The sequence below is a fragment of the Solanum pennellii genome, chromosome 3, assembly GCF_001406875.1.
Source record: "Solanum pennellii chromosome 3, SPENNV200".
NCBI classification, from domain to species: Eukaryota; Viridiplantae; Streptophyta; class Magnoliopsida; order Solanales; family Solanaceae; genus Solanum; species Solanum pennellii.
Genome location: NC_028639.1, coordinates 2,622,351 through 2,682,370, shown reverse-complemented (window position 1 = coordinate 2,682,370; position 60,020 = coordinate 2,622,351). Strand labels below are relative to the sequence as shown.

General features: G+C 33.6%; 4 protein-coding genes and 2 long non-coding RNA genes across 23 annotated transcripts; 4 read left to right on the top strand and 2 right to left on the bottom strand.

Moving 5' to 3' along the window:
• The first annotated feature begins 238 nt into the window (after positions 1–238).
• On the top strand, positions 239–6,081 carry LOC107014549. 5 transcript variants are annotated; one of them, XM_015214498.2, is made up of 5 exons: positions 239–591; positions 1,127–1,281; positions 2,236–2,549; positions 2,629–4,742; positions 4,944–6,081. In XM_015214498.2, exons 3-5 carry the CDS (start codon positions 2,349–2,351, stop codon positions 5,779–5,781), a joined length of 3,153 nt encoding a protein of 1,050 aa, XP_015069984.1. In that variant the 5' UTR covers positions 239–591; positions 1,127–1,281; positions 2,236–2,348; the 3' UTR covers positions 5,782–6,081. The 5 variants fall into 5 exon arrangements, with proteins under 5 accessions (XP_015069984.1, XP_027771113.1, XP_027771112.1 ...); XM_027915312.1 differs by lacking the exon at positions 1,127–1,281 and having other exon boundaries at positions 2,632–4,742; XM_027915311.1 differs by lacking the exon at positions 1,127–1,281.
• An 802-nt stretch (positions 6,082–6,883) lies between these two features.
• LOC107012574 lies at positions 6,884–23,714 on the top strand. 13 transcript variants are annotated; one of them, XR_003577398.1, is made up of 4 exons: positions 6,884–10,052; positions 10,169–10,235; positions 10,336–10,964; positions 11,716–17,352. It is a non-coding gene; the product is annotated as an uncharacterized LOC107012574 (long non-coding RNA). The 13 variants fall into 13 exon arrangements; XR_003577393.1 differs by adding an exon at positions 20,263–23,714 and having other exon boundaries at positions 6,884–10,964; positions 11,716–20,144; XR_003577397.1 differs by adding an exon at positions 22,579–23,714 and having other exon boundaries at positions 6,884–10,964; positions 11,716–21,959.
• Positions 23,715–24,043: 329 nt separating this feature from the next.
• LOC107012452 lies at positions 24,044–30,818 on the bottom strand. The gene is made up of 2 exons (XR_001456041.2): positions 25,761–30,818; positions 24,044–24,796 (listed from the first exon to the last, which is right to left on the bottom strand). It is a non-coding gene; the product is annotated as an uncharacterized LOC107012452 (long non-coding RNA).
• Positions 30,819–40,702: 9,884 nt separating this feature from the next.
• On the top strand, positions 40,703–46,022 carry LOC107012854 (ferric reduction oxidase 5-like). Of its 2 annotated transcripts, none has more exons than XM_027915257.1 (8): positions 40,703–40,885; positions 41,005–41,101; positions 41,181–41,363; positions 41,444–41,678; positions 41,907–42,234; positions 43,150–43,387; positions 45,050–45,210; positions 45,612–46,022. In XM_027915257.1, the coding sequence occupies exons 1-8, from the start codon at positions 40,735–40,737 to the stop codon at positions 45,749–45,751; spliced, it is 1,533 nt and encodes a 510-aa protein (XP_027771058.1). In that variant the 5' UTR covers positions 40,703–40,734; the 3' UTR covers positions 45,752–46,022. The 2 variants fall into 2 exon arrangements, with proteins under 2 accessions (XP_027771058.1, XP_015068285.1); XM_015212799.2 differs by having other exon boundaries at positions 40,713–40,885; positions 44,513–45,210.
• Positions 46,023–49,579: 3,557 nt separating this feature from the next.
• LOC107012067 (deubiquitinase DESI2-like) lies at positions 49,580–55,776 on the top strand. Its single transcript, XM_015211794.2, has 4 exons — positions 49,580–50,040; positions 51,762–52,023; positions 54,718–54,785; positions 55,220–55,776. The coding sequence occupies exons 1-4, from the start codon at positions 49,906–49,908 to the stop codon at positions 55,466–55,468; spliced, it is 714 nt and encodes a 237-aa protein (XP_015067280.1). The 5' UTR covers positions 49,580–49,905; the 3' UTR covers positions 55,469–55,776.
• A 343-nt stretch (positions 55,777–56,119) lies between these two features.
• Positions 56,120–58,518, bottom strand: LOC107014905. The gene is made up of 2 exons (XM_015215025.2): positions 58,325–58,518; positions 56,120–57,423 (listed from the first exon to the last, which is right to left on the bottom strand). The coding sequence occupies exon 2, from the start codon at positions 56,982–56,984 to the stop codon at positions 56,343–56,345; it is 642 nt and encodes a 213-aa protein (XP_015070511.1). The 5' UTR covers positions 56,985–57,423; positions 58,325–58,518; the 3' UTR covers positions 56,120–56,342.
• Positions 58,519–60,020: the final 1,502 nt, after the last annotated feature.

Genomic DNA, 60,020 nt, shown 5'->3' with positions numbered 1-60,020 from the left:
CAATTGCAAATGACTCCAAACAACTTGTTAAATTTGCGCAGATCAAGGTTTGACTGTAATTTATACGGGGTTGAAGGGCAAAAACGTCAGAGAACACTGCTGACGGTAATTTTCAGAAAACAAAATAATAGGGTTTGGGCTTTTTAGGTTTTGAAGCCAGCTAGGGGCATGAAGAGTAAATTAAGCACGCAGACAAGGGTAGTTTGGTCACAAGGACAACCTTAAATACGTGGCGTTTTACACCTCCAACTTGTGGCATATCTTCCCCAGGCTTGTGAGGAAGAGAAGAAGAATAACAACAAAACGTCGACTATCGCAAGGCTAGTTTCCGGCGAGTGATTGGCGTCGCCGATCGAGTTTTCCGGCTGAGATTTGTTTTGTTTTCTTTATACACATAATTAAACCGATATATCAAGAAGAAGAAGAAGGATCTGCCATTGTTTCTGTTAGCGAGACCTGAAGATTTAGTTGTTTCTGCGAAGATCGCATTCTTTCTGAAGACGATCGTCAAGTTTTGAGTAGAAGAAGTCGTCGCGGAATCTGTACTTGTCGGCGAGTTTAATTTTTGTTTGTTGGGAAGAAAATTAACAGGTATTGAAAACCCTAGCTAATGCTTTTCTGCGATTTTTTGTTCATTGTTTTTCACTAATCATCGAAGGAGGATATACAAATGTTTGGGACTACCAGATTTGTGGTTTTAGAAGACAAATCTAGGGTTATTTCCTTCCTTTTCAAGCTGTCAATGGCTTCAAGATTCATAATCAGCCCGGAATTGCCTTTGTTTTGTCTACTCTGTAATGATTCTCCAGTGCCGCGACAATTGAAGTTGCGATTTGATCAAGGTTTAAAAATACATAGTTTTATCTTTGATGATTCTTTTCTGGCCTCGTGTATATCAATCAATTGCTGAAGCAATTGAAGTTGCGATTCAGGATCAGGCCGAAAGTGCCTTTGTGTTCTCTACTGTATAATGATTCTCTGGTACCGAGGCAATTGAAGTTGCGATTTGATCAAAATTTCATTCAATTTGGATTTTAATATCCATAGCCTTATCTTTGATGAATGTTTTCTGGCCTCATGTATATCAATCAATAGCTGAAGACTTAAGTGCTTTCTGGTGGCATAGGATCTGTGGTGGGAGGTCAGAAATAGCTCATTAAACAAGAGATTGAGGAGTCAACTAAGCATCTCAGTGGAGGGATTGAATACCCAGATACCTAAGCCAACCATCAGATTGTTCCCGGGCCCCATTCATGGAATGACTCGTCTTCAAAACCTTAGGTGGAGCTTCCGCCTCTCTTTTAGATTTATATGTAACGTCTGCATTTTCAAAGCCCTGAGCTCTTTTAGATTCATGATTCTCGATTAGATTCATATGCTAGAGATCATATTCTGCCAACTTTAGAGGAAGGGTGGTGACCAAAGATTAATTGGCTATTATGAGTATAATATATCATTTTGCATATCTGTAACACCGCTGAGAGAAAAACTACACACCTTTCATCAAATTCCTGGCTCTGCCATGTTGCATCTCTGGCTCTATTTCATTGCTATATATTTAACTCTTTGTGTGCTCTACTTAGGCTATCTGTTTCATCCAAGGTAATTTGTTAAATATATAGGATCTCTACTTAATCTCTCTTTTTTCTCTGCTTTCACCTTTTTCCCATCTTACATGCACAAATGGGACAAAATGTACCTTCACCGCGACATTGCCCCCTCTCCCCCTCTTCCCCCTATTATTGGCTTCTTGTTTTAAGTCCTTGTTTGATTTGTTTGACGTGCTAATAGTTTTATACAGAATGACTATAGACTTTTTCTAAAAGTCTAATGACCTCCCTGATAGTTTATCCATGCCTCTAGCTCATTAAAGTTTAGGGCAGGGATGAGTAAGCATTATTATTAGGGCTCGTCACTAGAAAATGCTAGAACACTTTACATTACAATCGAAAGATAGTAGTTGAAGAGATTGACGGATATTTATGCAATATGACAGCTGATTCTGAAACTGTTTTTAGTTAATAAGCATTAAACTATGTTAATAGTCTTTCTCTGCCCAATTAATATGTGTAATGAGATACACTTCTGATTTTGAGTTTGTATGAAGCAATGTGGCTATGGTAAACCTAGTTAAAAAGTATGCCTGTAATTTGTGTCTTGTTACTCATGAAAATACTGCAATTGCAGAGTCTCAAATAGCTTAACGATGCTAAGTGGAATATTTTAATTGTGCAGACTCGCTTGTGTACATGTCCTGATAATTTAAAATCGACATTTGAGGAGTTCAATTAAGAGAAACAAGCCTATTGAGACGTTACACAAGACTTGTGGAGGGAGTTTGTAAGTTGATGGGATCCATATCTGGCAACATGCTTAATACTGTAAGTCCGGAAGTTGCAAAGTCTTTAGATCTTGAGCTGAGTTGGAAGTCTGTGACAAAGAGAAGGCGGTCTAGGAGGACAGTTGCTAGACGCCTCAATGAGGGTATGAAGATGATGAACAGGAGTCCCAAGAGGGTTGGAGATTTTTCAGGCTCAGGTTCTGACAAGGTACTTTGTGATTCTTTTGTAATGATTTTATCAATACAATTTTTAGTATGTCTAATTGTTGCATCTATTAAATATTTAGCAGATTCATGGAGCTGGCAGTTGGTCTTCTGATAAAGCTGAACATGTTCCAATTAAGAAAAGAAGGAATTTGGTTCAAACTTCGTCAGCGCATCCATCTATTGACTGTGAAGATTCACTATCACCACAATCTCTTCTAGCAACTCCTATGCCATCAGAAGACTCCGACCAAATTTCGATCTATAGCCATTCATCTGATCATTGGAGTTCAGACCCACGTTCTAGTGGACGTGCATTGAGATTCGACAGAAAGGCAGCCCGCAAAGTTGGTCTTAGTGATAAATTAGTAGATGCTAAAAGTTCTAAGATTGCTACTCGGAAACTTTACAATTCAGAAGACTTCTTGGGAATTGTGCTTTTAGCTGATGCTGCGTGCACTAATTACAAGGATGGTGACCTTGATAATGCAAAGGAAGCACATGCTATGGTTGCATGTGCAGCACCAGGGGGATTTGTTGGGTCTACTCATCATCCGAAGGACATATCAGCCCTGAAGGAGTTGGCGGATCCTGGTAGAGGAGATATGATGCATGGAAGCAACATGGAGTCCTCCACTGTTAATGAATCGGCTGTTGCTCTTAAAAGTTTTGCTGACTTTAAAGAACCTTCAGTTGTAAGTAGACCAGTGTCACCAAAGGTCGACAGAATACACTGGGATCTCAACACTTCAATTGAAACATGGGTGCAACCTCCCAAGGATTCTTCTGTGGAAAATGCCTTTGCCAATGGCTTAGATGATGGAGCACAGAAAGAGAAACACATAATAGAAATTTGTGATAAAAAGGGGGGTTTCGAATACTGTAAACCCATTTCTGGGCCTGCTGATCAAAATGCAACAGTTGAAGAGTTTGCTGAAGTATGCAAGCTTGAATCAGTCTCAGTTAATGCTGGTGAGTTTGGAAACATTGTTAGCCATTCTACCAAAGCCTTGGACTCTTTATCTGCGCAAAGAGAAACATTTGATGAACTTGTCACTGGAGATGCACCATTAGCTGATTCTTCTTTAGTTAAATCAGAGAATGCTTCACGCATGCTTGTTTCAAATGGATTAATTACGAATGCTTCTGATGGCCTAGTTTTGACACAGATTAGAGAGTCTTCTGTAAAGGCTGCAGGATTTAATAAAGCTGCTTTATCTGAGGTCCCATACCCAGCAAAGCCTGATTGTGTGAACGCCTCTAATAAATACATTGACTGTAGTGATCCTATAACCAGTGAAGTTTCTGATACTAGTATTTTGAATGTCATGGATGTTGAAAGTTCTGATAGTAATCCACATGACAACATTTTAGCGATTGATTCTCAAATGCAGTTAGAAGGGAATGAAGTAATTTCTAAGTTCAGTGATAACTTAACATCTAATCAAGTGGAAAAATGCACAACTTCTGGGAAGGACTCCTCAAGAAGCTGTAATGAGGGATTGCAGATCGATGACACTAGTCAATTTGCAAGGAGTGCTTCGGCTTTTGAAGAAAGCCATAATTCTGATATATCTCATGAAGATCATGGTCAACTTATTAGTCGAGAGCATGTGACTAGAACTGAGGCTGGCTATGATTCTCCATTTGAGGACGGAGAACTAAGGGGATCAATTATGTATTCTTTGGAGGACAATGAAATTAAGGATGGTGAAGATGAATGTGTTGATTATGCTTCAGAAGGTAGAGTTGACTTGGATTTTGATGCTAGTGATTACCCATCCTCTGAAATGGTTGAAGCAGGTTCTGATGGTTCACAAAGTACAGAAAAAAGAATCTCGTCAACCAGCAGAGCAGGAGTAGATTTTGTGAAGAGTGGATCTGCAAAAAACTTTATAAAGAGGCATTTCAACAGGGAGGACAATAGCATTGGTGATAGTGGTGGAAAGAAAGGGTTGGGTCCTGGATCTGGATCTAGATCTACAGCTCTAAGGTTCAATGATAAGATTGGAAGAAAAGAAGATGCTTTTAGAAAAGGGCATACATCTGATCGCATGGCAGCATATGAATTCAGAGGGTCATACACGGAGGAAATTAGTTCAAAGACAAACAGAGGGAAGCTACAGTCACGTATTGAAGGACCGCTACATTTGGGTGCGGCAGATGGGAATAGCGCTGCACGGAAGTACCAAAACAGGTGGGTTTTTTGTTTCTGAGACTAAGTCCTTTACAGTGTTCTTTCCATAAAGTCTTTACATAAAGTCTTGCTTTCTTATAAATTACATGATAATTTTAGCACCAATGCATGTGAATATTTGTTTTCTGACTATGATGCCTCTTAAGATGGTTCTTTCCTTTGAGTCTTGCTTTCTTATAATTTACTTGATGATTCTTGTAGGCCCCATAACCTTATTGGTTGTTACAATAAGCCTGTAAGAGAAGTTAGTCCAGATAAATTCGTTGGTAGATATCGATCTGGTTATAATTCACAAGACAAAAGGGCAACGAATGGCCAGTGGAATAGCTCGAATTCAAGAGATTGCTACCCAAATGCTTATCGTGACCCTGAGAGTGATAACTACTCAAGGCACCGCAATTTTGCAAATTCTGCTGACAAGTTAGGTGGGTTTAGCTCTCGAGATCATCAGCAATCAATAACTTTTCCCTCAGAAGGTGCGCGCAGGCCACCTGTGAGGAGGAGATCATCTGTTGAAAGGGATGACTACTATGATGTTCATAGGAGGATGGTACCAGTGAGAGGAGCCTACCGGAGCCGCAATGGTGCTAAAAGTATCTCTGAGAGGGTTGCAAGAGGTGCAAGGGAAGAAGGGTATGAGTTTATGCCTGGTGATGTACGCGTGCCTCAGTATGTACCCCCCAGAGGAGAAAGAACTGGTTCTCCAGCTTCAAGTAGAGTAGCTCGTATTCCACTGCTGAGGAGGAGATCTCGTTCAAGATCTAGAACACCTCCTCCCCATTCGTGGCATACACAGAGAGAACGAGACCTCAACAGCAGAAGAAGGCATAGTAGATCTCCAGATATAAGGTCTGATGCCAGAATGAGTCGAACGAGAATGCCCTTCCGGAAGCATGGTTTTACAGCCAATTATGGTAAAGATTTCTCATCTCCAACAAGAGGCGGCCACTGCCCCCCTGAACGAAGTTCTAGATGGATAGATGAGAGAAGTTTTGCAGATGAAAATTCAAAGAATAGGTGGTCTCGTAAAAATAATTAGGTCTCCTTGGAGCACCCCGGTCTAGTGAATATTGTGATCATGTAACTTTTGATCTTTTGCAACGCACCGGTTTAGGGTCTTGTTATTGTTCTTAGGTCTAAGTTTTGATATTTCAATTTTTCTTACTAAGCATTACCTGTAAAAATTGAAAAATACAAAATAGAGTCATGTTTAGCATGCAAGTTAAGCTTCCATTTTCAAAGAGAAGAGAACTTTCCTACTGATCGTAGAAGAGCCCATAAAAATGTTCAACATATGTGGTTAATGTCATTTACATTATGTTTGAGTTCATTTCGATAATCTCAACTGTAACACCTTACCTCCATTCTTCTCTCTTAAACTTCACTGTATTGTGTAACTCACATGGCAATTTGTTTTTTTAGTGTCAAGAAGATGATGAAGTGGTGAATTAAGTTACTTAAACAATATATTCATTAAAAAGACAAGCTTGCTAAAAGGATACTTACAATGTGAAGCAAATTATATTTTCCTTCTTTGTTATAAATTCATTGAATTAACTGGATTATACCTTGAGTTTATTCATAAACATATACTTATATTTATGGCATAATACATAAATATGCCCTTTAACTTGGTTTCAAATCACATTTATGCCCTTCAACCTTGGGTGTGCACAAGTAGACACTTAAACTTGAACAAATAGACACACATGTTCTACATGTCATCCTACATGTTATTTTTGTCCTACGTGTATTATGCCATGTAGGACTCATGTGTTTATTTATTTAAAAGTTGGATAGTTAAAGTGCTTGTTTGTGCATTATGAAAGTTGGAGGTCAAAGTTAAAATTTGAAGCCAACTTTAGGATCTAATATTTGTATTATGCCTATATTTATTCATGTATGTATATTTTCTAGGTGATATGAACTTATATTTTATCATAACTATTTAAATAGATTCTTCAATTTTTACGTAGGATATGACAAAATAAATATTCTAAAACTCAAAATGAATTGACATTATTTTAGTTACGAAGAATAAAATCACATAAAATTATTCTCACGTTGAAAATATCAACATTCATCGATCTTAGTATTTAACAGAACAACTTAAATTTTAATTATTAAATTGAAATTATAAATCCAATACTAAATTGGAGACCCTCTTGAACAAGACTTTCTTTTCCTTTTAATTTCTATCTTCTTTGATATTTGCTTGAAACTTTAATTTTAACATTTAGATATCTTCAATTTTTGCCCTATTTTACACAATTGGTGCTCCCTGAGAAGCAACAAATTGGAGCATAGCCAAAAATGGAAGAAGAATGAGGCAACAGAGAATTTGGGATTTTCTGTAGTAGGGTGGTTGCCTATCTCTGCTTTGCCAGTGATTTCTTCATTAATGGAACAAAAAGCCAACAACCCTTTGAAATGAACAAGAAAAGCAAACATTATTAGTAATATTTACTTATTCCAAACACACATAATCATACTATTTTTCCTTCTCCTTCTCCTCTCTTTGTGCTGCTGAATGTTCATGTTGTAATGGGGCTATGATGATTTTGATTGATTCCTTACTGGGCTATCTTCAATCACGGCATTGAGGAAAATCCGACCCGTATCTTGGCAGGGCGACCCGGTTAAGGCTTTGAATAGCAAACTGGTGTCTGCAGCCATGGCGGCGTCACTTTTCTCTTTTGTTTTGTTAAGAAATACAACAATATCTGAGCCCTTAATAATAACCCATTACGGGTTTAAGCTGAAGAATGAGGCATCGGAGAAATTGGGATTTTCTGTGAAGGGTGGTTGCCCATCTCTGCTTTGCCAGTGATTTCTACCAAAAACATCAACAGCCCTTTCAAATAAACAAAAAAATAAAATAATAATTGGATGAACTTCATCCGAACACATTACACACCCCTATACTTGTCTTGATTCTGATGATGATGTTGTTGTTAAGGGGCTGTGATGATTGCTTGCTTCCCTTCTTGGCTATGTTCAATCACGGAATTGAGGGAAATACGACCCGTATTGGCAGGGCGACCCAGTTAAGGCTTTGAATAGCAAACTGGTGTCTGCAGCCATCTCTGCGTCGCTCTTCTCTTTCACTTTATTCAAATACAGCAAATCTGAGCCCTCAGTAACCTGTTTCATGGTCTTTGATGGGTTTGCGTTGAAATTTCAGCTCTGAAGGTTGAGGCATTGGAGAAACGAGGAATTCAATAGGAAAGAATGAGGCATTGGAGAAACAGGTCATTCGAAGGTGAAAAAAACAAAGAATTTCCCCAAACACGGAAAAGGTTAGCCCAGAAAGAAAGAAATGAGGCAAAATATAGAGAGTTTGGGTTTTCCTTTAAAGCTTGTTAGAAATGGTTGTTAATCTATTATATTGTATTGTATTGTATTGCTTTGTGTTGTTACTTAACCGATTTGGCATGATCAAGATATTACCTTATTCTTTTTCATTCTCATTTTGTCTTTGCTTATAATTTAATTATCTTCCTTTATTCTTTATCATACCAATTTATACTACTTGTAAACTTATAACCTGCATCCTACTATTTTCATAGGCTTCTCCTTTAAATTATTGATGTGCGACATTATTGAACGACAAAAAATGATACAATCCATCCAAACATTGTGTTCATTAAAACAATATGATACAACACAATCCTATACAATGTCATACATTATGAATAAATATATAACAACGATCCAAACAGAGTGTTGAAGGGTGGTTGCCCCTCGTTCTGCCACAAAGTGGAAAACGGATTTAACTGTTGTGGATATGAACCATGAAGAGGCAGTTATGATAATTATATTTGGGCTAACCAATTTGGGCATGGAGATGACCTGTTCCAATCTTGGCGTGGCAACCCAGTATGAAATGTGATTGAGACTTCTCTCCCATGCAACTGGCGTTTGCAGCCATGTTCTGGCTGGCTTCTCTTTTGCCTCATCATAAAACACATCTGGGCACCTTTTGCTCGGAAAGAGAGGAGAAAAAGAATGTTTTTCTGTGATATAATTTTAGTATATGTTGAACCTGCCATTTTCTGATACAATAATGTATCACGATGTGTTCCGTATTTGCTGAACATAGCATAGAAGGTAAGAAAAATGAGGAATCATAGAGGTTGGGATTTCCTGTAAAGGGTGGTTGCCCCTCTCTGCTATGCCCATGATTCTCCATTCATAACCAAAAAAACCAACAACCCTTTGTTATAAACAAAATAAAATAAAATTCTTTGTGCTGCTGCTGCTGCTGCTTATCTTGTAAAGAGGCTGTGAAGAGTTATGGTCTACGTTCAATCTCGACATTGAGAAATATCCGACCTGTATATTGGCTGCGGGACCCAGTATGTCTTTATGTAGCTAACTGTTGTCTGCAGCCATGTTGTGGTCACCTTCTCTTTTGCTGTGGTACAAAAACTCAAAATCTGAGCCTATGACCATTTTCATTGTCTTCAAGAGACAGTTCATTATTGAAGGTGAAAACTTCCAAAGAGTTTACCCAAAATACGGAAGGTTACCCAGAAACACTGAAAGAAATGAGGCAAAACGGAGTGTAGCGAGACTTTCTTTAAAGGGTGGTTGCTCCTATCCGTTTTTCCATTGATTTTCCTCCATTATCAAACAACCAACAACGCTTTGTTTCATGAGAAAAGGAGAAAGAGAAAATACAAAATGCAAAATGGATTTAACTTATATACACATCTTTTCTTGTGTGTGTGTGTACATGTGTTTACTGTGTTGATGAAAGGTACATAAAGAGGCAGTGATGATGATGTTTCTATATCTGGGCTAACCAATTTGGGCATGGAGATAACCCATCCCGTATTTTGGCGTGGCAACACGGTATGGCCTGTGATTGAGACTTCTCACCCAGGCAAAGCCATGGCTTGGGTGGCTTCTCTTTTGCCTTATCATAAAATACATTTGAGCCCCATTTGCTTGGAAAGAGGAAAAAAAAGGAACTTTTCCGTGATTTAGTTTTATGTTGGACCTGTAATTATCTGCTACAAGCTATAAATCATCTTATAGTCCCAATGTATCACCATATTTGTTCACTGTCAGCTGATCATGGCCTTGAAAGGATGAAGAATGAGGCGTCATAGGGATTGGGGTTTTCCTTAAAGGGTGGGTTGCCCCTCTGCTATGCCAGTGATTTCCATTGATATCCAAAAAATTAACAGCTCTTTGAAGAAAACAAGATAGGAAAAAAACAAAATCGTCATCCAAACATGCCCTTTTGGAACAGTTACAGTCATTGCATTGAGATTATTGGACCCCACAAATGGGATACACTGGGTATGTTTTTTGTTGTTTGAGTATATTATTCATAGCTCGCTTGGATGGTTGTTATCGTGACAGTGTTTCTGTGCCCTTCAAATATTTTTCTTTTCTTTTTTAATGCTTTTGCGTAGCATTGTATGTTGACGGTGGGAGTGGTTGAAGCGATGGTGTTGAGTATAATCAGTCTGCTTGAAAGAGGTGAGACAATGATTTTGATCAAATTTTAATTCCCTTCTGAGCTGATTAATTGCACATTTGAGGTTATCTGATCCTTAAAGATTTTCTTATGGTCTTGCAGCCATGGCATTGCTGGGACTCTCTTTTTGAAAGTTGATGTTAGTGTTTGTTTTGTTCTTTCTCTTTTATTTGGCTCGTAGCTATACTCTTCTGATCCCATTGATGTTTGAAACGCTTATTATGTCGAGATTTTTTTTTATTTGAGTCGGATGTATGACAGAAAATGAGTCTTGTCCATAAAGATTGGGTAAGGTCTAAGTACATCCTAACCTTCGACTACACCAAGTATGTTATTGTTGAATGGATGATGAAAATAGCTTTTACTAACATTTGTTAGCAGTCTTATTGACGTCTTACTGTGATATTTTAGTCTTTGCTTAATTTTACTTTGAGTTTGAGATTTTCTTTATTTGTCTATTTATGATGTTTTTGGAGTTCGCTTACACTTTATACATATTTAATAGCATCGATACTACTAAATTGTATACTGCTAATGTTTCTACTGCAATGTTTTACTTTTATCATCTTGTTTTTGGTTTCACTAAATTGTATATATTCTGAGCTTTTAGTTCTTTAATATATGCCAAAATTGTTATATTATTTTGTGTATTAATTTTAGCAGAGGCTTTCTACTGTTCGGCTGCAACTTCTCTTAAATGGAGTGTTCCCAATTAGGCTCGTCTGCGTATTGTACGTATTGATTTCACTCTCTTCCTCTTAGTACACATTGATTTTAATTCATTGCAAGTATCCCTCGAGCATTTGTTGTTCTTTAATTTTTGTTCTTTAGGCTTTTCAAAATTCCGGACTTTCATTTGGTTCCCGATGCCTACTGGCTATCTAAAAAGTCAAGTTTGTCATAAGCCATGAAAAACCTTTTCCTGCCTCATATTGTTTACCAAACTATAGAAAAAGATAAATGAAGAGAAATATGTATAGAAGCAGGACCGGAAGAGAAGACAAAATTACTGTTAAATGATTGTGATTCTGTCTTGTAACTCATGTGGCAATTTTTAGTCAACAGTATTAGTGTGTCAATAAGATGATGAAGAGGTGTATATTATTATGTCTTTCTTTTGCTTCTGGATTTGCTCCTCTACGAATTAAGTTACTTAAATTGTATATTCATTGAAAACACAAGCTTGCAAAAAGGCTTCTTACAAAGTGAAGCACAATTTTGCAAGCAAGTACTTTAATCTTATTATCTTTGATATTTGCTTGAAATTTTTAATTTTAACATTGACATATCTTGTTCTTTACACAGGTTTTGTATATTAATTTTATTAGTAGTAATTTAGTGTTTCTAAAATTAAGCTTAACAAATAATCAAGGATAATCAACTCAATTAATTTACTTCAAAAAAGGCAAATAGTTTATCTATTGATTGACCAATATGCCCCTGATTCCACTTCCCCAAAATTTTGCCCTATTTAACACACAGGTACTCTCTGAGAAGCTACAAATTCGAGCATAGCCAAGAATGGAAGAAGAATGAGGCGACAGAGAATTTGGGATTTTCGGTAAACGGTGGTTGCCCATCTCCAGTTTGCCAGTGATTTCTTCGTTACACAAAAAACCAACAACCCTGTTAAATGATCTAGGAAACACGCGTAAGCACTCTTCTATCTCTTCGACTTCTCTTTCTCTGCATTTTTTGCTGCTGATGTTGTAATGGGGCTATGATGATTGATTGCTTCCTTTCTGGGCTATGTTCAATCACAGCAATGAGAAAACCCCGACACGTATCTTGGCAGGGCAACCCAGTTAAGGCTTCGAATAGCAAACTGGTGTCTGCAGCCATGGCGGCGTCGCTTTTCTCTTTTGGTTTATTAAGAACTACAGCAAAATCTGAGCCCTCCATTTCGTGTTCTTGAATGGTGATTTCATTCTTGGGTCGGAAATCCCATTACGGGTTTGAGACGAAGAATGAGGCATCTGAGAAATTGGGATTTTCTGTGAAGGGTGGTTGCCCTTCTCTGTTTTGCCAGTGATATCGCCATTCATAACTAAAAAACAACAACAGCCCTTTAAAATAAACAAAATAAATAAATAAAAAATTGGATGAACTTCGTCCGAACACACACCTGTACTTTTGATGTTGTTGTTGTTGTTGATGATGTTGTAAAGGGGCTGTGATGTTTGCTTGCTTCCTTTTTGAGCTTTTTTTCAATCACGACATTGAGAAATCCGACCCGTGTCTTGGTGGGGCAACCTGGTTAAGGCTTTGAATAGCAAATTAGTGTCTGCAGCCATGACGTTGTCGCTCTTCTCTGAGCCCTCAATAATTTGTTTCATGGTTTTGGATGGCGAGTCTTCTCTGGTGGGAAAACCTATTATGGGTTTGTGTTGAAATTTCAGCTCCGAAGAATGAGGTATACAACAAATGGGAAATTCGAAGATTAAAAAAATAAATAATTTCCCTAAACATGGAAAAGGTTAGCCTAGAAGGAAAGAAATGAGCCAAATTTATCTTATTTTATTCTTTACCATACCTATTTAAAGTAGTGTTTATCCCCAAATTTGATGCCCTTTTTCTATATCTTGATAGTCCAAAAATTCCGAGGCTATGAAGATTATCTTAAAAACGACTGAAAAACATTTGAGTTAATTCCAAGTTGTGGCTTGGCAAAGAAAACTTGGAAGGTCTTTGTAGTCCCTTCTTACGAGGCAACCAATCTTTGCAGCCATGCCTGTTTTAGCTCTGTTCTTTGATTACATAGGCGAAAATCTGAGCCTTCATGATCTGATCACTGAAACAGTATCTGTTAGGGGCTTTCTTGAATTGATCTAAAAATTCAGTTACTGCTTTTAAATCTTAAAATTGATTTTATTTTTCAAAAATGTTGTGGGATAATTTGGTTTTCATGAAAAGAGTGGCGAAAAATGGCATGGTCTCGAGTCTTGATGTCTTCATGTCTCCACTAACTTATTTCTGAAATTTGGTGACTGGTCCCAAGCAAGATTGATGATAGCTAACACAGGTGATGGTGAATGTTGATAGGAAAGTAAAACATTCATTTCTGAAATTTGATGACTGGTCCCAAACAAGAGTCGATGATAGCAAACACAGGTGACGATGAATGTTGATAGGAAAGTAGAACTACTTTTAGCTTCAACTGACAAGTCTATCTAAAGTTTGGTCTGTAGTTAACTTGGTTTATTGGTCTTTCTTTTTCATTATCACTTATCCTAATGTTAGGTAATTATAACTTCTATGCATCATGAGTATATCTCTTACAAAGAATCCCTCAAATTGTCAATGCATGGTGAATTCTCTGTTAGCGCTCTTTTGTAAGTCAGAATAACCTTGAGTCTCACTGGACTTTTACTTGACATGCTCAAAGCCTCTTGTTGCAAGGTCTTTAGCATCTTGAAGACAATTACAGGTATTAGTACTCCCTGCTGTTGTGATAAATTTTTAGTTGAAGGATGAAGCTTGATTCTAATATGCCCAAGTATTCAAATGCAGAACTTTTGCCTTACGATTCCAAGAATTCTGGGAGGTCATTCTTTATTTTGCACTTTCTTGTGGTGCCTTTTGAGACTCTTCACTAAGAAAATCACTGTACATTTAGTTGGAACAGGTGTGAGAAGGGGAGGAAGAGGTACTGAGAAGTAGTAGTATTTTAATATCGTCGTCTGGAAATATTTGATGTTTAGACATCTCTTTTTGCATTGTTCTGTAGAATATGATATTTGGAACATGTTATCTCTACTTTTGGCATATGAAAGCTGGTGTATGGGAAACTGAAAATCCATCAAAAAGGTTTGGGAATTAGTACCTGCTGCTATTTTTTGGGGGATCTGCAATGAACGGAATTGTAGATGCTTTGATGAGATTTTAACACCTACACATCAAGCAAAATGCTTTAGTGATTGAATAGTTATGTTGTGTATATGAGCAAGCATTATCTCCCTCTCTTGTAATTTTTGCTTGCATCTTCTGGATGCCTTAAATGAATTACTTTTACTTCATCAAAATAAGTATTCCCAAGGTCAAAGCAAAAATCCCCAAAAAACATTCTTTTTTGTTGATATGAGTTGCTCATCCTGACGATGTAGTTATTTTGGAGGAAATCAGCTGAAGACCAGCTGAGTGCAATGTACATCTTCTTGGTGCACGGACAGAAAACAAATTGCTTTATTATACTTAATAAATGGGGCTTAAAGACATAGTTTCATGATGTTTAACCATTTTCTTAATCTTGTCCAAATCTTGCAGACTCTTTCGGAGATGAAGAGAAGGAACACTTTCATACCCGGGTCTGCCGTGGCTGTAAAAAGTAAACTCTATGCATGAAGTTGTCATTTGCATAATGATATGCATAGTACTTTAGGGCATGGAGAACTTATTAAAAATGGTTTGTGATTTCTACTTCACCTCTATTTTTATGTCTTATCTTCATTTTAACTTAATATTTTCTGAAATTCTATGCATGTTGTTAATGAGCAATTGTTTGTCATCATCAATTTATATGTGAAACTTTAGGTTGTCCTATGGCTGTGAGTTAAAGAAATGAAATTTGGCTCTCAATGTGTCTAAGGTGAAATATTATTGTTGTGATTCTCCAGTGTTGTGAAAAGCGCAGAAAAGCGCGCTTCAAAGCGAGGCGACCCTTGTGCGCTTTTTTATCTTGAGGCGAGGCGATCTGAAAAAAGCTCTCGCTTCAGATGAAGAAGCGAGAAGCGACCCTAAGGCAAAAGCGCAATAAAGCGCGCTTTTTATAAAAAAAGCGACAATTAGTTTTTTTTTAAAAAAAAATTAGGTTTTTTTTTAAAAAATAATCTAAATATAACCTTCTCTCTCCTCACGACTCTTCTTTCACGACTCTTTCCCTTCTTTCTCTCCTCGCGGCTCTTCTTTCACAATACTTCTTTCCCTTCTTTCTCTCCTGACGATTTCGCCTGAGGCTGCCTCTCTCTTCAACCTTGACCGCGACTGCAGGTAACTTTTTGTTCATCTGTTTTTTAGCTAATGTTTATTAGTTCATCTCTATGAGTTTCTTTTCTCCTGAAATATACAATCTTCGCCTGTGCTTCATCTCTTTATCTCTCTGAGTTTCGACTACTCTAGTTTTTTCTTCTTCTTCTCTTCTTTTCTTCATCTCTGCTGCCTGCTCTGTTTCTAATTACTGACTGCTGCCTCCTCTGTTTTTTTTCTTCAATTCTTTTGCTTTTTTTTTTTATCAGTCTAGCAACCTTGTTGAAGAATAGGAGTTTGAATCTTTGTGATTTAATTATGTTTTTGATTTTTTGCTTTATATGTTATGACTTATGAGTATTTTTGCCTATGTAATTTCTTTCAATCTAAGACTATATTACCTCTATTTAGTTATTTAATATTTTTTTATTTTTATACTAAATGTCGCTTTTTTTAAAAAAAGTGCGCGCTTCGCTTCACGCTTCTCGCTTCTGTGAAGCAAGCCCTCATCGCTTTTTTCCGCTTATCACAATCGATGCTGAAACAAAAGAAAAGATAGAAGAAGAGACATAGATAAGAAACAATTGGCAACCAAAGGATGTATTAATCCAATAACCTCCAATCTAGATTGAGGATTACTATAAACTGGCATGTCAATGTGGTACTGTGAACATTGCTATAGCTTGTTCATTTGTCTTTTTCTCGATACATTCACTGCTGCCACTGACATTTATCAAATTGGTTGTCCATATTACACATCTATTGCTTGAACCCCGGAATTTAACAAAAAATGAAAAACTTTTTTGTTCGACCATCTTTGTTAGCTTTTATTTCTATTTAAACATGAAAGTTTTTTTGTATAGACTAGGAAATGATTTTGTAAAAATGAATATTATGCAATAAACAAAACTTTAGATCACAAATATCATGGCCACATAGATCAAATCCAAGCTTGTAACTTTATTAAAGCTATTTAAATAGGTTCTTCAATTTTGACATAGGATATTATAAGATAAATCTATTAAAATTAAAATGAATTGAAATTGTTTTAATCGTTAAGAATAAAATCACATGAAATCATTCTTAAATCACCTTGAGAAACATCAACATTCATCATTCTTAATATTTAACACAACAACTTAAAGTTTAATTACTAAATTGAAATTATAAATCCAATACTAAATTGGAGACCCTCTTGAACAAGACTTTCTTTTTCTTTAATTTCTATCTTCTTTGATATTTGCTTGAAACTTTTAATTTTAACATTTAGATATGCGCTTCTTCACACAGGTTTTGTACATCAATTTTTTTTCTAAAATTAAGCTTAACAAATAATTTTATTTATTGACCAATATGCCCCTGATTCCACTTCCCCAGAAATTTTTGCCCTATTTTACACACAGGTGCTCCCGGAGAAGCAACAATTTGGAGCATAGCAAAAAATGGAAGGTGAATGAGGCAATAGAGAATTTGGGATTTTCTGCTAAGCCAGTGATTTCTTCATTAATGGAACAGAAAGCCAAAAACCCTTTTAAAAGAACAAGAAAAACAAACATTATTAATATTTTATTCTTCCAAACACACGCTAATTATACTCTTCTTCCTTCTCCTTCTCCTCTCTTTGTATTGCTGAATGCTGATGTTGTAATGGGGCTATGGTGATTGATTGCTTCCCTTCTGGACTATGTTCAATCACGGTATTGAGGAAAATATGACCCGTATCATGGCAGGGCAACCCAGTTAAGGCTTTGAGTAGCAAACTGGTGTCTGCAGCCATGTCTGCGTCGCTCTTCTCTTCTCTTTCACTTTATTCAAATACAGCAAGTCTGAGCCCTCAATAACTCGTTTTATGGTCTTGGATGGATTTGTATTGAAATTTCAGCTCTGAAGAATGTGGCATTGGAGAAACGGGGAATTCGATAGGAAGAATGAGGCATTGGAGAAACAGGTCATTCTAAGGTGAAAAAAACAAAGAATTTCCCCAAACACGGAAAAGGTTAGCCCAGAAAGAAAGAATGAGGCAAAATAGAGAGTTTGGGTTTTCATTTACAGCTTGTTTGAATGGTTGTTAATCTATTATATTGTATTGTATTGTATTGCTTTGTGTTGTTACTAAATCCATTTGGTATGATCAAGATATTACCTTATTCTTTTTCATTCTCATTTTGTCTTTGCTTATAATTTAATTATCTTATTTTGTTCTTTACCATACCTATTTATACTAGTTGTAAACTTGTAACCTGTATCCTATTATTTTCTTAGGCTTGTACTTTAATTTACTGGTGTGTGACATTACGCAACGACAAAAAATGATACAATCTAAAACATTGTGTTCAAAAACAATATGATACAACACAATCCCATACAATGTCATACATTATGAATAAATATATAACAACGATCCAAACGGAGTGTTGAAGGGTGGTTGCCCCTCGTTCTGCCACAAAGTGGAAAACGGATTTAACTGTTGTGGAGATGACCCATGAAGAGCCAGTTATGATAATTATATTTGGGCTAACCAAATTGGGCATGGAGATGACCCGTTCCAATCTTGGCGTGGCAACCCAGTATGGCATGTGATTGAGACTTCTCTCCCATGTAACTGGCGTTTGCAGCCATATTCTGGTTGGCTTCTCTTTTGCCTTATCATAATACACATCTGGACACGTTTTGCTTGGAAAGAGAGAAGAGAAAAAGAATATTTTTCTGTGATATAATTTTTGTATATGTTGAACCTGCCATTTTCTGATACAATAATGTATCACCATGTGTTCCTTATTAGCTGAACATAGCATAGAAGGTAAGAAGAATGAGGAATCAGAGAGGTTGGGATTTCCTGTAAAGGGTGGTTGCCCCTCTCTGCTATGCCCATGATTCTCCATTGATAACCAAAAAGACCAACAACCCTTTGTTATAAACAAAAATAAAATAAAATTCTTTGTGCTGCTGCTGCTTATCTTGTGAAGAGGTTGTGAAGAGTTATGGGCTACGTTCAGTCTCCACATTGAGAAATATCCGACCTGTATATTGGCTGCGCGACCCAATATGTCTTTATGTAGCTAACTGTCGTCTGCAGCCATGTTATGGTCACCTTCTCTTTTGCTGTGGTACAAAAACACAAATCTGAGCCTAATGACCAGTTTCATGGTCTCCAATAGACAGTTCATTATTGAAGGTGAAAAACTCCAAGTAGTTTACCCAAAATACGAAGGTTACCCAGAAAGAATGAAATGAGGCAAAACGGAGAGTAGTGGGACTTTCTTTAAAGGGTGGTTCCTCCTATCCGTTTTGCCATTGATTTTCCTCCATTATCAAACAACCAACAGGCCTTTGTTTCATGAGAAAAGAAGAAGGAGAAAATACAAAATGCAAAATGGATTTAATATATATACAAATCTTTTCTTGTGTGTGTGTACACATGTGTTTTCTGTGTTGATGGAAGGTACATAAAGAGGCAGTGATGATGATGTTTCTATATCTGGCTTAACCAATTTGGGCATGGAGATAACCCATCCCGTATTTTGGCGTGGCAACACGGTATGGCCTGTGATTGAGACTTCTCTCCCAGTCAAAGCCATGGCTTGGGTGGCTTCTCTTTTGCCTTATCATAAAATACATTTGAGCCCCATTTGCTTGGAAAGAGGAAAAAAAAGGAACTTTTCCGTGATTTTGTTTTATGTTGGACCTGTAATTATCTGCTGCAAGCTATAAATCATCTTATAGTCCCAATGTATCACCATATTTGTTCACTGTCAGCTGATCATGGCCTTGAAAGGATGAAGAATGAGGCGTCATAGGGATTGGGGTTTTCCTTAAAGGGTGGGTTGCTCCTCTGCTATGCCAGTGATTTCCATTGATATCCAAAAAAATTAACAGCTCTTTGAAGAAAACGAGATAGGAAAAAAACAAAATCGTCATCCAAACATGCCCTTTTGGAACAGTTACAGTCATTGCATTGAGATTATTGGACCCCACTTATGGGATACACTGGGTATGTTTTTTGTTGTTTGAGTATATTATTCACAGCTCGCTTGGATGGTTGTTATCGTGACAGTGTTTCTGTGCCCTTCAAATATTTTTCTTTTCTTTTTTAATGCTTTTGCGTAGCATTGTATGTTGACGGTGGGAGTGGTAGAAGCGATGGTGGTGAGTATAATCAGTCTGCTTGAAAGAGGTGAGACAATGATTTTGATCAAATTTTAATTCCCTTCTGAGCTGATTAATTGCACATTTGAGGTTAACTGATCCTTAAAGATTTTCTGATGGTCTTGCAGCCATGGCATTGCTGGGACTCTCTTTTTGAAAGTTGATGTTATTGTTTGTTTTGTTCTTTCTCTTTTATTTGGCTCGTAGCTATTCTCTTCTGATCCCAATGATGTGTGGAAACGCTTATTATGTCGAGATTGGTTTTTTATTTGAGTCGGATGTATGACAGAAAATGAGTCTTGTCCACAAAGATTGGGTAAGGTCTAAGTACATCCTAACCTTCCACTACACCAAGTATGTTATTGTTGAACGGGTGATGAAAATAGGTTTTACTAACAATTGTTAGCAGTCTTACTGTGATATTTTAGTCTTCGCTTACTTTTACTTTGAGTTTGAGATTTTCTTTATTTGTTCATTTCTGATGTTTTGGGAGTTCGCTTACACTTTATACATATTGATAGCACTGGTAACACTAAATTGTATACTGCTATTGTTTCTACTGCAAAATTTTACTTTTATCATCTTGTTTTTGGTTTCACTTAATTGTATATATTCTGAGCTTTTAATTCTTTAATATATGCCAAATTTGTTATATTATTTTTTGTCTATTAATTTTAGCAGAGGCTTTCTACTGTTCGGCTGCCACTGCTCTCAAATAAACTAGTGTCAAAACTCACTTTCTGTTGGCAGGGTAGAATGCTAGAGCCTAATGGAGTGTTCTCAATTACGCTCGTCCGCTTATTGTACGTATTAATTTCACTCTCTTCCTCTTAGTAAACATTAATTTTAAATATGAAAATTCATTGTAGGTATCCCTCGAGCATTTGTTGTTTTTCTATATGGATTATTTTTGTTCTTTAGGTTCTTCAAAATTCCGGACTTTCATTTGTTTCCCGATGACTACTGGCTATCTAAAAAGTTAAGTTTTTCATAAGCCATGAAAAACGTTTTCCTGCCTCATATTGTTTACCAACTTTAGAAAAGATAAATGAAGAGAAATATGTATACATGCAGGACAGGAAGAGAAGACAAAATTACTGTTAACTGATTGTGATTCTGTCTTGTAACTCATATGACAATTTCTTTTAGTCAACATTATTTTTGTGTCAAGAAGATGATGAAGAGGTATATATTATTATGTCTTCCTTTTGCTTCTGGATTTGCTCCTCTACGCTTAAATTATGCATCAATACAGATTGAACTAAGTTACTTAAATAGTATATTCATTGAAAACACAAGCTTGCAAAAAGGATTCTTACAACGTGAAGCACAATTTTGCAAGCAATGTATTTAATATTATTTTCTTTGATATTTGCTTGAAATTTTTTATTTTTAACATTGACATATCTTGTTCTTCACACAGGTTTTGTATATAAATTTTATTCGTAGTAATTTAGTGTTTCTAAAATTAAGCTTAACAAATAATCAAGGATAATCAACTCAATTTAATTTATTTCAGAAAAAGGCAAATAGTTTATCTATTGACCAATATGCCCCTGATTCCACTTCCCCAGAATTTTGCCTTATTTAACACACAGGTACTCTCTGAGAAGCATCAAATTCGAGCATAGCCAAGAATGGAAGAAGAATGAGGCGACAGAGAATTTGGGATTTTCTCGTAACGGTGGTTGCCCATCTCCAGTTTGCCAGTGATTTCTCCGAACAAAAAACCAACAACCCTTTCAAATGAACCAGGAAAGCCCGCACAACTACTCTTGTTCCTCTTCCTCTTCTCTTTCTCCGCTCTTTTTGCTGCTGTTGTTGTAATGTGGCTATGATGATTGATTGCTTCCTCTCTGGGCTATGTTCAATCACGGCAATGAGAAATCTCCGACACGTATCTTGGCAGGGCGACCCTGTTAAGGCTTTGAATAGCAAACTGGTGTCTGCAGCCATGGCGGCGTCGCTTTTCTCTTTTGCTTTGTTAAGAAATACAGCAAAATCTGAGCCCTTAATATCTCATTTCTTGGTCTTGAATGGTGATTCCATTCTCGGGTTGGAAAACCCATTACGGGTTTGAGACGAAGAATGAGGCATCTGAGAAATTGGGATTTTCTGCGAAGGGTGGTTGCCCATCTCTGTTTTGCCAGTGATTTCGCCATTCATAACCAAAAAAAAAACCAACAGCCCTTTAAAATAAACAAAATAAATAAATAAAAAATTGGATGAACTTCGTCCGGACACCCCTACTTTTGTTGTTGTTGTTGTTGATGATGATGTTTTAAAGGGGCTGTGATGATTGCTTGCTTCCTTTTTGAGCATTTTTCAATCACGACATTGAGAAAATCCGACCCGTATCTTGGCAGGGCAACCTGGTTAAGGCTTTGAATAGCAAACTAGTGTCTGCAGCCATGGCGTTGTCGCTCTTCTCTATCGCTTGATTCAAATACAACAAATCTGAGCCCTCAATAATTTGTTTCATGGTTTTTGATGGTGAGTCTTCTCAGTTCGGAAAACCTATTATGGGTCTGTGTTGAAAATTCAGCTCTGAAGAATGAGGCATACAACGGGAAATTTGAAGACGAGAAAAACAAATAATTTCCCCAAACATGGAAAAGGTTAGCCTAGAAGGAAAGAAATGAGCCAAATTTATCTTATTTTATTCTTTACCATACCTATTTAAAGTAGCGTTTATTCCCAAATTTGATGCCCTTTTCTATATCTTGATAGTCCAAAAATTCTGAGGCTATGAAGATTATCCTAAAAAAGACAGGAAAACATTTGAGTTAATTCCAAGACGTGGCTTGGCAAAGACAACTTGGAAGGTCTGTGAAAGAGGATGAGAAATGATAAGTTTCTTGTTGTCCGTTATTACGAGGCAACCAATCTTTGCAGCCATGCCTGTTTTATCTCTGCTCTTTGATTACATAGGCGAAAATCTGAGCCTCCTACCTCAATTTAACATAACGTTTCATGATTTGATCACTGAAACAGTATCTGTTAGGGGCTTTCTTGAATTGATCTAAAAATTCAGTTACTGCTTTTAAATCTTAAAATTGATTTTATTTTTTCAAAAATGTGTGAGATAATTTGATTTTCATGAAAAGAGTGGCAAACAATGTCATGGTCTCGAGTCTTGATACCTTCATGTCTCCACTAACTTATTTCTGAAATTTGGTGACTGGTCACAAGCAAGAGTCGATGATAGCTAACACAGGTGATGGTAAATGTTGATAGGAAAGTAAAAACATTCATTTCTGAAATTTGATGACTGGTCCCAAACAAGAGTCGATGGTAGCAAAACACAAGTGGCTATGAATGTTGATAGGAAAGTAGAACTACTTTAAGCTTCAACTGACAAGTCTATCTAAAGTTTGGTGAGTAATAAACTTGGTATATTGGACTTTCTTTTTCATTATCAGTTATCCTAATGGTAAGTAATAATAACTTCTATGCATCATGAGTATATCTCTTGCAAAGAAACCCTCAAATTGTCAATGCATGGTGAATTCTGTATTAGCGCTCTTTTGTAAGTCAGAATGTCCTTGAGTCTCACTGGACTTTTACTTGACATGCTCAAAGCCTCTTGTTGCAAGGTCTTTAGCATCTTGAAGACAGTTACAGGTATTAGTACTCCCTAACGTTGTGATAAATTTTTAGTTGAAGGATGAAGCTTGATTCTAATATCCCTATTTAAATGCAGAACTTTTGCCTTACGATTCCAAGAATTCTGGGAGCTTAATCTTTATCTTGTACTTTCTTGTGGTTCCTTTAGAGACTCTTCACTAAAAAATCACTGGACATTTAGTTGGAACAGGTGTGAAATTGGGAGGGACGGGTATTAAGAAGTAGTAGTGATTGAATAGTTATGTTGTGTATATGAGCAAGCATTATCCCTCTATTGTAATTTTTGCTTGCATTTTCTGGATACCTTTAATGATTTACCTTTACTTCATAAAAATAAGTATTGTCAAGGTCAAAGCGAAAATCTTCAAAAAACATTCTTATTTGTTCATCTGAGTTGCTCATCCTGATGTTGTAGTTTTGGACGAGATCAGCTGAAGACCAGCTGAGTGCAAACTACATCTTCTTGGTGCATGGACAAAAACAAATTGCTTCATTATACTTAATGAATGGGGCTTTAAGACAGTTTCATGATGTTTAACCATTTTCTTAATCTTGTCCAAATTTTGCAGACTCTACTGGAGATAAAGAGAAGGAACACTTCCATACCTGGGTCTGCCGTGGCTGTAAAAAGTAAACTCTATGCATGAAGTTGTCGTTTGCATAATCATATGCATAGTACTTCAGGGCATGGAGAACTCATTAAAAATGGTTTGTGATTTCTACTTCACCTTTATTTTTATGTCTTATCTTCATTTTAACTTACTATTTTTTGAAATTCTATGTGTGTTGTTAATGAGCAATTGTTTGTAATCATCAATTTATATGGGAAACTCTAGGTTGTCCTATGGCTGTGAGTTAAAGAAATGAAATTGGCTCTTAATGAGTATAAAGTGAAATATTATTGCTGCGTTTCTCACAAGGGGAATCACAATGGATGCTGAAACAAAAGAAAAGATAGATGAAAAGACACAAGATAAGTAACAATTGGAAACTAAAGGATGTATTAAATCCAATAACCTCCAATCTAGCTCCTAACAGGTACCAAATACGGATAAATAGATAGACACATGAAAAGAAAATCAAAAGCAACCTAAAGGTATATTAAACGTAAAGACCTCAATTGATTAATCCACAATCAAGCACCCAACTCTTACAAAGAGCTCAAGGGAATCGATATCCCAAGCAACCCTCGTTTTTGAACAATGTTCGACAAAAGCTTACCAAGCTTTCTGCACTCACATAAGGAGTTAAATTTATCATTTATCAATATTCAAAATCAGTCTTCCTAAAATGAACCCTAAGACACCTATTTATAGTGTTAGGACTTGGGACTTATTACATAAATGGGCCCAAAAATGATCCGAAATGGGAGATGCGCCCAATGGACTCGGCGAGGAACTCTGCTCCTTGACTTGGCTGGGGAGCTACTTGAACTTTGGGCGGTCTGGGGACCATCACTCAATCCATTTGGCGATGCGCCAATGGCCTCCATCTCGCCGAATGGTCAGCTTTCCCTTATGTAGCTCCTTGGACCAGTTGGCGACCTTGGGACTCTTGCCAAAAGGGGTTTGGTGAGTCGCCGAAGTGGCTGTCCTCTCGCCGAATGGAGCACATCTTCAATTCCTCTTCCTCACTTCATTAGGCCTCCCACGCTCCAAGCTATCATCCAAGCATGGTGTTGCCCAATTGGGAGCTGCTTTAAGGTGCATATGTTCCCATGCAAGGCATGAAACTCCCCCCTCGTCATCCATACGTGTTCAACAGCCTCCATCCTTGTGAACGATCCATCAATACTTTGAAGTTCGTGAATGAATAGCCTTGAGGTAATCTGTATTACAAGGGGTATCACAATCGATGCGGTAACAAAAGAAAAGATAGAAGAAGAGACACAAGATAAGAAATAATTGGCAACTAAAGGATGTATTTAATCCAATAACCTCCAATCTAGATTGATGATTACTATAAACTGGCATGTCAATTTGGTACTATGAACATTGCTATAGCTTGTTCATTAGTCTTTTTCTCGATACATTCACTGCTGCCACTGACATTTATCAAATTGGATATCTACTGCTTAAACCCCATAATTTAACAAAAAAAGAAAACTTATTTGTTCGACCATCTTTGTTAGCTGTTATTTCTATTTAAACTTGTGGTTTGACTCAATACCAAGAAAAAGGAGCATTATTGGTTTCCTTATTCGTTGGACCAAATGACTCACAAATTAACGTGAACAAAGTTAGGAAGACTAGGAAGTTTTTTTTTGTAACATCTGTGAACATTACCATAATGACATTGATAACAAACGAGAATTACAACTTTGATCACCTAACTGCACAACATTCCTAGCAGTGTTATCAAGGCGAAGAACACAAAAAAGCTCTAAGGTCTGTGAGGGCTTTAAGCGTAAAGCGAAAATAAAGTGTGGGCTTTAATGAAAAAAGGCGCAAAGGGAGAAAAGATACAAATATTTATGTTTAGTCTAAGACTAATAACATGAATGACAAAAATATGACCAAAGAAATTGAAAAAAAGTTGACGATATAGTGAAATATCATTATTCAGTGTCACTTCTTCATACGAGGCTTATTGACAAGGAAATGTTTGCCTTAGAACCTTGATGACGACACTGAAGCGCACATAAAGCAAAGCGCACATAAAGCGAGGCGAAGCACTCAACCCGTTTCGAGCCTCGCTTCAGGGCTTAAGCGCGCCTTTGATAACATTGATTCCTCGTCTATTCTCTTCTCCTCACAACTAGTTACCAGTTAAAGTTTGAATAGAACTCTTACATGTATACAGTTTTTTTGATTCCCAAATCTAGCTATCCTGTCTATGAATTCCTTTTTGATCTGTGTTATAACTTGCTCCTTTTGTACATTTACTGCTCTATATATTTTCCAATTCTTTGCTCTCCAAGTGTGATATACCATAGCCCCCATAGAGCAGCAATTATTTCTTTCTTTGCTTTACTTCAATGCTTTCTTTTGATTTCCTGTAGTACCCGATCATTTCCAGTTGCTTCTATCTGTATGTGAGTCACTGCATGATTGCTTCATTTACCTTCTGCGTCCATACATGACCAAATAAATGGACTGTTGTCTCAACCTCATGTGTGTCACAAAGACAACACTCTCCTTTTTCAACCTTAATGTGCATCTTTATTAAATTTCCTTCGTAAGGAGTCTGCCCAGTGTAGCTAACCACAATATAAACTTGTGCCTTGGTTGTGCTATTCTATTCCAAATCGATGCAGCGTCTTCCAAAGAGTTCTCCAAAGCGTTTTAATGCTTTATTTCATTCTTCAATCCATTTAGTTTCTTCCAGTACCAACTACTGTTTGGAGGAGCAATATGAGACCAAATATTATCATCTGATTTCATATAGACGACGTGTACCCACTTGACCCACAAAGATTCTTTATGCTCGATTAATTGCCCTAACAGCTTCCGACCGAAGCAACATTCCAGTCATGGCAACCTTTAATGTTGAGCCCCCCGTACTTCGTAGGTATGCAGACCTTCTCCCACGAGACCAAGGCTATTCGTCTTTTATGTTTAGTGTGGAGACCAAGGTTATTCGTCTTTTATCTCTAGTACTTTCCCATAAGTAGGCCCTACAAATTTTATCCACCTCTTTGACAACACTATGGGGGTAGTATAAAGACAGATTCCCAGAAGTTATGTATCGAGAATATGACTGATGTTATCACTTGTAACCTTCCTGCGTATGATAACTTCTTCGAATAAGTGACAGTTATCCGCTGGGTTATTTTGGCAATCTGTTGATGACATTCCATCTTCGACCACTTCTTGGAGGACAAATCTGATTGGAAAAAAGCCAAGTGTAAATCCAGTTCTATTGAGTAGTGCTTCCTTAGTCTCAGTCATCCCTGCTGTAAAAATGCTGGACTTCTCCATAATCGCCTCTAATCATGTGAGCTAACTTAAGTGGCCAGTCCTTCAAACATTTTGTTCACGGATTTTACTTCCCCTTTACAAAACACCATACGACATCAACAAATATCAAATGTGTCAACTTGACTTGCTTACACATGGGATGAAACTTAAAGTCTGGCAATGACCTTACACTTTTTAGGATCCTTGAAAGGTACTCCATGACATGGGATCTCCTTGTCTCACCCCCTTTATCCTCTAAAATAGCCAGATCCTTCTCCATTCACCTTTACTGTGAACATAGGAGATGCAACACAAGTCATGATTTTCTGAGTGAACTCCCTTGGAAACCCATAACCTTTAGAGCCTCCTCCAAAATCTCCGAGCTAACCATGTTATAGGCTTTTTTGAGGTCTATTTTCATTAGGCACTGCGGGGATGTCTTCCACTTATAGTGTTTTTAATAGGTCGTGGCAAATCAAGACATTATGTACCATGGATCTAACCTGCATAAAAGCCGATTGGTTATCTACCACCAGGTAGTTAAATTGCATCCTTCAACCTGCTACATATCATCTTTCATATGCTCTTATAGATCACATTACAACAAGAGATGGGTCTAAATTGATTTCCATATTCTGGAGCACAAACTTTGGAAATCAGTGCAATATAGTCTAATTGATCTGCCTCAATAATTTGCCATTATGAAAGAATTCTAGCACAACATCCGAGATTTCACCCCCTATGATGGCCTAGGCTGCTTTAAAAGATCCACTCCCGTACCCATCTGATCCAGGATTCTTTGTACTATCTATCGAAAATATGGCATTCTTGACATTTTCATCATATAAAGCAACATTAATCTCTCCTTATGTTCAGTAGTTAGTATTGCCAATTATGATGAAACTCTGAAAAGTCTTAACTCTTGCATTACTCTTCCTCCCAAGTAAATTCTCATGTACGATACAAAGAGTTTTGCAATGTACATCAGTGTACTGACTTTTGGGGAATAGACAAAGTTACCATTTTCAAATTATTTTTTTTTGCAATGTCATCTGGATCAGATTTCCGCACGCCCTTCTCATCCTTCAACCGAGATGTGGCTTGTTTTAGTCCCCAGTACTTGATCACTGAATAGAAGTAATCTCTCAGTTTTAACCAATTTACTTTACTTCTTTGCTGGAGGAATAGCTCGGCTAAATAAGATGAACATAGAAGTTTATGATATTTTATCCTATCATCCTCCTGGAGGTCTGCTCTTGTGGGCTCTTACTGCAATTTTTCTTGAGCCTTCTTAAGTGACACCCTATCTTCATTTGCTTCATCAATGATATTCCTTAAGTGGCAAGTATTTAGATTCCTGAGCGCTTTCTTCAACATTTTCAATTTCTTAACAACTTTCAACATTTTGGAACCTTCAATATTAACTTACCATCCATTTGTGACAATGACTGATTACATAATTGAAATGATTTCCTTCTCCTAGATCTTTCTTCTATTAGTGATACTCTGGCTGGGCAATGATCTCTGATTCCTTCAGGCAAGAACCTCACCATAGATGTGGGCATAGAAGCCAACCATTCTCCTTTAGTGCATACCCAATCTATCTTTGAAAAGATTCTTGGGTCACTACTCTTGTCATCCCAAGTGTACTTGTTTCCTTGTTGGGGCATTTCGACTGGTGAGCAATTATTCACACGATTTTGGAAATGAATCACTTCTGACCAAAGCACTGGATTCCCTCCTATTTTGTCTTCATCCTTAAGGACTGAGTTAAAGTCCCCTAGAATCATCCAAGGCATTTGACACCCTTGAGATAAATTCTCTTGGTAGTTCCATAGATCCTTTCTTTCTTCCTTAGTATTAAATGCATACACCACTGAAAGCATGAACTTCAATTGCTTCTGTCGGAAAGTCACCTCGCAAGTGATTACCTGAGCAGTCATACTGATAGGCATCACCTGGTATTGATCAGGTCTCCAAGTGAGCCAAACTCTCCCATTATAATGATAACCTAGGTTGGTTAAGTAGTGCCAACCCCCAAACAATTTTCTCGCTACTTGCTCCACCTTGTTCTTCTTTATTTTGGTCTGTAGTAAGCCTACTAGACCCACTTTTTCAGTGTTGCAGAGAAGAGCAACCTCTTTCTGCTTATTCAGGCCATTTAAGCCTCTAACATTCCATCATAATATGTTAACCATTCCCAGACAGGGTTATGGTTTGACCTCTCCCAGTACTAGCCGTCTCAATTATACTCTTTGCGCTAGTCCCAACCTGATGTAAAGGCTGAAATGTGTTTGAATCAGTCACTTTATGCTGCTTTGTATGTTGTTGAGTAGTCTTGCCAACTCTTTGTGGTGTAACCCACTCTTCAGTTGGTGCCGCTTGTTCACTTTGGTTTGTTTGCTTGTTCATATCCCCTTGACTTTGCTCTTGCAAATTCAGTGAATTTTGGTTAACCCTGCTTGTTCATTTTCTGATTTACAACCTTTGCACCTATTGTTCGCTGCTCTTTCAACGAACTCTCTCCCTGGTTTTCCCTCGCCTTGGTGTTTTCAGCATTCTGGATCACTGGTGGAGGGGTTAGCTTTTTCCTGCAATCTCCTTCAGCATGCCCCTACTTCTTACATATGTACAGAGGTTGGTTTCCAATCATACACCACCCTTTGCTCCATTAGAGTACCCTTTTCGTTCCTGAAAGTAATTTTCTCTGGGAATTTGGCATCCAATTCCACTGCTATCAAAATTCGAGCATGGTTTTCACCCAATTTTCTTCTCAGTATTCTGATCTACCATTAATGGTTTCCCCACCAAACATCCTATCTTGCTGAGCCCTTAAGCACTCCAATATTTGCATTCCAATCCATGAACTTCACCCAAATCAGGACAGTATACCACTCTGTCCTTGTAAACTCCATATCCGCATCCCATGCCTTTACTATAAATGGCTTGTTATCAAAATGATAATGCCCCCTTGTATCACTTCATTCTTCCCTGCAGCTGTATCAAACCGAACCAAACGAAGAAGGGTAATCCCATTCTTCAACATCAACATTTTGTTTATTCCATGTTTGGCCCATACCCTTTAGTCACAGCGAAAGGGCGATGAGCCCCTAGTACATAAAATACCACAATATTTTTCCAGAATTCCAACTCCGAACCTATATCCTCAAGTTTGATTTCTACTATAGGTGCCTCTCCAGTTTGTATAGGAGAAATGTATTCTAGCTTGAACCCTGCATTAGATACTTTCTCCCATACCGACCCTTGCGATTTTGTGCGCACATTCTCCTCTTCTATTTCATCTGCCCAAGTCTTCTTCCCACTGCTGTAGGTGACATATTCCCAATTTGCATAGCCTCCCACCGTCGCAGAGCTTGTTGCTGTAGAACTTTATCATCTCCAACTTTCCAATTGCTTATTTGCAATGTATGTTCAACCTAAAATCTTAAACATATGTTAAGAGACTAATTTAATTTTAACATCTCGATTACAGTTTCGTTGGTAATTTTAGGATAAAACAAGCCTATACGATAGTATTTTTGTTTTAAAAAGGGCTACTAAAAGCAGTAGACATCAAAGAGGTAGTAACAGCATAAACTAAGTTATATTTTTTCTTGAAACTAAAACCAATATTCTTGTTTGCTAAAATTTTCTAATTTAGAAGTATTACTAACAGTTTTGTTGACTATATGCACTTTCTTTTTAAGGAGGAGATTTAACAGCCTGTTTTGTTTGCTACTTAAGATCTCTGAATTATTACCTCCCTCCTGCTTCACTTAAATGTGTCGTGGGATCGAAAGCTTGAATGGTGGAGTTGTAGCTATTATATAAAGAGGATGCAAATAACTTTGTATGTGTTAAAAACACGCCTAAACTATCACTTTTTTCGTTTTTTCTTTTACCTTCATACCTTATTTATTGGGAGCATAAGAATACATTTAAACTATCACTCATTAATAAAATTGTGTTGAATGTGATTTAGGGAGTCTTATAGATTTCCCAAGATTACGATCAGCCTAGCTAAAATTTTTTTTTATGATATATGTGTGTGACACAAGTCTTACGTATTCACTCTTTACTAAATCATAGAAGTAACTATTTTTGTATATTATTCACTTAATAATGATAAATTAATATAATCTAATGTAATAGTGATTACACGGATAAAATTTTGACATTGAAGTAGCTTTATTAGTTTACTTTTAATATTTTTTAATAAATCTTAAGTCAGATTTAGTTGATTGAGCAAATGAAGAAGAAAAATCTTTCACTGGATCCTCTTGTAATTAAAATTACGTAATCCTAATAATTATTGCTCACTAATTTTTGTTTTTGTTTATATTACCTTATAAAAAAAACTATTGACTTTTTTGTATACATCAGCCCTTAGGAAAGCCATATATTGCATAATAAACATTATGCTACAAGGAATTTGGTTGATAACCACACATTTTTTCTATATATATTCCACAAAATTATCAACACTGAAGGTGACATTATTAGTATAATTTCCCCCTATGGGGCCAGCTTATTTTAATACTGTTGTTTTATATATATTAATAATAATAATAATAATAATTACAATACCTTCAATCCAACTTGATCAAATAATTTTGTTCCTTCTATATTCCAACACATGAGTCCTATATGACACAATACATGTAAGACATCATATAAGACAAAAAATAACACGTAGAATTACATGCATGACATGTGTGTCTATTTGATCAACTTTATACAAGTTTAAGTGTCTACTTGTGCACACCCAAAATTGAAGAACATAAATATAAATCGAAGTCAAGTTAAAAAGCATATTTATGTATTACGACATTTGGTAGTGTTGACATTGTAATTTGTTAATCAATTGTCTTTTGATTGCTACTTATATATAATTCCTTTTTTTTTAATGATTATTATTTTTTTCCTCTGACAATTTTTTCTCTTATAATGCAAAATTTAACCAAAACAACTCTTTTTCATGTGATAAAATCCCTCAACAACAACTTCTTCTCCTCAAAGTAGTATTTTTGACTTTTATGAAACCCCAATCCCATATAAGTGAATATAATGTTTTCACTTTTCAACCTTACATGCAATAACAGTCGGAAAAATGGATCTTTGTGAAGAGTATTTAAAAATCGATGAAGTGTAATATGTAATATAATTTATGCAATTGTAATTTATAAAGACGATCAATTGAATATTTTTATCTTTTATTTCTAACTCGAACTATTAGATGGGCGTGAGGGCCTCAAATAATTTTGGTGTAAATTAGGTATATAGCATTTTATATAATGAAAATAACACTACACACACATTTAAGATGATTTTAATAATAAACTACTTATAGCATATTATTATCAAGTTATAGCATATCAAGAAAAAATATATTGTTCTCATTAATTTTTTTAAATAATAATTAACTTATTTAAATAATTACATTTATTATTCAGTTACCTTTTTTAAATCATGTATTTAATTAAATTAATTATTTTAAGTTATCTTTTTTAAACAAAACTCTTTAACTAGTGTAAATTAAATTAAACATTATATAGTTACCTTTTTAAAAAAAATTACAAAATAATAGGAATTTTATCATTCCATAATTAATAACTACCCATCAATATCTAAAATAATAACAGTTTTCTTTTTAAAACTGTCACACGTTATTTTTAAAAAAAAATTATATTCCCCAAATATATTGTTCTTCCCCAAATCTTCTTTTTGCACGCCTAACATTTAATCTTCACCAAATTTGGCTCAAAAAACTTCCACTTTTAAAATTCTTCTTCACCAATTCTTTCACTTTTGCACTCAAATCTTCCATTTTTGCACTCATATCTTCATCTTTTGTACTCAAAAAACTGTATAATGTTGAAGAGAGGCAATGAAACCCCGCGAAAAAGTAAAAGGTTGAATGATGAAGCAAGATCCAAGGAATTTCATATTCCATCTTTCAACATTTTGTCACAAACACAAACTCAGTCTTCATCTGCAAAAGACAAATCTAGAACAGAAAAATCAAAAATGGAAAAAAAAAAAAACAGCCAAAGGAAATCGAGAAGAAGAGAAAAGGGAAAAAAAAGCAAACCGTAGTAATCAATTATCACACCAATCTTCATTTTAATTACACATCAAAAGAAAATTACTATTACGTAATATTTAGTATCAGAAACACATCGTAATTGTATCACAAAAAATACATCAAATCAACATCTGAAATATAACAGAAATAAAAAAAACGACACATTCCATACATGACAACAAAAAAAAAATATAATTACAACCAATAATTCATACTTAAAACATAACAAATCATAAATAAAAACTAACCTGATGAATTCCATTTGCCACCATGTTTAATTAAAATTGACACAATTTTCTCCATCAAATCAAATCTAAACGTTTTCAACGTCAAATTTTAATTATTTTTCAAAAAAAAAAATGAAAAAATATATCAATATTCAAATATAAGAATAATCCTCACTTTCTGAAAAAAAATCAAACAGTGCACGTTTAAGGAAAGAAGATAACAGATTAGAGTTTTTTAAGGATTAAAATCATAACTTATTAGCATTTATAACGAATTGAGACATTTATGGTGTCTATCTATAATTAAAATATTTTCAAATCCCTTAAAATGTGCACATTAGTTATCAGTTAATAATAATAACTAATTTCACGCACATTATCTAATTTTAATTAATCCATTTTAATTTTTTTTACTATCTTATTTTACAAAACTAAAATTAACATTATTTTCTTTTTAAAAAATGTTATAACTTGATATATTAAATGGCATAAGAGTTTGATTTTCATTCTATAACATTTAATATATCAAGTTATAGCATTTTTTTAAAAGAAAATAATGTTAATTTTAATTTTGTAAAATTAGATAGTAAAAAAATTAAAATGGATTAATTAAAATTAGATAATGTGCGTGAAATTAGTTATTATTATTAACTGATAACTAATGTGCACATTATAAGGGATTTGAAAATATTTTAATTATAGATAGACACCATAAATGTCTCGATTCGTTTTAAATGCTAATAAATTATGATTTTAATCCTTAAAAAACTCTAATCTGTTATCTTCTTTCCTTAAACGTGCATTGTTTGATTTTTTTCCAGAAAGTGAGGATTATTTGAATATTGATACATTTTTTTTTTTTGAAAAATAATTAAAATTTGACGTTGAAAACGTTTAGATTTGATTTGATGGAGAAAATTGTGTCAATTTTAATTAAACATGGTGGCAAATGGAATTCATCAGGTTAGTTTTTATGATTTGTTATGTTTTAAGTATAAATTATTGGTTGTAATTATATATATTTTTTTGTTGTCATGTATGGAATGTGTCGGTTTTTTTTATTTCTGTTATATAGCAGATGTTGATTTGATGTATTTTTCGTGATACAATTACGATGTGTTTCTGATACTAAATATTACGTAATAGTAATTTTCTTTTGATGTGTAATTAAAATGAAGATTGGTGTGATAATTGATTACTACGGTTTGCTTTTCTTTCCCTTTTCTCTTCATCTCGATTTTCTTTGGCTGTTTGTTTTTTTTTTTCATTTTTGATTTGTCTTTTGCAGATGAAGACTGAGTTTGTGTTTGTGACAAAATGTTGAAAGATGGAGCATGAAATTCCTCGGATCTTGCTTCAACCTTCTACTTTTTCGCGGGGTTTCATTGCCTCTCTTCGACATTATACAGCTTTTTTAAGTGCAAAAGATGAAGATTTGAGTGCAAAAATAGAAGATTTGAATGCAAAAGTGGAAGAATTGATAAAGAAGAATGTTAAAAGTGGAAGTTTTTTTAGCCAAATTTGGTGAAGATTAAATGTTAGGCGTGCAAAAAGAAGATTTAGGGAAGAACAATATATTTGGGGAATATAATTTTTTTTTTTAAATAACGTGTGACCGTTTTAAAAAGAAAACTGTTATTATTTTAGATATTGATGGGTAGTTATTAATTATGGAATGATAAAATTCCTATTATTTTGTAATTTTTTTTAAAAAGGTAACTATATAATATTTAATTTAATTTACACTAGTTAAAGAGTTTTGTTTAAAAAAGATAACTTAAAATAATTAATTTAATTAAATACATTGGTTTAAAAAAGGTAACTGAATAATAAATGTAATTATTTAAATAAGTTAATTATTATTTAAAAAAATTAATGAGAATAATATATTTTTTCTTGATATGCTATAACTTAATAATAATATGCTATAAGTAGTTTATTATTAAAAAGTATATTTATAACTTGATATTTATCATCTTAAATGTGTGTGTAGTGTTATTTTTATATATTTTAATTAATTATTTTTAATAAACCTCATTTTCTTATCTCAAGATCAAATCAAAATAAATGGGTGAGTTCTAGCGTAGATATCTGCTTTAATTTGAAAATATTTAAAAGACAAGAATACATAACGAAACAGTAAACCCACTTCATTAGAAATAAAAGCCATTAATTTAATATATACATAAACAAAACAACAAATTTAATTTTAAACATAGAATATTATCTTAAACAAGATCCGGAGTCAAAAGGGCATATAAATTTTTTTTTTTACCAAAACAGCAAAATTGCTGCTGTAGCATTTCTTAAATTTCCTTTTTAAAAAATAAAATAAAATTTAAACAAGTCGTTTCAAGTGGAGCGATTTTCAAAATTAAAAAAAATATATAATTTTTTAAGAAGTCGCTGCTTTTGCAGCGACTAACATTAAACTTCTTCTTTTTTGCTTTATTTTTTAAAAAATAAAATAAAATCAAATCAAATTTGGGCAAAATCGCTAAGGCAGCCAATTTTAATTAAATATTTTTTGTTTAAATTACAGCGATTTACACTTAATTTTTTTTTTAAAAGGAAATTTAATCGGCTAATTTTTTTTGCAGCGATTTAATTAAATTTCAAAAAAAAAAAATAAATTAAGTGTAATCGCTGCCTTTACGATGATTTGATTTTTTTTTTTTTAAAAAAAAAAAACTAAATAAAAATCGCTGCCAATGATTTTAAAAAATTAAAAAAAATTATTCAATTTTTTAAAAAAAATTAAATGTAAGTCGCTGCAGAAGCAGCGACTTATTAAAAAAAATATTTATTTTTTTATTTTGAAAATCGCTCCATTTGGAGCGATTTGTTTTATTTTTTTTAAAAAAACAAATTTAAGAAATCGCTGCTATTGCAGCGATTTTGCTTTTTCAGACGGCCAAAGTCGCTACATCGTGAGCGATTTTATCGTTTTGGTTAAAAAAAAAGTGATATGCCCTTTTGGAATTTTGACAATTTTTTTTATCGTTTTAACTCCACACTCAATAAAATAGCGCACACTTAAATATTTAATATGTAACAAGAGAATGGAAAAATGAGTAATTGTTAAGAAATTCCTCATAATCATCTTTAAATCTTGACTCCCGAGTGTGGGTGCTAAGAACTCTAATTCAGTCAAAAATAAAAAATATTTTTTTCGAAAACATAAATTTATTGTTTCCTATTTTTCGTATCAAAATAACCATATTTTTTAATTTGCACATCTGGGCAGTCTTTGTGCTTCTACCTACTGTATGTTCTCATTTTCCTCAATTTGGCTTCTTTATGACTTACTTTTCATTTGGTTTCTTTTATTTAAATCACATAAAACCCTAAATAGAAGTAAGCTACAGTAAATGGACCATCACCGTCTCCTAGTTGGCATGACATGTCATTAAAATCTTTTTTTAATAATAGACTAATTTAATTCATTGAACCTATTTAACTAAAATAATGATCATTTATTTTTACTTTATTTTTAATCTATTAAGAATAAATTTTCATACTTAAAATCTTTTGTCATAATTAAACTTTTTATTTTTTATGTTATGAAGAATATATTTTTAAAATGTACTATAACTTTATCAATTTTGAATACTTATAAGCATATACATTCAAAAAAATATAAATCACTCATTAATGCTATTTACATCAATTAATCACGAGTTATATAATAAATCAATAATATTAAAGGTCAATTAACTATTACAATAATATTAATTGTATTTTGCAATTTATGCTTTCGATATTATATTTTTTAAAAAAAAGAAAGAAAGTGAATAATATTATATTTTTTATCCACTAGAAATACGAAATACCTCAAAAGTCTCCTTAAATTTTAGTTGATATGCTCTGTTATTAAATAATCATTTTAAAAAATTAATAGACCTATTTATTCATCAAACTTATGTCTCTACAAAATAAATATACAAATTACATGAGAATTTATGAAGATTATAAGAAAACTAATTTAAAAAGTCTAGTAACTTTATATATTGTTACCAAACATCAATGAAAAATTTCTCTGTGCACTTATTACCTGAAAAATTTAAAATTTCTAACTAAATTATTTGAAAATTTTAAACAATTCTTTTAATAAAAGTATTTAGATAAATTTATAAGGTAAAAAAATTGGTAAGAAAAAGAAAATTATTTATTTCACTTTTTTTAATTTTATTTTTATTTTTATTCTATATTCTATTATATTATAACTTTTCATACAATTAAACATCAATAAATAAACTAATAATTGATTGACTTTACTAATTTAATTCGATAGTATATACATATTATATGAGATTAATATACTGATAAATAAAGATCAAAATTTTATTTTCTATAAATATTATTCACTTACTAGTTTCTTTTTTTTAAAAAAGATATTGTAAGTATATGGATTTCAAAGCATCCAAATAATTTTTTTTAATAATTAATCGATCTTTAATATTATTGATTTATTATACAATTTATGATTAACTGAAGTGAATTAGCGTTTATGAGTGATTGTATATCAATATTTTTTGATGTATGTGTTTATAAGTATTTAAAATTAATAAGATTATACTACATTTAAAAAACGCATTTTGCATAACATAAAAAAATAAAAAGTTTAATTATGATAAAAGATTTTAAGTATGAAAATATATTCTTAATAAATTAATTAAAAAAATTAAAAATAATATGATCATTATTTTAGTTAAATGAGTTTAATGAATTAAATTAGTGTATTATTAAAAAAAACTTTAATGACATGTCATGTCAACTAGGAGAGAGTGATGCTTTTAAATTGTCAAGTATATTTTGAGGAAAATAGTAATAGTTGGATGATATTTTGGTCCTAAATGAAACATAATGATATTTTAAGGCAATTATCTTAACTTGGGTGACCATTTGGGGAATTGACTCCAAAATTCTATAAAGAAAAAGATAAGTTGGTAAATAATTAATTTATCACATATCACTATAATAAAAATAACTTTCAGCGGCAACAAATATAAATATTAATAAAGAGTGTTAACTCTTTACCGACATTAGTTAAGTATCACTAAAACTAATATCGCTAAAGGATTTAGAGAAATACATTAAGAGTATTATTATTGCTTAAAATATGTATTTATTTTAATGACAATTAAGCTACTGCGTAGTGTATCGTACTTCACACATGAGATTCTTATGACATTACGTGACTATTATTATGTAAATAACTCTTTTAGAGAGATTATTGCTGGTTATAAATCTTATTTCATGATTTTTAAAAGAGTATATTAAAAAATGAATATTATTCAAAATAATCTTTGCAAGTAATAGGATCAAACATGATCTTATCTTCAACTTCAATTTCAAGAATTGTATATAAAGAAAAAACAAACATTTCAAATCTATTACCAAATATCGGATCGTTTAGTAGAACGTGTAAAAATAATGTTTAACAAATTTTATTAGTAATGTTTGTATTAAATCTAGTTATGCATAGATTATTTCTTATGTATTGTTTGGTTTGGTATATTAAAAATAGTATGCATTGTATAAAAATATCTATTTACAAAATTATCCTCCACAATTATGGTGTTGAAGGGTAATTGGATCTTTTACCATGCATTTAAATCCTTTTGTATTACTAACACCTAGAAATTCTTATAGTATTAATAATACACTTCTCAATATTGTATTAGTTATACATAGAATAAAAAAGTATATCAAACAAAGAACTACTAATACATAAAATTAACGCATACATTATTTTTATTTTTTGTTTTGAGAAATAAATGTGCCCGCCATTCCTAATTAACCAACCATAAACACATTGTTAATCCTTGAACGTACTACTAAACTTGTGTACTGCATTTGTTAGTCAACTGTACTTGCAGTTTTAGTAGTACCATTTCAAATCTTGGAATTTTTCATTTTATATATCTTTATAAATTAAATTATCCATTCGTCTTTTTTTTTAAAAAAATATATCAATGCATCGTTCCTAATTCCTATTTGCTAAGCGTATGGTCAACTATTTAATTATCCTCCAATTATTTCAACCTAAGAATAGTACTTACTTAGTAGTTTAATTTGTCCAAGAAAATCATTTATGTAATTTTGTTACATAAAATTGACTCAAACTTGATATTTGCATCTAACTAATGAAGTGTAGACATGTTTTTTCATCGTTGTATTTGTCAATAATCATGATTAATTAAGTAATAGATGTTTGTACTTTGATTTTTAAATGAAAGGTAAAATCGTCAAACATAAGATTTTTTTACACTATTCAAGTTACTTATGTATTAACTTCTCGAGATTTGTAATATTGAAAATAATACTGACATGATCAGAGGTTGAATCGATCATCAGAAGAAGAATAAGGCCAAAAATTAGGATATATTCTGGGAAAAAATCAAACTTCCATCGAACAAAAGCAAATGAAAGGCTTTCATAAAAATTTTCGTATAAATTTTTTCTTTAGGCTAGCCATATATAAGAATTACAAAGCCATAGCAAAACTATCACAATTTGGTATCTTACTGAAACTGAGAAAACTAGCAGAACAAAACAAAAAAGCTGCTACTATTAGAATACACAAGTTATTGAATATCCCCAAAGAAGCTGATCTAACATTACAAGTGTATGCTATTTTGTGACATTACAGTTACCTTCAAAGATCCTTAGATTTTCTCTCAAATTATACTATATGATCAATACATTTTGCATAAATCTCCTAGTAAATATATTCACAATGAACAAATAATTGATCTGCTTCGGTATTTCTCAAGCATTGATTATCCTTCTTATCATCCAAGAAAGTACAAGAAAACTGTTAATTACATGGGAATTTTCCTGTAAATTAGTATGAAAATTCGCAGGAAACAAAAAATCTCATGTAATTCACAGTCTACTTGTAGTGCGATCAATCGTGTTGACGGAAAAGAGAGAATGGTTCTTTGATATAGCAGCTAATATGGATTCATCTGATCCATAATTTATCTTGTTGATGTGCTACATATCATCCCAACTCTTTTTGTGATACTGTTAGTGCCAGGCCAAACATAATTACTTCTGCAATAAATTTAACAATAAGGGACGAAATAACATCCACAATGTAGTCATTAAAGAGTTCTGTTTATGAGAGATTTTCTCTCAATAGCTTTGTTAACTTTCACATGACCTCTGATCATTTCAATCCCAGTAATTTGCCTCCTCCAGTTCCACGCCCTTATCCGCGGATATATCACCTCAAAACTTGGCCAAGAGATAGATGTTTTCAACTTAAACCCTCTTTTAACTTGTCAAAAGTGGTAAAGTGGCTCTTCCAGTTTGTTTAAAGGCAAATATATAATACACAAGTTTGCTAGACTGACATTCACCCTAAAAGAACTTCATTAAAAAAAACTAAAGGAAATAATACAATTTGAGAAGTCCACGCAGAAGAATTTGTAGCTAACATCAATCATAATAGGTAAAAACTAAAGGCATGAAGCATGGTGTTCCCCTTCTATATATACACATAACATCTCTTCTATTGAGATAGAAAAAAGAAGAAAAGAAAAATATGGGGAGCAAGACTATTTTGAATGGTTTTGTGTTTTTGGTGTTTGTTGGATGGCTTTTCATATGGGTAATGTTACCTACACCTACTTACAAAAATTCATGGACTCCACATCTACTAATCAAACTCAACTCTACATATTTCAGGGAACAAGGTAGAATTTAATTATATTGAATCCCAAATTGTGACCTAACCCTAGAAGGCTAATATTGATTGTAATTGGGGATATTATGTTATTTAATAAACTTTTGCACTAATTGTCTCAATTTACAGGGATAAATCTTCTTTTATTTACATTTCCCATAATGTTGATAGCTGCTGTGAGCTGTGTTTATCTTCATCTTCACAACAAGTCAACTTCTAATCACAGGTTAATCAGTTACATACTAATTATTAATGATCATCTTCGATATATATCTCTTTTAACTAACGTACAATTATATTGTTAGGAGTAGTAATAAAGTGCAGGAATATTTTAGACGGCCACGGCTCGTAATTGAATCTCTTGGAATTGTAAACGCGGTTGAACTTATTTTCGCTGCTATGTTTACCGTTCTTCTTATTTGGTCTTTAGCCAACTACATCTACATCAGCTATGGTAATCTTCATATGCATAATCCCGCTGAAAAAGTGTAAGTCATCGATTATCATACTCGTATGGTCATTCAACTAGTAGTTATTGGTATAAATATTTTGGTTTAACAATTTTCAGTTGGATGGCGAAGTTTAGAAGTGTTGCATTGAGGCTTGGGTACATTGGGAATGTTTGTTATGCGTTTTTGTTTTTCCCAGTGACTCGATTATCGTCAATTTTGCCTCTGGTGGGGCTAACTTCTGAATCAAGCATCAAATATCACATATGGCTTGGCCATCTCTCTATGGCCCTTGCAGTTCTTCATAGTGTTGGGTTCGTCGTATACTATGCCGTGTCTAATCAAATGATAGAGGTAATTAATTTCTTTACGGTTAGTTCTGTTTCATCTGAATTCATTATTTTCAAGACCCTGAATTTTTTCATGGATGAACCCAAGTGATTTTTTAAAAAAAGGGTTTTTAACGCTACACAACAAAAAAATAACCCTAGTTTTTATATTTTTTTACAAATTTTAAATCAAAAAAGATCGCGATATAATTTGTGTGTATATATTATACACTGATTATACATAATTCTGCAGATGATAGAATGGAGTAGTACGTACGTATCGAACGTAGCTGGAGAAATAGCGACGTTGGTTGCAATAGCAATGTGGGTTACAAGTTTGTACAAGATAAGGAGAAAGATGTTCGATTTATTCTTCTACACACATCAACTATATACTCTATACATCATCTTCTACCTTTTGCATGTTGGAGTTGCCTACACATGCATGATCTTGCCTGGGATTTTTCTCTTCCTTATCGATCGATACTTGAGATTTTTACAGTCTAAAAGAAGTGTTAGATTAATTTCTTCACGACTTTTATCTTGTAACACTTTCGAACTCACCTTTTCCAAGAATCCAGGTACATTATATATACTCCAATATTTCACCTCTATTGATTAGTCAAAATTATATTCAAAGAACATAGTTTTGATATATTATATACATTTTTAGTCTAAGATCATAAATTTTTATTTTCTTAAAAAGAAAAATTAACCCCACATGCTTAATTATAAAAAGCATAATACATATATGTATCCTTAAACTTGGCTTCAAAGTTTAAGTATGACCTCAAACTTTCACAATACACAAATAGGCACTATGAAAGTTTGAGATCATACACACACACTCTCTCTCCGTCTCTTTCAATACATACATGTGAATCTATCTCCTTTATAACTCGATGATAAAGCAATGGTTCTTTACTAAATTCGGAATAATTTAATTTAAACTTTTTATAGTATGAATGTATGATTGAGAAGGTTTTATACACCAAATGTTATAGCGTTATCAGTAGGTGATTGGCCCTAGAATTATGAAACTCAAATTTGAAATCAACATTTGTTTATAAATTGTCAACAAAAATTCAATTTCAAACTTTAAATTTTTTTAAGTCGGATTTGAAATACCAACTTGTATTTCCAATTTTTTTAAATGAGAAACTTGAACAATAAGTTTATATTTTGTCAAAAAAGAAAAGACAAAGTTTAAAATTTAACAAAAAAAAATCTCATGTTCGACATGAATGGTTGTTCATATCATATGAGGAGGTTTTTTTTTTAAAAAAAAATCGCTAATTACTATATATTGTTGATTTATTAGACCAATGTAATTTTTATAATAGCATTTATAATCACTCCATTATTATTGAACTTTATTCCCAATTAATTAAATATGTTCACGCACATTGAAATTAGCAGTAGTAGTACACTAGTACTATTAGTAGTACTACATATGTTAGTTAATACGTACTTACAATTTTTTCACATTATTACAGCATTAACGTACAACCCTACAAGCATCTTGTTTGTGAACGTGCCAAGTGTATCCAAGTTACAATGGCATCCATTTACTATTGTTTCAAGCAGTAATTTGGAGACAGATAAATTAAGTGTTGTAATTAAATGCATGGGAAGTTGGAGCCAAAAATTAGAAAAACAACTTTCTTCTTCTCCAGATCGCCTTCAAATATCAACAGAGGGACCTTATGGACCTTCATCGTCTCATTTCTTAAGGTATTTAATTACTTTCTCCGTCTATTTTTACTTGTTCACTGCACTATAAATAGTTGTCCAATATAATACTTGTTTATATTTGAAAAATTATGATATAGCTTGACCTTTTGTGTTTATTTTACGCTGATATTAAAGGCATAATACATAAATGTGCCATTTAACTTGGCTTCAAATCACATTTATGTCCTTCAACTTCGAATGTTCACAAATAGACACTTAAACTTGTATAAAATTGAACAAATAGACACACATGTCCTACATATCATCCTACATGTCACTTTTTGTCCTAAGTGGTGTTCCACGTGTATTTTGTCATGTAGGACTCATGTGTTTATTTATTTAAAAGTTGGATAGTTAAAGTGTCTATTTGTGCATTATGAAATTTGAAGGTCAAAGTTAAAATTTGAAGCCAAGTTTAAGGTCCAATATATGTATTATGCCGATATTAAATGGGTATCTAATATCTAATACATATTTCAAAGGCCAAATAAATAAACAGATTTCTAAACTTGTTGGGTTTTTCCCTCATGTACCTCAACTATGCTAGTTTCCTATTGAATCATTGAACCACCTACAATTTGTTCCTTTTAAATACTGGTGGCTGATGTGAAACAAGATTTTGTGAAGGGTATTGATAGAGAAGACATACTCATTAGTCATTAGTCCAATTGACAATTCGAGAATAATTGTGTTTTACTTCAAGTCATTTGAACACATTAGAAAATAATTGAGACTAACACACAATTTATCTTCATTCCTTCAATCAAAATCATTGCAATACGAATACAATTGAAGGCATTTATAATAGAAAAAAAACGATTAAAATCAGTCAACAGTGTTTAAAAGAAACAAATTATGAGTGGTTGAATGATTGAATAGGAAAATAACGTAGTTTGAGGTACTTGACCTAACGGGAAAAACCCAACAAGTTAGGAATTTATTTATTATACTTAATTACAATGATTAGTAACTCAAATAAAATAATGCTCGTTGATCACATAATCATTTAAATTTAAGCTACTAGAACGTTACATAAACATTGTAAAATATTTTTTAAGCTATTACTTAGCATATGTGTATAAATTTCATTGATTTAACAAAGCCAATGTGACATATATATTTCAGTCGAGAATGCTTGGTGATGGTTAGTGGAGGAAGTGGAATTACTCCCATGATTTCAATATTTCGAGAGCTTATTTACAGAAGTACAATTCAACCAAACACCAAAGTACCAAAAATCATCTTAATTACATCCTTCAAAAACACATCCGATCTCACAATGCTTGATCTCTTGCTCCCTATCACCACAACTCCTCTCGATATCTCCAACTTAGAATGCAAAATCGAAGCTTATATCACTAGAGAAAACGAACCACAACAACACGAGTCGAAACAACAACTCCTAGTGTTCAAACAAAATCCTAAAGACTCTCCTATTTCAGCAGCACTCGGGAAAAGCAGCTGGCTCTGGCTTGGAGCGATAATTACTTCTTCATTCTTCATGTTTCTCCTTTTGTTAGGCCTCGTTACGCGTTACTCCATATATCCAATTGAACGCGATGGGAAATTGTATCATTACAGCGCGAAAATTATATGGGATATGTTTTTGGCTTGTGCTTCGATATTTATTGTCACTAGTGTTATTTTTATGTGGCAAAAAAGGGAGAATGAAATTGAAGGCAAACAAATTCAGAATGTGGAAATTCCTACAAATTCACCTGTTGGTAATTTATGTGGTATCGAAAGGGAGCTGGAAAGCCTTCCTCATCAGTCAATTGTTCAAGCTACTAAGGTGCATTATGGTACTAGGCCTGATCTAAAAAGTAAGTTTACTAGCTAATTTATTTGGTACTTCAATATTTAAATGGCATAATACATAAATATGCCCTTTAACTTGGTTTCGAATTATATTTATGTCCTTCAACTTTGGGTGTGTAAAAGTAGACACTTAAACTTGTATAAAGTTGAACAAATAGACACACATGTCATTTTTTGTCATACATGGTGTCCTATGTGTATTTTGTCATGTAAGATTCATGTGTTTATTTATTCAAAAGTTAGATAGTTAAAGTGTCTGTTTGTGCATTTTGAAAGTTGGAGGTCAAAATTAAAATTTCAAACCAAGTTTAGGGTCTAGTATATGTATTATGCCTATTTAAATTGTATATACGATATAATTTTTTGACGAAGGACGGAAGTCATGTTATTTTGAATTGAATGACAGGAATACTTTTTGGTTGCAAAGAATCAGATGTTGGAGTTGTTGTTTGTGGGCCAAAGAGCATGAGACATGAGGTTGCCAATATATGTGCTTCTGGCTTGGCACAAAACCTACATTTTGAGTCTATCAGCTTTAATTGGTGATGCTCTCTACTTGCTTCTATCACAAAAAAAAAAACAAGGACGTATGTGTTGTCTTTTACTATTTTTTTTTTTTGGATTATTTGGTTGTGTGCAAGTTTATGAAATATGGTTTTAAAAAGTTGTGTTGTACAGTATATATAATCTGGTCAAAAGTTGTATAAAATGAACATGTTTGCTTGAAAGGTTTATCTTGTAATTGAATTAGAATGTAATCAAGTGTAAAGACATGTTATTCAATATCAATACATAAAGAAAAATATAATCACCTAAAGCTCTAGTTACATTTAAACCTATTATTCAAGTAATCTAGCAGAAAATTGGAACATAGATTCATATATGATGTTTTTAAAAGTTTAAACCACGTAAATCTCACCAGTTTAGGACTTAATTATTAAGATTTCCAATAGTTCCAATAGTAACATTTTTTCGCGATTCATAGGTTAATGAGAGAAATATTTTGCTATCTTTAAATATTATATGTGTGATGTTGTTGGATCAGTAAAACAAATGTCTTTATAATAAGATTTTAATTCAAAACTTACATAAAATGGTAAAATCTCTTGATGATACGTATTAAAAATAATTAAGTTAGAAGAACAGTATATTTATAGAGAAAGGTAGTGAGAAGAGAAAAGGATTATATGAAATTGCAGTGAATGAGACCCCTCTAAATTACAGGAAAAACTAACTTGGTCACGAAATAATTAACCCTAACTTTTCTCATAAATGAATAGACATTCATAATAGTATATAAAATATTTTTATAACAAAAATGAAATAATATTACTAGTTAGAGTAATTAGGTCATATTAAGCCTATTCTATCAAAATTATCCCCAGTTTAAACTACTATTATTCTTTCCTAATTGTCATCAGTTTGTGAATCAACAAGATAGATAACAATTTTGCAGTCTTTTACAATGATCCCAAGTTCACGTTTGAATTGTCTTAATATTTGGACAAACAAGTATCGTGTAGAAAACTGATTCATCTATTTTCTATGTTAGGAGAATCCCTATTTATAGAGATTTCTTCTTAGTACAAAAAGGAGTAGAAAACCTTGTTTTTCTGAAAAATCAGAAAAAACCATATTATTTTTTCTATTCCCATAGAATTAGAATTCTGAGATATAGTTAAATATGAGCATTATAGGAACCACATAATTAATTATCGAGACTTCCTAGAAATAATTTCAAATAATTGATTTGGATTATGCTAACCATAATAAATTACAAATCATTCTACTAAAAATTCGTAATTGCACTCTTCTATTTATATTTCGAAATTCTTCGTTTAACACTTATGAAATTCCCCCTGTTACGATTACATATACAAATCAATAAATTAAATTATTGACGAATTTAATTTAATAATTAATTTTCTTTAGAGAACTACTTAGCCTATTTCACTGTCAGATTCATAAACTCACTCGCAAGATTTGACACGATGTAAACTTATAAATTTCTTAAAAGGGCATATCAATCCGTCTCTATAACAAGACATGAATTTTATCAACTAACTTATTATTTCACTAATATATATATATATATATATATATACACACACACACACATTGTAATGACCTGAAAAATTATTTTTAAAAAGTTTTATAAATATACCGTTTTATTCCTATCAATAGTTACCTCAAGTTATTTTGATCCGCTAAAATTAGTCTGAGAATTTTAAATTATCAATAGTTGTCTCGAGTTATTTTCTTTTCTTCAAAGATAAAAGAAAAGAAAAAGAAATTTTAATATGTCCTTACAAAGTCATATAATGCACATGGAAAAATTCTGGAAGACGACATTTTATAACATTCTTTTAAGATAAATTTAAATTTATTATATTGACACATTTGCCACCAACTTTAGCACTTAATTTAGTTCGATGATTATTCTATTACTAAAAAAAGCTAGCACATTTTTTTTTAGCAACTATAATATTCTTGAATTAGGTAATTAGCTAATATAGGTGGTGGCTATTAGTGAAAACAGCCAACAACTTGCAATTAATCTGACTGCAAAGACTTGTTGCCAATACTTAATTTTGTCTTTATCAAGTTGATTAATGGAAAAATATTTGCAACCTAATACCAAACAACACTTGAATAAATTAGTTTAATCATATGGCATGATAAAACCATGAACCATTCCATCTTTCTTAATTTTTTAAAATTCAAATAACCGTCATTCGATTGGGTCCCTCTGAAATTTTCGTAGGAATTAGAATTTTTTTTATTTTTTTTTGGTATTGAACTTTTGTAAAGCCTGATTAATTCAAATGCATTCGAGAAGTTTGAATTTGGGGGTAAAATATTGTCTATTAAAGACGACTTCGTACTAAAATCTTATCATTCCACCACCACTTTAGATGAATATTAAATCTAAACTTTAATATGATAGAAAATGAGCTTAAAAATGATTTATAACGTTTTTAATGAAAATATGTAACACAAGTATGATAAATGATCATTCCAAGTTTATTGTTTCATCCCTAACTATTTAAGTCTCAATACTCCCCCACCCCAAACCATCAACCTCGTCTCGTTTCACTCCCACAATATATTACTAATTTGTGTATAAGTATTATCGAAGTAATATTTATTTATCTATCAAATATTTAAAAATGCATGTTTTTTATTAAAATATTTTATAGAAAAACTTTTTTTCATGAATTTTTCTTCGTAGCTACTAGCAACCCTACCCTAAGACGAAAAAAAAAATGTCTTGAATTGAATTTGTTATAGATTATTACCAAAATTGCTCTATTAATCCAAGTAAAGTTTGATATTCTTCCTCTTTTGCTTTTCTTCACTTGCCAAAAAATTAGTCTCCTTCTTTAAATGCAAACTAAAAAAAAAATCTTCTTTCAACAATTCAAACTACTTTAAAATGAAAAACATGAAGATCAAATTAATCTTTTTAATGGCAAACTAAAAAGAAATAAGACACATACATGATACATTACGAAAACAATTTCTTTTTTATTTAGGAGGAGTAAGTAGCCGCTTGGCCATGAATTAAATTTGTTAAATTTGTAATACTAACATCATTTGAAAAATAGGCAACTTTCTCTCTTTTTTTCAACTTCGTTATTAAATGTTTTTGTATATGATATTTTTTTTTTGTCATTCCCAAAAGTTAATTATTTTTCTATATTTTATACTTGCGATTAGACACATTTCATTATATAATTAATAAAATAGTTTATAATTATATAAATATGTATGATATATTTTAGTTCATAAATTTAAAAATTAGACTTTATATCTATGTAAATATATTCATATAAATTGAGACAAAAATTACTATTTTCTTTTAAATTTCAATTGAATCATATATCGGTTTGAATTAAAGACCAAACAAAAAGTTAGGGATAAAAAACGAACTTGTGACCAAACTTTTTGGACTAAAATTAGTGATGAATTGCCAGCTAAATGAAGAACTTTTATCATTTTTTAATTAATAAATAATTCCAAGCTGTCGGTGTGAACTGTGAACAATGAGTGCATCTTGTCCATCCATCAGGGTTGCGATCGAATAGTAAAAACTCTTTCATTTTGAGTCTCTTGAATACAAAATTATTTTTATTAAAAAATATTTTACCTTTCAATATAATATTTATTAGTGTAAAATCAAATTTTAACGTAAATATCGATCGCCCTGTAGAAAAAATACCCCGTCCTTTCAACTTTCAATAATGAACATCTCTATCTCTTATTGACTAATGGGCCCCACAATTCATCTAAATGGGCCCATAGCGGACCCACCGCCCGTTTCGCTGCCATATCCGTGTAGCGTGTATCCCACTTCCTCAATTTGTCCCTTTTGCCTCAGTCGGAAACAACCGCAACGATTCAAAACAAGTTAAAACAGTGTGGAGGAACCATATACTAAAAAAGAATTTTAAAAAAAATTAAAGCATAAAGTTTATCCAATCGATAAAAGAAATTCATCGACAAAATCTGCAGAAAAAAGAGAGAGAAAAACGAAAAAAGGGAATCGCCAAACCAAACGGTCCATGGTGATTATTACGATAACAACAACCACGTTGCTTTTTTTCATTGTTTGATTTGAAAATTTCAAAATTTTTTTTCTCATTATTATTTGGGGGAGATTGTTGAGGATTTTCTTAGGGTTTTTAATTTGAAGAAGGATGACGGAGGTGGTCCTCCACATATATGATGTGACGAATAGTGGCTCCGATAAGACCAACAACACCATTGTTCAGATCAACAAGTTTTTCAAAGACGGTATCGGTCTTGGTGGAATCTTTCATAGTGCCGTTCAGGTTCACTTCTTCTTCTTTACGAATTTCAATTGCCTTGATTTTCTGTAATTTTTCCCCTCTCAATTTGGTCATTTGGTGTTCTGTGTAGGGTAATTGGATCTAGGGTTTAGTGTCGGTGGGAGTGGATTTTTGTTTTGAGCTGTTGGATAGTGAAAGTTGTTTTGTTTTAGTGCGTTAAATCATATATTTTTGATGCCTGGGAATATATTTCATATAAGGGATCTGGTTGAATGTTTTCATGGTATATTCTTAAACATATCCTTATCTGTTTTTGGTGAATTAATGTTTCTTTTGAACTTACTGGTTATGAGGATGTGTGAATTGACTTGATTTATGCTCTTTAACTAGTAAAATCAATTGCGCATCAAGTTTCTTGTGTTTGTTTTTCTCTCTTTTCTTTTTTTGCTTCTCCTTTGAGACACAACTTTTGTTTAATAATCCTGAGGTTTTTGAGTTCATAGTAGATGTCAGCATTACAACTTGTCACCATCTAGAATCATTGTTGAAGTTGAGAACAAGTTTGATGTGCATATGACTTACTATTATCTCAATTTTTGTCTTTGAAATCTGTTAATACTTGAAAGCTGTTTAGTTCCAAGGGTGGCCTAGTAGTTGAGGAATGGGAGTAATAGCCGAGAGATGCCTAGGTTCTAATCCTAGCTATAACACATGGTGTGAGTCCATCAGTTTTAACCTTGGTGGGCAGAATAATCTTTTCATGGTCAACTAGAAATGAAATGGGCTAGTAATCTAAACACATAGTTTCCTTTTCACCGTCAGGCATCTGTAAATATATATTCTTGGAAGTCTTAGCCTTCTATTATTTCTGCTGTTAGCTAAGAAATTATTTGTATCTACTGTCTTTTCAAAGAGAAAATATCTTTTGCCTTTCTGGCAACGACATTTTTGTTCTAAAAAAATGTTTGGTACAATATTTTGTTTTCTTCAGTGTTGACTAGAAAGGAAAGAGTTCCTACTTGAGCATTGGAACAAATTTCTCCACTTTTTCAAGAAATATTACAGTACTAGTGTTGGTGATAATGTCTGAACTGTATGAGATGTTGTCCACCAGACATTTCCATATTTGGGGTTAATCATGTAATACTAAGCTTTATGATCCTTGTCGTTTACTGAAGATGAACTTAGTGGCATTGTTGCTTTCAAGAAGTTCATATCTAATCTCGTTTATCTAACTTCAGAAGTAGGAACCATTAAGTTAAGTTACAAAGAACAACACCCAAGGGTGTAACCTAGTGTTCAATGAAGTAGGTTGAGAATCATGGAGTCTCAGGTTCATATCTTACACTAGATGATTTCTTCCGATCTTTCTAAGTTCTAGAGACAAAGTTACCTGATACTTGTGTTGGTAGGAGGTAGCAGGTACTCGTGGAATTAATCCATGTGTATGCAATTCTGCTCTAGACACCATGGTTATAAAAATAAAATGAGATGCATTGGTTATTCTGCGATGATATTCTTGGCCAGTAACTATTTGCAGAAATGTTGCATGGTCTCATCTTGTGCAGTGTCCATTTAAGCTCATCACTTCCTGCTTTCAGTAGCTCTTAACTTTTAGCTGAACTTTTGTCACTTGTGTTCATCAACTAGCTTCGTTTTGTCAAAATGTTGCTATGCTTATACTGTATATATCTCTGCTTTATGTCATTATCCTTTTAAGCTCGTGTTAATAAATGTTAGATTTGGTGTAATATTTGTCATAGGTTTATGGAGATGACGAGTGGTCATTCGGATTCTGTGAACAAGGTACTGGAGTTTTTAGCTGTCCTGCTGGGAAAAATCCAATGTATTCGTACCGTGAATGCATTGTACTTGGAAACACAAATCACTCTATTTTCAAAGTGAACCAGATATTGAGAGAGCTAAGTAGAGAGTGGCCTGGACACTCATATGATTTATTGTCAAAGAATTGCAATCACTTCTGTGATGAATTTTGTGAAAGACTTGGTGTTCAAAAGCTTCCTGGTAATCTTTTTCTTCCTCTCTCTGTTCTCCCTTTGCTTGTTAATTCTGTTTTTGCTATAACCATTTTCATAGACAAACTCTTGGTGGTGAACTTGAATGTGGCACAAATGTATGTCTGCAACTTTTGGTGTCAGGAGAAATGCTCAAATTACTATGTATTTGCCATCTCATCTCTCTCAATTGGGTGATATCTGTTCACGGGGTGAGATGTTTACTCCAGGGACAGTTCTTGGTTGTCAATGCTTATGAAAACCATCTTGAACTCGACCTTCGTTGACATTTTCTGTGAATGTTATTTCTTTCTTTCCAAGTTTGGTTCCATATTTACTAGTTTTGATTTCTATGTAATTATTGCTTGATAGACCTTCAGGCTTAGAAACAAGGTGCACAAACATGATGGGAACACTACCAAAGTCCCTCTTTAGATTTGCCAAAAATTTGATCATGATCCATGGTTACACATTAGAATGAATAACTAAGTTTAATTTTATAGTTGAACCCCTAATCTGTGCTGCAGGGAACACAAACGCCTAGTATATTTTGATTTTCCCACTGCACTGTTACGTAAGCTAATAATTCATTACCATTAGTTGCCAAGCACTCAAGACGGTGCTAGGTATTTGTCTGAGCTGCTATATATGTTGTCATTTTTTCCAGATATTATACGTCAGTTAAATTTCACCGTAATACTAAATTGCATAAACTTCGATGTTTTAAATCATGTCTTGATGATTTTTTTGTTCTCATTTTCAAAAAAAATCTTGTGTTGATGATGCCTTCCCTTCGGAACACTCTGGTTTCTCTCCCCAAAAAATAATCCAAAAAACACATGCTTGAATGATTCTCCAGTTTTTCTTCAATTTTTTATTCCATCATTGAAGTGTTAGGCTCATGATATCACAGGTTTGAATCCTGTTGCTAATTGAAACCCTAATATTTAAGTGGAGAAGGGTAGAGTGGCTGGCCCGTTATTCTTATAGTTCTGAACTGTGCATCACTGGCCCTCGGAAATTTCTTGGTTTTCAAAAGAAGTATCTAATCAGATGCTTGCCAAAAGAAGTTTTTTTTGGGCATGATAAATTTTGCCTGTAGTGTAATTTACGCTAGTAAGAACCTTCTATTTTATCTGAAGTAGTCTGTCAAATATGGTTCTCCAATGTAGGTGCTCTTGGGTGTTATTTTGTGGGAGGGGTGGGGTCTTAGATGTAAGTATCGACATAAGTCTTGCCTTGCCTTGTGATTGTTGCTTGTATTGAGGTTTCCAGGATGTGCACTAGAATAACAGTTCCAGACAATTTGAGATATTATTTTGCCTTAATAATACAAATGATGATGCTGGCGATGTATTTCATGCAGTGAAGTCAGACCGAGTACTTAATCTTTGTTGCCTCTTCATCTGCTAGTGAGCAGGCCTAAAATATCCACGTTATCAGGCATGCATTAAAAAGTTAGATGTCCACATTAAGTGTTCTCCTGAAGGACATGAGTTTAACACCCATCTGTAATCAGGAAACTTGTAGTATAACTTGTCTCTTTGAGTATAGATGTGCTAAGTACTCACCGCAATTTAATTGTTGATTTGTGGATCGCTTTGTGATTGTTATACTGTTTGAATAAATCGCCTCCAGACAGTGCTGTGAAAGGCGATCACCTCTTCATCGCCTATTAGCTCTGTGGCGCTTCCATCTTCAGAAGGCGACACCATGGCGAGAAAGGTGTCACCTTTTGTATTTCTTTTTTCAAAAAAAGAAGGGCGGCCAATTTAGAGTTTTAAAAGTTAAAAGGTCTCAAGTTTTTCTTTCCGAATTTGCAAAATTGCACTCTTGGACTTTACTTCGACTGCAACCAGTCGGACTCGACTAGACTTCTCCAGTGACCAGCCAGACTTTTCCGGGGACTCCAAAGTCTAACCAATACGTATTTCTTCGTTTCTTCTTCTATTCTTCAGATTTCTTCTTCTAATTTCTTCCTCCGTTTCTTTTTCCTTCTTCACACTTCACAGTTATTTCTACCTCAGTTTTTTACTCACTGTTTTGACTTTTGTTCTTTTTTTTTCTCATTCAAGTTCTAGGCTTTTAGTATTTACCATCTATTCTCAGTTTTTGGATTGAAATATTTAGTTATATGTTATTGCTATTTGGATTTTGATTATTTATATACACAATTTAATATTTTAAATTTTTGGTATTAATTGGCGCCTAACTTCAAAAAGGCACCTCGCATTGTGGCGACTGGCGAGACAGACCCTTGTCGCCTTTTGTTCCCTTTCGCCATCCAAAACACTGCCTCCAGAAAGATAGAAGCATGATACCAAACTGTCCACTGATATTTGAGTGCGATAAGCATGCTGATTGAAGCAATGTCCTTAATCATGAGAATAACTACCCTTGTTTTTTATGGGATCTTTGTAATATCACTTGATTCTTGTAGTTTGTTGGTGTTAGATGTTCGCTGCAATATGATTTGGTTATTGGGACAAATTGTATTTTTGATTGCTATGCTGTTTGGATATGTCACCTCAAGAAATAGATATGGACAAAAACTGTAACTAGTGCTAGAGTACTAGTCAAGTGCCTGATTCAAGCAACCTCTTTAACAAACATATGTACATTGTGCAGCATAAATTTTCTGGATTTTTGATTTCCTGTCTGAAGCTCGCCAGCATAGACCATATTCTTATAGCTTCTGTAACAGGTTGGGTTAACAGGTTTGCTCATGCTGGTGATGCTGCCGTTGAGATAGCAGGAACTACTGCTTTTAGGGTGAGATTCTTCTACTTTTGGCAGTGCATTTCTTTATCTCTAATGTAATATGTGTAGTTACTAATCCCCTTAGTTCCCAGTGCCGCGTGCCTGCTGGTCGGGCGAAACAAAGTTCTCTTCTGCTTCTACTTCTGTTTATGTGTACTAATTGTTTGGCCCTTTTCTGAAAGGAAAATTTCTCTCAAATAGTTAATTTTATGTAAGATCAATCTACTCGATTACTGGGTTCTTGATTGGATATATTTTTCAGCTTATTTTCCTCATTCAACTATTAACTAAATCGAAGTCTTTAAAAATATGAATTAAGCAGCTTAACATATTATTTATGTTTGTTTGATTAATAAGCACCTTGATGTAATTTTGTTTGGTTGTTAACTTGGCTTGCTAGTTTAGCACAACTTTTGCTTCAATATGACTTCTTTATCTCTTTGTAGCTGAGGCAAGCTAAAACAGAGATCGTTACAGCCAGTAAAGTGGCATATAGGTTCTTCGCAGGAGTTGCTTCTAACAATTCAGCTTCCCCTGACTCTCCTGGCAGCTCTGGTCGGGGAACTCCTAGGTTTCAAGCGAATTGGTTCAAAAATTTTATCACCACTGGCGCCAAACCATCTGGTTCAGATAGTGAAGAGGTGCTAGGACAGCAGCAGCAGCATGGAACAGAGACCCCTCTGAGGCAGAACTAGCGTCAGGAAAGATAAAAAAATTCCACTCATCCGTCTTGTTTCCGAGTATAGTTCATGTTGTAGTCAGACACGAGAAATATCGTGTCCTGCAATGACTCCTGTTATTGTCGAGAAAATGCCAAGCTGATTGATCCCGATTTGTTGTGGAATATGTAAATCATTTTGTTTTTCTGGTGCTGCTTAAATGTTGCAATTTGTTATGGGATTATGTAAATTGCTCTGCTCTTTTGGTTATGCTGATTAGTGCTGAGAGAACTACATATGCACAAACGGTTTTCTTAACTATCTTAGCTATTCCTTTTTCATCGTCTTCAACGTAGCAGGTATGTGATTTCTCTATGACGACTTTTCTTCCTTCGATTTCATCTCTACATGGCAGATGTGATGTTGGGTTAAATTGTTTCTCTATAATCCTAGTTTCCTCTGGTCCAGATGAAATAACAAGAAAGAGTGGCAAGTGATCGACGCTAGTTTGTCACAAAAATTTGATATTTTAGTACATACTACGTATTGTCGTTTTTATGATTTCATATACTTTGTTTTCTTCTTCTCGATAAAAAAAATTCCCAGCATATACATCAATCAAGAAGTAAGCAGCAACCTTCAACGAGCTAATGTCAACACTTTCAAGCAAGGATTTCGAGACCATAATGGTAAGAAAAATAAATAAAATCACCAGTACATTACTTAATATAAACGCCAGCGGTATGTCTTTTAAAAGACGAGCAAGAGCAAAAGCTTACATGACGCAACACAAAGAGGCGGAGAGTTCCACCTTCAAATATATACAGGGGTAATTATTCAAACCCATAAAGGAAAAAAGAAAAATAGCAGTTCAGCACCAGCAACTGGATTACAAACCCAAGACTTCCAATTAATTTACTCCCTCAACTTGATTGAAGACACAAGAGTCTACTGGAGCATCTTCAGCTATCTGAAGAGATGATAAAGACTGTGCTGCAATAAAACCAGGAGAAATTCTTGCAACCTCCCAGTTTCCCTCATCAAAGTATTGATGGTTACTATCATCCCTTACCCAAGTTTCAGATGAAACCATCCACTCGGAATTTCCCCACTCATTCGACATGCATCTGTACCCGCTTGCACCAGAAACCCAGTCTGCTCCTTCAACTGAATAATATGTTGAAGAGTCTTGGCGCGGAAGCATGGGTCTTCCTCTGCCCACGAAGAAGTCAAAACTGCTGTTAAGATCCCACGTGTTCCATCCTTCTTCCTTCTTTAGGAGTAGCTTGCATGAATCATCTGTATCTTCGCCAAGTAGAACCTGAAGTGCAACTGCTTCAGCAATCGCGGCACCCTGTTCATCAAGCCTTTGTTGCTCTTCTTTCTTCTTCTGCTTCTTCTTTTCCAGTTCAGAACGGATGGCAGCTGAAGTGGCCAAGGCTTTCTCTAAGCGCCTCTTCTTTTTCTCAGCTTGTTTAATTCGATCCAACTCATCCTTAACTTGCTTCTTCTTCCCTTTTCTAACAGCAGGTGCCATCTTAGCACATTCCATTTTGCCAACTAATTATGAATCAGTAACACATGAACCTACAGAATTTTTCTTTGTTGTGGATATCTCTAAGACAAGATCATTCTCTCTATAACTAATTTATTATCTTTTCTTCTGTGCCCTGTTATTAATACTATTGCCAAAAAAAAAAACTATGCTATTCAATCTAAAGCTTTTGCTAAAGTTACACCTACACAAACTCGGGTCTAAAGGAATACCGGATTTTACGAACAATACAGTCCCAGACAGAAACAACAGGAGATTGAAGAAGAGAAGACTGGTAAGCACTCATAGGCCCGTCACTCACCATTCTTCCTAGTTTGCCACAAGCCTTGCATTTACCCATCTGACAACAACTAACAAACTACTAAGCCCACTGAAAACCCAACAAAATGATGTCTATACTTGTCTGCTATGCAAACAACTCACATGGCCTTCCTCCCTGCAGAGTTTGCATCAAACTTTAGTATGTAAAATCCAGACATTATCTGAATAAATATTTTGGAAACACAATCAAGAGAGTTCCTAGACATATTTAGATCACAACAAATATATATATAGATATAGATAGATAGACAGATCACAATATATATACACACACATAGCAAACTAGATGGTTGTAAAATCTACCCAACTTTTGTATAGGATAATCCATAGTACTCATGCAGCTTATTAAAGAAACATAAAAAACGAAGGTACCCATTATCATTGACAAATCTATACCCATTATCATTGACAAATCTAGAAGGGAATTTTAAGAGAGTTGAAAATCCCAATAGCAACACAGAAAAATCATCAGTGTCCTCAAGCATCCGTGAGAACACCAATAAAGTTTCACAACACAAAAATTGAATCTTGTACATTGATGTTCTCAAATATGAAGTATCGATTAAGGCCTATTTAAGACTCTGATTAGTCATAAGAGTCATTTCTAAGTCTAATAGTCCTCTAGTAACGTAAATTCATTTGTTAATGAGTGAGTTAGCATACAATTCCTGTCATAGTGACTATGACACTAAAGAAAACCCTAATTTCACAAAACTGGGATCATATAAGATCCCTAAATCAGAAATTGACTTCATCAGATTAAAGTTCAAACCCAAAAACTACACAAATCAATAATTCCAATTAAATTCAGTTTATATCCAAATTCACTAATCCAATTCCGACCCACGTACAAAAACCTCAACTTTCAACAAAATCAATCACTTCCGCACACAATTAACATCAGATCAAGAACACCCAGAATCCAAATCAGAAAGAAAAGCAAAACCAACCCATAAAAATCAAATCTTTCAGATCTCAGTCAAACACAAAGCTCTAAAAATCAAGAAAAAACAAACCTTCGAGAGAAAATGGCCACAGGAAAAACTCTCCCAGCGAAAGTCAACTAGCAATAAAAGAGTATAAAAGATCTGTAGATCTAAATCGCAAAAGAGAAAACAGAAAAATTGGTGTCCAAAGAAAATTTAGAGATAAAAAAAAAAGAGAGAGAGAGAAGATAATATAATAACCAAACTGATCACATGAATTTGCCGGTTTGGAAGAGACGGGGATGAGTAGGAGAAGGAAGGGTAAAATCGTCAATTTGATTATCTAGGTTGTGAGACACGTGGAAGTCTTAGAACTTTGAGTGATGAAGGACACTTGGAATGGACGGTTCAGATTGTGTTGTAGTGGGCCCATGAAAATGGAGAATTTGCGCCGCTTGATCTGAATGAATTTTGTTTTTCTATTAAAAGGAGTTTGCTTTTGCTTTTTTCTTGTTGATAAATAAGGAGTTTGTTTTTGTTTTTGTTTTTGTTTTGAGAAAAAAAAAAAAAGAAGAAGAGGAAAATAGGGTTATTAGTTGGAGTAGATTAGGGAATCAAAGATTGTATGGTTAGAAGTGGATGGTTGGTTATAATTGGATGAGTTCATTCACTATGTCGTCACATGCTAAAAGCATGAAGCAAAGATGATGGTTATCTGTTTTCATAATTTGGATAAAAATCGATTTAAAATAATTATATAAATCAATTTTGTTTGAATTAATTTGATTTACATTTATATACATAATATGGTTTTTGTATAAACAATTTTAATTGTCTTATATAACATTTGTTTATTACTTTCTTCATCCATAATTGTTTGTCAGGTTAAGGTCATGTACTTTTCTCAAATAAAATTTAATATAATGTGTAATTTGACTAATATAACTCTACTATAGCAAGAATATCAAAAGTCTACATAACTTTTCAATTGAACAAAATGAAGTAATTATTAAGGACGAAATTAGAAAAAAAATAACTAATTATTTTTTGATTGGTTAAATTGACAATAATTTTGGACATCTTTTTTTAGTATATCTGTCAAATAATTGTTTGAAGACGGAGGGAGGTTTAATAGAATTAACTTGGGACATATGATCTAGCTATTTGCTTTCTTTTTATTTTGATTTTATTTTCTTCACTATTAATAAAGAACTAACTTGAAAGGGTAAAAAAGTGCATTCTTGTAGATGATATTGACATATAGGATCAGGTTCACAGGGGAGTAGATATCCACGTTAAGTTCTTTGGCAACTTCAGTTGATATCTTGGTGAGAACTATCTCAAAGATTGAAGTCAACTTATATCGTGTACTTTTTATTATATGAAAAGGTTGCTAGTTGCGTACGTTGAGGTCTGTTCTCGACTAGTTATTAGCAATATGATGTGGTGAATCTTTTAAAGGTTTTCTAGACGTTGTAATGTGTCTCGTTGTATAGTTTTTGCCCACAAAGCTCTATAGCATGTGTTGGTTATTCCGTCCGTTTATTTGTTTATAGCTTTTCATATGTCATAGCTTATCATTAGACCAGGTATTTATACAGTTCTTGTTTGCCCTTTGATATAGGGCGTGAAAGAATAATATGCCAAAAGAATCAATATATCTGGATGAAATCATATCTACAATTTGAAATTATTTATAGGAAATTTGAGTTGGTCAAAATTGAAAAATGTGTGTGTAGTGTTATATATATATATATATATATATATATATATATATATATATATA

What these genes read in the sequence shown, in the direction of transcription:
- LOC107014549 (XM_027915311.1), top strand. Translation starts at nt 2,349, where the DNA reads ATGGGATCCATATCTGGCAACATGCTTAATACTGTAAGTCCGGAAGTT. An exon ending in CAGGCTCAGGTTCTGACAAG is followed by an intron (nt 2,550 to 2,628) that starts GTACTTTGTGAT and finishes TTAAATATTTAG; the next exon opens with CAGATTCATGGAGCTGGCAG. An exon ending in GCACGGAAGTACCAAAACAG is followed by an intron (nt 4,743 to 4,943) that starts GTGGGTTTTTTG and finishes TGATTCTTGTAG; the next exon opens with GCCCCATAACCTTATTGGTT.
- LOC107012854 (XM_015212799.2), top strand. Translation starts at nt 40,735, where the DNA reads ATGGGGAGCAAGACTATTTTGAATGGTTTTGTGTTTTTGGTGTTTGTT. An exon ending in TGTCTAATCAAATGATAGAG is followed by an intron (nt 41,679 to 41,906) that starts GTAATTAATTTC and finishes ATAATTCTGCAG; the next exon opens with ATGATAGAATGGAGTAGTAC. An exon ending in CACCTTTTCCAAGAATCCAG is followed by an intron (nt 42,235 to 43,149) that starts GTACATTATATA and finishes ACATTATTACAG; the next exon opens with CATTAACGTACAACCCTACA.
- LOC107012067 (XM_015211794.2), top strand. Translation starts at nt 49,906, where the DNA reads ATGACGGAGGTGGTCCTCCACATATATGATGTGACGAATAGTGGCTCC. An exon ending in TCTTTCATAGTGCCGTTCAG is followed by an intron (nt 50,041 to 51,761) that starts GTTCACTTCTTC and finishes TATTTGTCATAG; the next exon opens with GTTTATGGAGATGACGAGTG. An exon ending in CAGGAACTACTGCTTTTAGG is followed by an intron (nt 54,786 to 55,219) that starts GTGAGATTCTTC and finishes ATCTCTTTGTAG; the next exon opens with CTGAGGCAAGCTAAAACAGA.
- LOC107014905 (XM_015215025.2), bottom strand. Translation starts at nt 56,984, where the DNA reads ATGGAATGTGCTAAGATGGCACCTGCTGTTAGAAAAGGGAAGAAGAAG.